Genomic DNA, 72,089 nt, shown 5'->3' with positions numbered 1-72,089 from the left:
CAGGAATACACATGCCACTTATTTCTGTTGGAACCCAAATTGATACATTTATGAATTACACTGATTCTCTGGTTTCTTGTTTATATTTTCTCCCTCCTCCATCTCCCTAGTAGATAGTAAGTTTCATGGATAAAGGAACCATTCTTGTTCACTTTAATATCTAAGATGCTACTATAATACCTGACACTATGTATATGTTAGATGAAAAATTCTAAACCAATCTTATTTGAAACCAAGTCTAGTAGATTTATTTATATGCTTATATTTTCCCACAAATTAAAATCTTGGGCCATGCCTAAAATCCCAGCTACTTGAGAGGAGGCTGAGGCAGGAGGATTGCAAGTTCAAAGGAAGTCTCAGCAATTTGGCGAAACCCTGTTTCAAAATTAAAAGTAAAAGGACTGGAGATGTGACTTGGTGGTTAAGTCCCATTGGGTACTGGTACCAAAAACTGTTTTTAAAAAAGTTTGAGATTTAAGTTTTGGTTTCATTTGAAGACTGCTTTTATTACAGTAAAGACTATAATAAAATCGTCCTATAAAAAAGAGCAAGAAGTAATGTGAAAAACACAAGCAATATTTTGCATAAGGGAAGAGAGTTTTGTTGCTTAAAGGTCAAATTGAGGAAGAATAGGAGAAATGACACCTGAAACAAAGGCCTCGAGTCCCAGGCTACAAACTAGACTATCAGTTAAAGAAAGGTGTTAGAATTATTCCTGGATGCAAGATTATTCCTGGATGCAAGAATTATTCCTGGATGCAGGAAGATGAGTGAGTGAATTTTTTTTTTCTTGATTCAATTCTTTCAAAGTCATTTATTCAATAATGCATAGTCACACTTATTAACTCTGTCCACATATTTTTCCACAATAAAAGTCTTCAGGAGAGTCAAGTTAATATTTTCTTAAAGACTTCTAGTTGGCTAATAGAAAATATATTTCATTCAGGATTTTGGAAAAACAAGGGCAGTTTTACCTTTTTGTTTCCACCCAATCTTTTGTAAATTAACTTTTTAATAGCATTCACATTCAATAAAATACACTAGTAAAGAAACATATAAGTACTTATTCCTTTAACAAAGGCTATAATCAAGTAGTAATCTACTGCAATTATTCAAACTTTTCCAATTGAATTATATACTTGTTCAAATAGAAAGTTGGGTGTTATTATGAAGGACAATGACCCATTACTCAGTTTCGTAAATGATTGTTCACTCATTCATTCACTTGTTCTTTAAACCCTTAAGTATTTATTTAGTGTGGTTTCTTTTCTTTTTTTCCCAGATGAACTACTAGGCTTTGCATATTCAGTGGTGACTCCTGTCCCCATGAACTCTGCAGTCGGAAGCAGTTTCATGCACACTCCAAGACTCACCTGCTGAATCTCTGGATAGAAGTTTTGAAAATATATTTTCCCAACGTTCCTCAGGATCTTTAATAACTACTAATAGACCTCTGTTTCTGGCAATTTGGTGGTCTAGAAAGCTGAGATAGGAACTCCTACAACAAAACACCAACAACCCTAGATAAAATAAGAGCACTGTTCCTTAAATATGCAGTTGACCTTGACAGAACTTGAGGAAAATCTTCACGATCCAAAACCAAAGAGCAAAGTAGTAATCCTGATTATTAAACCTACAAATTCAGTCTGGAACAGTAGTTGTCCTCAGGGATACTCATGCCTCCCCTCTGGGTCCCCCACCCCACAAGCAAGAGAGCAGACCCTGCATATGCAACTGGTAGCTATTTGGAATGAGATCCCAACCCAGTTGTTACCTGTTTAAATGAAGACCCAATGAGTAGGTGAGCACTCAACCTGGCTTGTCCAGGACAGTCCTGGTTTGTACCTATTGTCTCTGCATATTTCCTAATAGCACTTCTCAGAAACCCAGGTTTGACAATGAACCATCACATTATCATTCTCCTCAAGGGTGATTTTGTGAAAGGACGGGTAAAGAAACAAGAATAGCACCCAGCAGCTAAGAGAGGCCAAGGATGATATGGCCATCTTGACCTTGGATAATGGGTGAAAGAGATTTAAAAATGAATAGAAATGTATCCTCTAAAGCTGTGCCAGTATGGGAGTCGAAATGCTGTATAGATACATATAGATTTTATTTAAATTCTGGAAAACTTCAAAGATAAAATGAGTCACAGTTTCTTTAACCAAATAAAAACATGATTAGTGCTATCTTTTTTTCTATCCATACTTTTTTAGTCTAGTTTATTTTTTCTTCAGTTTTATATTAGAACATATTTTACAACTAATTTTATGTACTGAATTTCCACTAAACATAATGAAAAGTTTTGTCTCCATGTTGTAAACCTTGCAAATGATATTTACAATGTCTATTTTTATTCTATCTACTGTGTGCAATTAAACAAAATCCTGTGTTGAGCCCTTAAATTGTTACCAATGTTTGCAATTAGAATAAATATTATGATGAACATCTTTGAATATAAATCTTTCTTGACACTTAGGATACATTCTCTAAATTGAAATTACTTGGTCAAAGAATAAGGCCATTATGAAATTTTTTGACACACACTGTTGCCAATTGCTTTCTAAAAGAGTGTATCAATTTCCATTCCTCTTCTCTTTGACAGAATTGGGCAGTCATTTATTAAAACAGATTCTTGCACAGGTTATGAATATACAGAGCTCTTTTGAGTCATGCACTCTTCCTTCCATGGAAGGCCCTGCCCAGGAGTTACCCATAAATAACCAGCAGGCTTGAGGCCATGAATCTGAAATGGAGACGGGAAGAAGGAAAGAAATTGAATGAGCCACAGCCTGTCACTGTGAATCTTGGCAATAGGAATCTTATAATGCAGAGATCCCAGATATAAAAGGGATATGAAAACTGTAAATAATTTCCAATTAGTGCTATTATTCATCCTGGGCTGATTAACTCCCAGATTTCTCTAGGTAACAGAGGAATCAAGATGTCACTTCACCTTTGTGAAGAAATGGCCCCTGGTCCTCTCTGCCAGAAAAAAAAGGGAGTGACCATAGCTCAGCACAATGATACTCCTTGGGTTTTAAAGAACTATTTCATAAATTAAAAGCCCCCATCTTATTTGGAAGAATCCTGCTGCTTAAATGCATTTCTGAAGATGGATTTTCCATTATAGAAATGGAAAGAGCATTGGACATAACAAATACTAGTTTGGAGTTTAAATTCTGTATTTCTTCCAAAAATAATCATCTGACCTTGAATGGATATGAAGAGGATGATAATGATGGTGATGATTTATTCAGCATATATTTCTTGTGTGTCTACAATGAATCAGATATTGTTGCTGAGTCTGGAGCTACATTAGTGTACAAAACAGATAACTCTGCCTCAGTGGAACTAGCTTATGTTCTAGAAGTGTGAGACAGTAAACATGATCAATAAGTTGATCACAGAGAGAGTTAGAAGGTGATATGATGGTTTATGCATCTACTTGATTGGGGCACATGCCCAGGTATTGGGTCAACCATTATTGTGTATGTTTCTGTGAGAGTGTTCCTTGATGAGATTAACATTTAAATAGGTGAATTTGAGTAAAGCAGATTGCCCTCCATGATGTGGGTTGTTCTCATCCAGTAAACTGAAGGTCTTAATAGAATAAAGACTCACCTCCCTCAAGTAAGAAGGAATTCTGACAGCAGACTGCATTTAGCCCTGAATGACAGCATTTTCTTCTCTGCTTCTTGAGTCTATCAACTACTCTGCAAATTTTGGACTTGCCTGTTGCCATAATTGTGTAAACCACTCCCTTAAAACAACCCCTACCCCTTTTTTCTATCTCTATATACATATCCCACTGCCTGTTTCTTTAATGTTGGGGCAGGCCCCAAAATGGCTTCAGTTAGGCTCCCTCGCAGAGACTTCTGGTGAGCTGTGTTGCGATTTTAGTGTGTAACCAGGGCTGGGAACTAGCTATGTTATGATTAGTAAAGGCCAGAAACACTGTGATTCACCATATAGACTCAAGGTCATTAACTTGTGAGCATGCACTCCCAATTATATAACCTGTAAGTATTATGCCTTCTTTGTTTGACTTACATATAATAAGGGCCTAAAGAAACGGGCAGAAGAAAGGACTAACATGGAACTGGAGGGAGCCTGAAGCTGAAGAAGTTGGGGGCTGGCAAATGGTTGTGGCCACTGCTGAAGAAAGCATGTGTACTATCCTAACTGCATCTGGCAACATCTTCCACCTGCCAAACCCTAAATCTGTTTCCTGGGTCAGAGCCCCCACACAACATCTAGAAAACCCTGACAAATATGATTAGTAAGCATTGTGAGAAAGAGGGCCCAGAAAAGGGGATTGAGAGTCTATTGCTTTTCCTCTTGAATTTATTCACCTTTCCCTCTTCCATTCAGATTTGGAGAAATCAGGTTTGACTTGAGAATCTGTTTTTTTTTTTTTTTTTTTAAACCATGCAGGTGTATTTAATATGTAGTCACTCTCTTGGACTCATTCTTTGAAGAGCATAGAGTTCAATCTCTAAGGTTTACTAACACATGGAAATGATGTCTCTTCAGGAGCAGAAACTGACATTTTTTTCTTAGAGTTTCCAATGTCTTTGAGATAATAGGAATACTAGAAATTTTGTAGATTGAAGATCTCCAATTTTAACAATAATGAGACCCAGCACCAGTGATGGTTAGGGTTTGGATTCCTTGACAGGAGCCCCAGGTTGCTGGTATCTGGGTTTGAGCCCAGCCTTTGGAGTAACTTGCCTTCAAATGATCAAAGAAATGCCTGTGAGACGCACCAAGGGAGTTCAGGTGTTTCAGCTGAAGCTCAGAAAGGAAAAGGAACCTATTTAAGTTGACAAAGGGCTCCTATGATACAACCCAAGTCTTGTTTTCTTCCTTTTGAATCTTGGCCTCTTACCCTACACCAGCTTCTTCCCTGAATTAAGCAAAGCAAATTCAGACCCACTGCATCAGAAATCCTAGGTCCAGAAATCTTTCAAATTCTCCAGGTGATTTTGAACCAAACTAGAGTGAGCACTGTTGCCCAAATTCACATATCTTCCAGGCCTGCTGTCTTTGGCCTATGAGAATCAGAATGTGCCCATATATTCCTTGCTAAGGGATCTTGTTGATTAGATGGTGTGGCCTACCCTTCTATAGTCAGCTGCTGCCCCAAGCATTTCAGAGTTTTTAATGTGACTGAAGCTGTGATGGTCTCTGCTCTTCCAGTCATTTCTGGGGGCTCTGATGCCTGTTTATTGTCTTCACCCTGTGTCCTTTATGTGCTTTCACCTTTGGTGCCAACACCAGGTAAGTATCTTCTGGTTATTAGATGCAAAACTATGTCATTTGAAAAAGGGATGAAGACTTGAGTTAGTACCGGGTCTAAGAAATTCAAAGCATTCAGAGGGAACAGGGTGTTTTGTCTGTTAATAAACCAGGGTTCAAAAAGTCAACTATCAAAATCTCCTTCCTCAACTGAATTTTCTGCTATCAATGGATAGGGACCAATCTGGTCATTTTCCTTAGCAAGGAAGGAGGGGTTCAGAGACTGAACTTTGCTCATCCTAAACAGTTGCTTAACGATAATGATAATGAGTTACATTTATAGGATGCCTTTCATCCAAATAACTCCACTGGCTGAATTTATACTCACCATTGCTTAAAACATCACTGCAGAATCCCAAGGGTATAGCCCTCAGCACAGTAACCCCTGCATTTGTTAAGTGTTCTGCAGTCTCTCTGCTTACATAGCCTGCAAAGAAAGAAGGATAATGAGCAATGGTGGTGCTGTAATTAAGACTGCTGACTGACAGAAAGGAGATTTGATCTATTGCTGACTTTCTGGTGTGTCCCTGATCCAATTCATTGATGTGTTCTTCCAATTTTACATCTTTGTCAGGGGTTCTGTAGGGAAGGATTGCATTAGAGGGTGGGAGATACGCAGTTGAACTACAAAAAAGGAAATCTGAATGCTTCAGACCATTTGTAGAAGAGCAGTGCTCCATGGACTAGCCAAGCTCTGATGAGCTTTGTTTCTAGGAATTGACTTCCCAGCATGTTCCACTGGGTGAGAAAACTGAGTTGAAATGTATGAACTCAGAGAATTGGCAAATAGGGAGTCTGTGACTATTAAGTACTTCACTCTTCAAGTTTCTTATAATTGGAGGTAGTGGTGATTTGGGCTGTGATATACCTGGCTTTGTATTGAGTCATGGGGAAGCTGTGTAGTTGGGAAAGCTATTGTGGTTGGTGGGGAAAACCTGCCTTCAGTTAGCATCCTCACAAGAATAAGCTCTTAAATGAAGAACAAGCCAGGGTCAAAGATGAAGGCAAATGAGACTTCAATTTTACTTGTGGGGTTGTAGTTTCTTTTTTAAAAATTCCTGGAACCACCATTTAACCCAGCTTTCCAACTCCTCAGTTTATACTGAAAGGACATAAAATCAGGATTCTATAGTGATGCAGCCACGTCATGTCTATAGCAGTTCAACTCACAATACCTAAATTATGGAACCAACCTAGGTGTCCTTCAACAGATGAATGGATAAAGAAAATGTGGGGTGTGTGTGTGTATATATATATTTATATATATGATAGAATATTACTCAGCTATAAAGAGGAATGGAATTATGGCAATTGCTGGTAAATGGATGGAGTTGCAGAATATCATACTAAGCAAAATAAGCCAAACCCCAAATACCAAAGGCCAAATGTTTGTCTGATATGCAGATGCTAATTCACAATAAGGGTGGGGGGCACTAGGGAAGAATAGTTACTTTAGGTAGAAGGAAATGAAGGGAGGGGAAGCGGTATGGGCATAGGAAGGATAGTAAGGTGAAACAGACATTTTTACCTCATACATATGACTGATCCTACCATATGTACAATCAGAAAAATGAGACATTATACTTCATTTATATATGGTTTATCAAAATGTATAAATGCTTTCTACTGTCAAGTTAACTAATTAGGATAAATAAAAAATAATTAAAAAAAAACAAATCCTGGAGATAAATATGAAGGTTGTTTCAGAGCTAGATACTAGGTACAGAAATTATTTTTGCAAACTTTGTGCTTGTCTCTAACTGCTTAAATGGCTCAAAATTAAATTCAGGTTTCAGTGACTACACTTAGACCTACCCCCCCAAGGTGTCCTTTTTTCTTCTTATATGGAACAGGGAGTAATTAATAACTCCTCTGGTGCATCTGAGGGATGTTCCTGGGTAAGTCTGGCCTTCAGTTCATGGGAAATGTGTTTCCGAGTCTGCTACTAATTACAGCTCTGAGGCAGAATTTTTCTAGCACGTATTCACTCTATATCCATTTTTGATTGGACTGTATCATGCACAATCTCTCAATCACTCACATCTGTTTGATTCCTGACTTAGGCCTATGAAAAGAATGATAAGGATATTGGCTTCATTTCCTGAGCATTTGCTTTGAAGCAGGGTCTAGTATGTGCTCATGTATTTTCACGTTTAATTCTTATAATCATACATGTTACACTTGAGGAAACAGTCTCAGAGCATAAAATTGTTGCCCAGTTACATAGTTAGAAAGTAATGAAGTCAACAGTTGAACCCAGGTGAATTTGATACTAGAGCCTGCACTATGACATATCAAGATTCATTTACTTGAGATTTCTTTTTTTTTTTTTTTTTTTTTACTTGAGATTTCTTAATTAACAGATGGAGAAACTAAGTCTAGAAGAGCAGAAGGAGGGTTCCAAGGTCAGCAATATTCCTGTCAGTTAGGGAACATCTCTGACTCCTCTTCCAGGTCTGGACTCTCTTCTTTAGGGTGTTTTGGCCTCTGTGCTTTGAAGGTGACTGTTGGCTCACTGTGGTCTCCTCCATTTCCTACTCTTATTTTCTGTGGGAACCTGAGGGCTTCCTGTCCACAGTCTGTTGCCTCCATTCTCCTTCCCAGCATGGAAGGGTGGTCTCTCTCCATTTCCTCACCTCCAGTTCCTTCAGTAAGATGTTGTACTCCAATTGTCTTGGCACAACCTTCTCTGCAAATAAATGATGAAGCTAGAAATTTGTGCTTTCTCAGACTTCACTGTTCACAGCAGACAGTCTGACTGATGTAAGATTGATTGCTAGGTCATCGTTAAATGGAGAGAAGTATGACAAGGTATTCATGAGTCATTAGTAGTGGGTTTCCTGGAGAGTTTTTCTGTAACTGTTTTCCAAAGAGATAATCATGCCTAAGTGATAGCAGATATGTTTGACAAGATTCCAAGGTCTGTTCTATTGTGCTTGTAGGTGGATTTTCTTTAAACCGGGTGAAACCTTTCATTCCTTTGGGATATCCAAACAACAGTGTTATTGAAATCTGAAAACCCTGGGCAGACAGAAGGAGAATACTGAGTTCACACAAGAATTAATGAAGGCAGAATTTCCCAAAAGTGAAATCTATACCACTATTGAATTGGGATAATTTGTGAATATTTTCCAAACTTTGTTATTCATTTTTACGGGAATCAGGGGAAAAAAAGGGAATTAGAACATTCAGCTACATTATTGAGACATAAATTTAAGTAAAAGTGAAATATTTTATAGGAAATGAATGGTAAAATTGAACAAATACAGGAAACTATTCATGGTTTGCAGATGGAACTATAGCTTCAACAACAAATTAAGTTGTAATAGGTGCAATTTAAATTTGGTAAATTAAGGTGAAAATAGGAAAAGGCTTTTAGGAGAGGGACCTCTGAAATTAACTGCCAGAGCCTAAGTTTATCGAACAACAATCTTTTCCTATTTTGACCATAGGTTCACACTCTCTTCTCTCTCCCTGGAGTTCTTATCACTCTCTACTATTACCTCTTAAGGGATTAGAAGAGTGCTTTAGTTGCTGTTTGTTGATTGAAATACCATCCTAATTGCTTAGGGCCAAAGAAATCTTAATTTTTTTTTTCTTTTGGGTGAGAGTTACATGGAGGGGAAGGGATTCCAGGAAATCTGAAGGACAGTATTTTACTCAGTCATGAAACAGGGTGGGCTGGGAGACAGATATCATATGTGATAATTTCTTAGTTTTAGGCTATAGCAAGAAAGGTCACAGAAATCGTTTTGTGAAGTTCCATTTGACAGAATTTGAGACTCGGAGATAAGCCATGACTCTGGGAGGGTGCAGTGATGGGCAGAGTCCCTGCTATACCAGCTAGGAGATGATGGTGGACTCCACACAGCCTGTCTCAGAGCAGCCCAGTTGCTCACTGAGCAAGGAGGAGGTGGAAAAGAGAGAGAAGTAGAATCTGAATAAATCTCATATTGACAGTTGAGGAAGTTGGACTGTATATTCTCTAAGCACCTTAAAAAATGTATTTTCCTTTTCAGCTCCTTCATTTACTAAAACAGTGATTAATTTTTTTAAATAAAGGATATTTTGGAAATCTAATAAAAGTTACAAATCTTCTCCCCAGAAAAACATATTTTGCATTTAGCGTAAAGAGATATTACCTTCTCCTAAAACCCAAGCTAATAACCTTGTGTTCTGAAGGATGGCTCCCTGAAATATATATCCATATCTTAATCCCAGGAACCTGTATATAGGGGTCTGTTCAGTTTTCTATAACTATCATGAACTGGGTAGCTAATAAGCAACAACAATTTCTCACAGTTCTAGAGGTTGTAAAGCCCAAACTCAAGGATCTGGCAGAATTGGTGTCTGTAGAAGTCCTTATTTCTTGTCCATGGATATTTCCTTCTTGCTGGGTTCTCACATGATGGAAGGGAAGATCTAGCTCTCTGGGGTCTCTCTCTTATAAGATTAATCCTGGACATAAGAACTTTTCCTGCAATATGATCATCTCCTCAAAATTCTATTTCTTAATACCACTATCTTTGGGTTCAAGCTTCAACATATAGATTTTGGAGGATCACATACATTCAGTTTATTATACTACATGGTGTACATTCTATGGTAAAAGTGAACACTACCTTATATGGCAATGACTAAAGTAAGGTTTTTAAGAGAAGGATCTGATCCTAGTTATGTTGCGATGAACCTGAAACCCAGTCACCAGTTCCTCATAAGTTAAATAAAGAGATTTGACAGAAGAGGCAGAAGTCATGTGGTGAGTGGACCATGAGTCAAAGAAAGTTTGTACCCACCAGAAGCTGGAAGAGCCAAGGAATGGATTCTCCAGAACGTGTGGAGGGTGTGTGGTCTACTGCTGCTTCGTTTTCAGACTTTTGACCTCCATTACAATGAAATAAGCAATTTCAATTTTCATATTAACCACAGGAAACAAATACATTTCCTTACCCTAGCAAGTAAACATGAGGCTCAAACATCCTCATTACCATGACTGAGAGACATGGCCTTGGAAGGCCACTGTAGAGGTCAAACCTACAAAAACTCCCTATGTCCATGATATTGAATTTAAACTTTTCTACATATCTAATTCCTCCTTCTCTTACACAGACTTAATTTTTTCCTGATATTTTCTTACCCACATGAATGGAGGACTTTCTAAAGATTATGTCTTCTTTTCATTTGGAAGGGTAAATATGAGTTGTAAGGAATATGTTCTAGTTTAATGGTTACATGGAGACATTTAAGATTTTATATCATTCAATGAGACTTTGCTATGAAATAACATATTCCTATATTAACATTACTTTTGGCATCCCTAACTAAGAGGTGAACTGTAAATTAGATCCTACTTCTATGAGAAAATTTTTAAAGTAAAAACTTGCTGTGCTCAATGGGGAAAGAAATCAAGAAGTGGAATCTGCTGTTTCTGGACAGAATTTGAGGAGAAACTTTGCACAAGATTGAGCCCCTGTCAGAAGATGAAATCACTTCTGGGTTGTATACTGAAACTTGTCTGATTATTTAGGTCACTGGTTCCCTCATTCTAGTGTGTTGAGAAAGAGGACTGGAGATTTGTTAAAGGACATATTTCAAGACCTTTCATACCAATCCATTGAGTTGATACTACATGACCAGCCAGGGAATAGACTTTTAACCAAGCTCTCAGAATATTTTTTGCAGACTGTTCATGTGTCATAATTTTAGACATTTTTTTCTAGAGCATTGTCTTGATGGGCCCCAGATAAGGAATGTTAGGTTTCATATAGAAGGCATTGATATTATACACTCTGCTATTCATGCCAACTAGGGAGAAGGACCACATCATGAGACTATCATGTACTGAGACCAAGGTGGTAGAAGAGCAGTGTAAAGTTGTGGTACCTTCTTTAGACCATCAAACCTCCTGTCTTTTTGGTGTTTAGGGTTCAGTGGTTCCATTTGCCAGCCTTAGGGGATATGCCATGTAGACTTAAAAACAAGATGCTCCTCCTCCATTCTACTAGCCAGGTATGAGGCCTCCAGGGGCTAATTCTTTTCTCTGTATCTTACCTTTGGTGTCTCTGTATGTGCAACATTCTTACTTCATTCAAGATTGTTAGTAATAGGCAGTAGTAAGCATTTCTAGTAAGATTAAGTAGAATGTTATGTTTATTAAAAGGATATATGGTAGTTTATGGGGCCATTTAGGAGAGTGAGGCAATTTTTGAAGATGGGAACAAGGCCCCAAATCATGTCTCCAATTGGTCTCTAGTGAGTTTGCAGTTTGCCACTTAGCAAGCAGCCCCTCCAACTTCTGATAGTTTAGGTATAAGCATTTGATGTGGCAAACTCAGGTCATGTGTCCATAATTAAACTCAATGGACAGATTGAAAATAGAGTGTATGGCATTTTTAAACTGTATAGTGGTAGTCCAATTCTGCCTTACAAGGTAGAGAATTCCTCAAACATTGAGAAGAAGTTCAAACATTAGGTTGTCAAGCTGAGTGTGGTGGTGCACCCCTATATTACTTGTGACTCAGAAGGCTGAGACAGGAAGATCACATGTTCAAGGCCAGCCTCAGCAACTTAGTGATACCCTATCTCAAAATAAAGAATAAAAAGAGCTTGGGGTGTGGTTCAGGGTAAATTTCCTCTGAGTTCAATCCCCAGTATGAAAAATAAAATGGATGGTCTGAAAGAAATTAAAAATCCTAATTCCTCCCCCCTTACAGTTATTACTCATTCTTCAAATGCCAACACAAATTTAGCTGCCTTTGAAACTTTTCTATTGACTCAAATTGCATCGATCTCTCCATTTTCTGATCCATCACACTAATAGACCCAGTCACACAAAGCAAAATCTAATTATAAACCATTTTGGTTTGTTTGCCAATCACCTCATGTGCATACATCTGTTCTCACCAAATCAATGGTAAGCAACTCCAGAATAGACTCTGTATCGACTTAGACAGCTGGGTATCGGGGAGCATGTGCAGACCCATTGGAGGTCATCAGCTAGTACTTACTGCTTGGCTTCAGTCAGTTCTATTTTTGTGTGTATAACCAACTGCCTGAGGTCTGTGAGATGAATGTAAGTGTAATAAGTATAATGAAAGTAGGAAACTAAGAAACAGAACAAAACCTCAGTCATTAAGGAAACACACGCTGGAGAGAGACTTAGAAAAATGTTACGTATTCTAAGAGATCACTCTCAAAGTGACTCAAATATTCACATATGAAAACATGCTTTTGTCCTAGCAATAGACCACTTCCCAAATTCTCCCCTATTAATTTTGTTCTATTCTGAGACAGAATTTAAGTGGATGTGTCATATAAAAGTTGTTTTTCTGATGTACCCCTTGCATAATGTCAGCATCTGTCAGATTCAGTCATTAGTGAAATATTTAAGTAAATGTAACCCTATCTTCCATAGATTCATCATTATTTTTCCAAATGATTGATATCTCATTTCTCATTTAAATCTATCTTTAGTAAAGGACTTGATAACTCAGCAACTTTAGGTTCCTGGGTCATCTGACTGATAACAAAGATGAGGTCATAAACTCTTTTTTGACAAATTCAAATTTCATCCCAACTACTCTCCCTCTGGAAAAAAAAAATCCACCATCATCCTCCTCTAATTGCTGTATCTGTTCCTCCTGCTTCACTTATGCAGAAGGTTTTCTCAAATCTCCAGTAATGTGTGCATGCAAACTTCACTGTATATTCAGTCCTGTGAAGCACCAAGTTGCAAGGAGAAAATTAGCCACTGTGCTGCCACATGGCACCGAAGTGATATATGTTGAAGCTAGAGGAAAGTCTTCTGCTTTTGGCATTCTCCATTAGATGGTCCTCAAAGTAATACTGCTGTAGCTTCCAGTAAATGAGTCACATGATTCTTCTACCTTTTAAGGTTAATCTGGAATCTGCTGCTTGCCCTTCTTTTCCCCTCCTTTACTTCCTCCCTTGCCATATATAAAGTCAGGTCAATTTAGATTGATAGCAGCTGTTATGGTGTATGCAAACTTCAGACTTCCCCAGGGTTAATTTCCTCACTGAATTCAGATGGTTCTGCTTAGTATCTTTACTCTGTGGAACCTGCTTTACTATAGTAGGACCCTCCTTCCTTCTCTGTCTCAGTGAAAGGAATTCCAGGCATCAGGAAGTGGATGGAGAAGCCTTGAACTGTAGGGGTGGGAAACAAAGTGGGGATGGGCTGGTGGACCATTCTGAGTACTGCAGTGAGCCTCTGAGTAAGGATATCCCTTCTCAATGATTTGCTTAGCCACATAGCTAATTTGCTTCAAAATCTGATCAAAGATAACTATAGGCAGAATAACCAGTTAATAAACAGCTGCTTTCATAGCTCTCCAACTTACTTTGCCATCTTGTAGTAACGGCCTAATGCTAAAATCTTTAATCCCAGGAGGCCGCCATGAAGATCTTTAATACCACAGTCACTGAGACAGCAAATCTCATCAGGAGAATGTCAAGTTTATCTGTCTCATTTCTCATGCCTGAGTCACGTGGCCATTCAGTATTGATTCTTTGGACTGAGGGCTTCTGTCATCTCTGGATTCTGGCTTTTCCAGTTATCTTTGCTCCAGGAATTCAATGGATTTGATATCATGGCAAGGCAAGGAAGCAGAAAGACTGACCCCTGAAAACTCAGCATGGCAGAGTGGGCTAAGGAGACAAAAATCTGATAGTTGGCCTTCACCACATTCTCACAGGACTGTAAGCAAAAAATAGGGGTGATCAAAGACAGGCTGGTATGTCACAAACTAAATTCAAAAATTCAACAACACTAGATATATCTAGTTCTCTATGTGTGTGTGTGTGTGTGTGTGTGTGTGTGTGTGTGTGTGTGCGCGTGTTTTAGCCTTTTAAAATAAGAATGGTTATGCTCTGTCCAAGACTATGAAATCAATTTCCCAATTTCTCTGGAGATGGAATTTGCAGATCTATGTGATAAAATAACCATAAAATTTTGTGATTAAAAATAACCACAAAAAATCCTGCACAGTTGATTCTGTGCTCAAACCTACTTAACAGTTTTTCTACTATGGAGTTCAAGTGGATAATTCAGTGTCTATTCTTGGGGTGCCAGCAGAAACAACAGGAGAAGGTTAGGAATACTGCTCTGGGTACAGCACCTGCTTAGCATACACAAGGTGCTGGGTTTAATCCCACATCATAAAACAAAGGGGAGACCGTATCTCAACAACTACAGCAGAGTGGTTGTTTTTAGACGATCAGAAAGCACAAGAATAATGTGTTTATATTTTTTCAACATCTTTCTGCCCACTTGTAAATAAGTAAATTCAGTTGTCACTTCTAAAATGTCCTTTTTCTGGTCAGGTATCAAACTAAACCGGCAACATAATTGGAATTTTTTTTTTTCTTTTTGTCCTCTAAGCCTAATAAGATAAAAAAAAAAGTTATCTGCTCCTTGCTGATTGGTGTCATTTGGGATGAATTCTTTCTACTGAGGTGAAATTGAGTGAAGTGTTTTTGAACATTGATCTCAAGTTGTTTTGGTTTTTCTAATTTCCTACCATTTAAAGTGATTTTAAAAATTGTTTCTCTATTCCATCGATCATTGTGTTTTCAAATTTCTTTGCCTTTCAGACAACAGATAGAAACTGAAAGGATATATTCCCATCTCCATTTATGTCCCCCTTATTTATTTTTTATTCTTTTTAGTTATACCTGGCAGTAGAATCTATTTTGATATATTTATACAACCAAGGAATATATTCTCATGAGGATCCCAGTCTTATGGATGTATGTGATGATGAGATTCATTGTGGTGTATTCATCTACTTACCCAGGAAAGTTAAGTCAGATTCATTCCACTGTCCTTCCTATTCCCCCTCCCTTCCCTTTTGTCTAATCCACTGAACTTCTATCCTTCCCTTCTCTCCCTCCTTATTGTGGGTTAGCATTCACACAGCAGAGAGACCATTAAACCTTTGGTTTGGGGGGATTAATTTATTTTACTTAGTCCCTTACCCCTCAACTAGTTTTACTTTCTCATTCCTTTTTCTCCCAATAATTCCTGCTAAAGCTTTGAGTACTTCCTAAAGATAATGCATTTGGCTTTTCTTATCTTGTCTATCACATCATGTTTTCTGTAAGAATAATTTCTGGTCTTATTTAAACATTTTTAAAGATCCTTCATCTCCCTCTCCTCTCTGCCTCAATTTGACTCAGTTTTTGAAGATGAATGTTTATCTCATTTCTTTTAAACTTTATTAAAAAAAGATCAGTATAGCTATAATTCTACCTGTCACTTTAGCTATTTTCTAGATGTTGCAATGCATGATATTTTGATTGTCACTCAGTTCTAAGAATATCATTTCCAGTTTGATTTTTTTTTGTACTACATAAATTAAATGCCAAACCATTTAAGAACCTCTTTTTGTTGGCTTCTAATTTAACTGTATTATCAATAATCTTTTGTGACTGAGAATACCTAGCCATGGTTTAGGTATATTCCATACATTTTGAAAGCATGTATATTTACTAGTTATTGGCTACAGGGATATGTATATTTAAGTGGGCTACCAAATTTTCTCAATTTTCTTTTAAAATTTATTAAAAGCATTATTTACTTATTAGACTAAAAATCTAGCACTTTTGTGTTTGACTATATATGTTCAAGAGGATGCAAGTTATAACATTTTAGATGAAAATAAAACTTCCAAAAAATTCTAAGAATAAGAATAGCAAAAAGAATATTAATATGTGGCTTACCCATTTTCACCAATTACCAATATTTATTTATGTGCTTGCTCTATATATGTATGTATATATACACACATTTTTCTAAACCATTTGAGAGTAAATGACTTGCATCATGGCCTCTCAAAGCCAAACTTGTAAGTAAATATTCCCTAAGAATAGGAGTATTTTCTTAATAACAGGGTAATTATCAACCTTCATAAGTACAACATTGATACAGCTCTTTAATACACTGTACATTTTCCATTTTTATCAGTTCATCCAATAACCTTATAGCATTTTTGCCCCTTTAGTACAAAATCCAGTACAAGTTCATATATTGCATTTAGTTGTCTCCTTTAATTTTGAACATTCCTATAGCTTTTCTTAGTCTTTTATGACATTGACATTTTTGAAAAATAGAATTTGCACCCCCTCCTGTTTTTAATGGGATCTTTCCTCAGTTTGGATTTACCTTTTTTTTTTTTTCCCTTGAAATTGGTTTTAAATTATGCATTGTCAATGGGAAAACGACAGAGGTGACATGTCATTCTTAGGATATTACCCTGCAGCTATAATAGTGATGTCAGTTTCCATCAGTCAGCCAAGGTGTTTTATTTCTCCACTGTGTAAGTATTATATTTTCCCATTTACAAAAATGGCTTGAAAAGGGGTAGGGAAAGGAGACTCTTTGGACATTTGATTGTGGTCAGGAGGTGGACAAGCACTTGATTGCTATTTCCTGCCAGAGCCAAAGAAGAGTGTTCTGGATTTTATTAGTAGCTTACTTAGATTGGTGGCAGAAAGAAAGGGGTGAGAGGGGTGAGGCTTAAATTTTGTCAGTAAACATCCAATTATGAAGTTAGGTTCTTTATTACAGAAATCATATGGTCTTGACTCTCAGTATAATGACCCCTATTTGTGATTCTTATGTGAATTAGTCTGAATTATGATGTTTGGAAAATGCTGGTTTTCCAAAGCTAGCACACTACATTTATCTGTCAGCCTTCTCCATTTCACCATAAATAAGAGCCCTCTCTCTTGAGCCTGTCCTTTCTTACAACTGAATAGTAATATACAACTATTGGAAAATAAAAATGTTAATTAAAGTAGACTATACATAGTCATTTATTGTAATCACCTAAAATTTTGCAGTATGTTTAAGTCAAGATTTGTGTTCACTATATTTCTTGGAAATTCTATGCTTTCCTGACTTTTTTTTTTCTTCCTTTAATAGATGTTTGGGTTTGGATAAATTATCTTAGTTTTTATATGCCTAAGACTCTTTGTTGTGGGTTTTAAATGATTGATTGGGTAACATTTCTGAGTTGACTATTTTTACTCTGCATTACTGATTTGATATCCATTGCAACTGATTTTAAAAGTCTGCTTTTAATTGAATTGTCATTCGTTTGAAGGTAATTGGTCTTTGATCCATAGTAGTTTATAAGGGTTTTGTTGTTACTGTTTTCCTTTTGTCTTTCTGGACAGTGATAATGAAATCTATCTGTGGACTTGATTTATTTGTCCTGTGTGACAGTTAGCTGTTTTCTTTTCATCTAAAATCTGATTCTTTTCTGGAAAAGTTTTATTCAAATACTGTTTTTTCCTACCTTCCCCCTTTATTCCTTCAAAAGTTATATCCTAATGCATGTTAGGATCCTTAATCTGCCTTCTCTGTCTTTTAATTGTTCTTTCATTCATAATGAGGGGAAATCCCCATTATCACTTGAGATTGTGTTCTGCATGGACAGTGTTAAGGATAAAATAATAGAGTATCAAGAGATACATTGCCCTGTTTAACAATGGAAAAGTTTTTTTTCTTGTTATTGTTGATGTTGATTTGGTTTTTTCCTCAGGTAATGATCCACTAAATATTTCATTTATATATTTTAAGTTTTATTTATTTTCTTAATTAACTTCTTTTTGAAAGTGATAAATATTTTTAAAAAAATTTTTTTCATACATGTATATAGGGTAATAATGTCTGTCTCAATCTACTGTCCTTCCTATCCCCACCGTCCCCACCCCTCCCCTCACTCCCCTCTGTACAATTCAGAGTTCCTTCATTCATCCCTACCCACCCCCGACTATGGATCAGCATCCCCTTATCAGAGAAAACATTCCACCTTTGGTTTTTTGGGATTGACTTATTTCACTTAGTATGATATTCTCCAGTTCCATCCATTTCCCTGCAAATGTCATAATTATATTTTTAATTCTTAATTTCCATGTGTCTGGAGATTGAACCCAGGTCCTCATATGTTAGATGGGGGCTGTACCACTGAGCTATATCACCAGCCCTTCATCCAAAGTTTCCAGGTTAGCAGACAACTCTAATTCTTCTAATTCTAATTCTAGTTCTTTTAATGATTTTTTCCCCTAATATTTTGCCCTCATTATACTTGCTTCTCAAGTCTTCATATTTGCATGCATTATTTTTTTAAATTACACTTAACATGAATTTTTTTTCAGGGGGAGGGGAACTATATCATCGACACTCACTTTTGCCCTGAATATTTTAATTCTTTGATGTGAAAGCTGTATTCTTAAAATTCTCATTGTTTTATGTTCATAAAAATGTCAAGTTCAATGATTTGTATGTCACCCACTTTGAGGTTTAGACTAATTAGAATTTCAAGCCCAGTACAAATAATGAATCCAGTTCTAAATTTAAGCCATTACTGATAACTGGCACTATGACAGACATTCTTCATTTTAGTGACTACTTAGAAAAGTTACACAAAACCATGAATATGAATAAAGAAGCACAAAGAACTCTTCTACGTATAATAAACCTGCATTAGGTGGCAGAAGGTAGTGTAGGTAATTCTAATATCTACATATTTAGATTTTCTATAAATGTTGAACTCTTCTGATCTGAATGGCAATTTCAGTGACTACCCAAACTTTCAAAGTGGTATATAAAGTCTCTCTGTTCATGTTTTCATCATTTTACTTAACTTACTGTTTGTATATAGACCAAGTTAATGATGTCACATCATGCAGGATCCGTCTTTTTATCTCTGGGGTCACAACTCTAAATGACAAATATTTACCCAGTGTTTGTGGAAGGGTCACCAAATCTCCTGTTCCTGTTTTGCCAGGAATTTTTTTGAAGGAAGGAGAAATTTAATGATAGAAATGTAATACTATCATAAAATAGAAATGCATTCCCTCCCTTTCCTCACCACCCCCTGTGCCCATTTTGAATCCAGCGATGGCTTCTTCTTGATTTGAATTTTAAGCTGCCTCCTATAAAACCCACATCTTTAGTCTTTTCCCTTGAAAGGTATTCTTTTTTTAAACCTGCATTCAAGTTGCACCTGGCTTTGTTTACTCAGTTATTCTTGCCACTGTTTGGGCTGGTAGCACTTCTCAAAGTGGTGAAGATGGCTTTTATAGGGGCGGCTGAAGTCACAGTGGGGAAAGGGAGACCACAGAGCGCTCTGAAAGCCAGGCTCTGTGGCAGGTGAAAATGCAATTCCGAGAGGTGTGAAGGCAATTCTGAAGCATCTCCTACCCCCCAAGTGACCATGTGCACCTGCTCTCTCTCTCTCCAGATATTTACATTTTCTCAGAATATTGCTGTTAAGAAGGGGGGAAAAAAGGCAATACCATGTGTTCTGTCATATTGAATTGAATTTCAGAAGTGACTGGGGCAAGGATAACAATGGTGATAAATGTGCTGGGAAGAAAGCAAGCTGCTTTTTTTCAATATAGTCACAGGATATTCAGTGGGAAGGTGTTAAAGAGGTTCATTGCTTGCCCTGGGGAGCCCTAATATTCAAACAGAATCAGGTTGAATTGCGCAGAATCAGAGGCCTTTAGAATTTGACTTCCCCTCTAATCTTGGCTGACAAATTATCCTTTCTCAAGGGGCTAATAGTCTATATGAAATTCCTTTGTTTTCATTATTGCCCCTTCTAATGTCACAGGAGGGGCCTATGGAAGCCTTTGTTTCCTTTATGCTGGAGACCCCTGACATACAGGTAAGGAAAAAAAAAACAGTCTCAAGTATCTTTCCATAGTATAGTTACAATTATTAGTGGTCATTATTATAATGGTCTTGATAATAATGATTGTTGGCAATATAGCCAAACTGTGTCTGATTTACACACACACTCATTGAATCATCTATAAAAACTCATGAACTTGTTGTCATTATCACTACTTTTCAACTAGGGGAGAGGACCCACCACCAGGTTAAGGAGCTGCCAAAGGTCATATTATAAGTCAATGGCTGTGCCTGCAAGTCAGCCCATTGCCTCTGACTCCGGAGGTGGTCTTATTAGCATTCACTTGACATTCTTCCCATACTAGAGCAAATGTAAGGCTTTTGAAGCAGGGGCATCAAAAATTGTAGAACACACTTTAATTTACCAAAAGTCTGGGAACTGCCCCCAAGGCCTCTGAAATTGGGGGTTATGGGTCATAAGATATCAAAAGAAGTCATGCTATCTAGCAGTAACACTAGGTGCCTGTTTTGAAGAGACTTGCAGGGGATTGGGGTTGTAGCTCAGTGGTACTGTGCTTACTAGAACATGTGATGCACTGGGACTGATTCTCAGCACCACATATAAATATATATATAAAGTAAAGGTATTGTGTCCAACTATAGCTAATAATATTTTAAAAAATACTTGTAGTTTAGTAAAGGGAACAGACACTAACCAAGCAATTCAACTACCATTGCTGGAAGTACTCTGAAAGAATAGTCAGTGGTAAATGTTTTCACGAGGGAAATCTCAGTCTTGTATGTTTAATTTTTTGTTCTTAGTGGACTACCTCTAATTTTAGAGACCAAAAACATAATTCATTTCCTTCCTTGAAGTTTCGAAAAGGACATGTGACCAATGCCAGTTCCTTAGAACTGAGGAATCGGAGGTGCTTCTAGGAAATGCTTTACATTGTAATAAAGCATGCAGGGGGTGTGTATCCATCTGTGATGCCTACCACTGCTGTAGCTATCTTGTTAACACAAGGGAGAAAAGAAAGATGGGAAGAAACCTGATGAGATTACTGAACACCGGAATTAACCTCAGACTCTATCTCCAGATGGTTGTTTGTGAGGAAATACACTTCTCATTGTTTGAGCTGTAGAAAATTGTTTTCTCTTGCTCAGGCTGAAAATATCCTAAATAAGGAGCTTACCCTAAGGAAGAACTTCAGTGCCGTTATATAAAAGGTGGGAAGTAGTTAACTAGGTAAAGAAGGGGTAAAGAATTCTAAGCAGAGGACTTAGGAAAACAGAAGCCACGATGTTGGATGGGTTTGTCCTGTGCAAGGTGGAAATTAGAACAGTGTGCCATAGGATTTAAATAAAATGAGAGGGAAATGGGTGTATGTGGAAGCTGGTAAAGCAGATGCCAGACACTGCAAATATTGGAGGCCATTGCAAGGGGTTTTCACTTGATCCCAAGAGTGGGGCATTTTAAAAAATATTTTAAGTCGGGGAGCAATCTATTCAGATCTACATGACGGCTTGCATTAAGTTGAATCATTGGTAATGAAGCAGTTGAGGAAGACTGAAGAGCAGAATATGTAGAAGAGAAGTCATGGCTTGTAGCTGCTGTCAAGAGGGAGATCAAGCAAGGACCTGGGTACCATGTCTAGGTTAAGAGCAGCTCTATCCATACGAAGGGGCCTGGGGTCTGTCATTCTGCACGTGGACTTTCCCTTTATGCTCAACTTCAGCTCCAGGGCACAGCTCTGTGATTGTCGTTATTCAGAATACTGATCTAGTCTAACTTTCCTATTTGTCCACTCTCCCAAGTTCTGCTTTGTTTTAGAAAATGAGGTTACTGTGGAAAGGGCACATGGCAAATATATGCCTGAAGTCTCAAGTGATTTAGACACTCATCTAGCCAGAAGCCCTGGTTGCTTGACTCCAGTTACGTGATCTTTCCAGAAGTTCATATTTACCAGGTATAGTTTATAGAAGATCCATAAGACTTGAGGGAGATCATCCAGTGTTTCTAGTTCATAGATATGTGGCATTACTATGTGGTTGTCTACTGCACAGTTGTGATCACAGTTTTCTCCCTCTTGAGTTTGCTGTAGATGAGTAAGAACAAAATAAAAAGCAGAATCAGGAGCCCAAAAGTGATGGGAGAAGTGTAGCTTTAGAGAAGAGAAGGTAGCGATTCTCACCATGGGGTCTAGGCAAGTAGGGAGAATGCGAGCATGTGGGTGGAAATGGAAAAATACATATCCCTAATAGGACAGCTAATATTCATCAGCCAAGTGTGTCTAATTGGGAATATGGTACAAATATTGGGATATAAGGCCATGGTAATGTATGTGTTGGGTTTTCAGGTGTTCCCATTTTCTTCAAGAGAAAAAAAAATTAGTAATATCATGTAAGTCTCAAACCCACATAGCATCTCAAAGATTGACAGGCTATGTTAGTTTCTTGTGGTTGCTCTTACAAATTACTGCATATTTAGTGGTTTAGAACAATAGTCCTAGGACCAGATATCCAAATTGGTTTCTGAACCAATGTGTTTTCAGGATCTGCTCCCTCCAGGGGCTTGAAGGGAGAGTCTTCTCTTTCTTCCTTCCAGTTTCTCATAATGGTGGGGGTCCTTGGTTTGTGGGTGTCATACCTATCTTTAAAGTCGGCACATTCAATGTTCTTTCTGTTCTAACTTTTCCTCACCACCTCCTACATCTATCAAATCTCTTCCTTCCTCTTACAAAGATACATGTGATTGAATTTAGAGCCCAGTCTGATAATCCAGGATAATCTCCCCTTTCTCAAGATCCTTAATTTAGTCTCATTAGTGGAGAGATTCCATATATATGAAGTAATATTTATAGGTTCCATGAATTAGAACATGGATTTTGGGGGGGGTCATTTTTCAGTCTATTACAGAATATTTTGCATTCTTAAGATTTTATAACTTTAGTATATAATGTTTTAAGTCAGAACATACAATCAGCCCTTTGCATCCATAGACACATTCATAGGTTTAATTGCAGATCAAAAATATTCGAGAAAGATTGTGTCTGTATTGAACATGTTCAGTTATTGTCTTCATGTTACTTAATATATTAGCTATTTATAGAGCATTTCCCTTGTATTAGGTATTATAGGTAATCTAGAGATGATTTAAAGTAGATAGCAGGATTGCATAGGTTATATGCAAGTATTATGGCATTTTATATAAAATTCTTAAGCATCCTCAGATTTTGGCACCCATGAGAGGCCTGGAATCAATCTCCCATGAATATGAAGATATAGCTGTATACACTTATGTTGATATCAGTGTTAGCTACTCAATGGGTATTGGTATAACTTCATCTTTCAAAAAAATCTTTCTTAATTTCATTACTGACCTCTTATTAGATCCAGTTGGATCTTTACTGCTTCTATCTCTGTAGTAAATGAGTAACTCCATAGAAGAGCAGCTTTGTCATTTTCTTAATGTTTTCCTGTGCTTATATGATAAATATATCTTTAATCTGTGGTTATTTTTTTTCCCAGGGATCTCTTAAAGCCACTTTTTCCTTCTTCAAAGTTTAGTTCAGCCAAACCTAGATAAGGTCATCTATAAATCTGCTTAACCAGTTGAAACGTGACATTTTGCAATGTACTGATAGCAAAAAATGAAAGAGTTCACCCCTGTCAATGCCCCTGTCATAGAACCCCAGCTCTTTCTTTGGTTGCATGGATTCCACAGGTGACTCACTGCACCTGACATACAGAGCAGGGTGAGAATGTCAGTGTCAATACAAGTATTAACAATCAGTAAACTTCAGTTGAAGTAAGATTAATGCTATATTTAGGTCTGAGATTGGATAACCTGGAAACAGACCCTATGATGGGGATTCTTGTCAAGAAACACATGGAGGGGATATTCTTAAAAAATTAAAGAAAGAAAGAAAGAAAAGAAAGAAAGAAAGAAAGAAAGAAAGAAAGAAAGAAAGAAAGAAAGAAAGAAAGAAAGAAAGAAAGAAAAAGAAAAAGGCTGTAAGGGAGTAAAGGCAAGCAGAATTTGGCAAAAGTGGGGAAAGACTTGATTCTAGGGAAGTCTAGTCTCTACCCAGTTTTATTGGGAGCTCATGATCCTTCACACTGGTTGTCTACCTCAGAGGTAAGGAAGTTGGGGATGTCATACTCCAGCATCAGGTGTTCATTAGGACAGCCACCCCAAGGAAAAGCATAGCCTCATGGTCATCTTCTTGGAAAGGAAGCTCCTGTTAGGAGAAAAGTGCAGGTAGGAGCCATTGGCATCCATCTGCAGCAGCTGGGGGTCAGAGGCACCCAGAGGTTAGAGATCTGGATGGGTTACCACTAGTGCACACTTCAATCAATAGAAATATAGGGGTTTATGTGGTTAACCCTTTTTAAAGACTATTGGCCTTGAACCTGGCTTTTCAACCATGGTACTGTTGACATTTGGGGCCAAACAATTCTTTGGAGATTGGCCTGTGGTCTGCAGGCCCACTAAATGTGCCCATATCCGCCCACACCTCCAACTACAACAGAAAAAATGGCTCCAATATGGGGGAAGACAAGTGGCCACAATGACTGGTGCACAGTGATATGGAAAAAAAAAAATGTTTTGTTATGAGCACACAGTCTACATACATGTAGCTAGTCTTCAAAATACTATGAAGTCAATAAAATATACAGCAAAGCAGGTACAAAATTCTCTTGGGAATTAAATGTCCTTTTATTGTCCTCCTTCCAAAAGATAATAAAGTGATTTACCTCCCCCAAAGATACCTTGAGTCCCTCTGAAAGACAGTTGCTTCTTGAGATGGGCTCCTATGTTAACTCTATAAATTTATTTATTTTTTCCATCTTGAGAGGTTGAAGACCTGTGGAGATGTTGGCACTGTAATCTGGGCTATTCTAGTCCCTGAAGACATCTATCTTCAGTCCAAGGGTTAGAAAAATCAGATCCTCTATGTCCTCAATGAGTCTTTGAACCGGAGGAGATGAGGCAGCTGCTTCTTCATAAACAAAATTTATGTTAACAGCTTTCCCTGCATCTGATGTATGGTTGCCAAACAATGCTAGGAAGGGACTGAGTAGACCCCGGTCAAGGACCACCAGCCTGGTGTCAAGAGCACTGTCGAAATGAGGTGATGAGTCTAGCAGTCAGGTGGTGACATGAAGTCAAACAAAATTTGGGAGAAACCCCTGGGCAGCAAAATGAGTTACTTATAACACTTTTCCGTTTTCGATTACAATTGCTCTTGTGATTCTGGACTCATTTGGTTTCTATTACATCCTAATATTATCATAAAGGCCTAATAGTAATAGAACAAGAGTAAATCTCAATAAAAGAATGAAAGTTTTACACATCATCTCCTTCATCCTCTTTTTCCAGTTAGGAAACAGACATCAGTGATGATTTCGTCCAGTCTGTAATAGGCTGAATGGTCTTTTATTAGTTATCTTTATTCTCTTTGTTTTCTTAGGAAATTGGTTTTGAAAATTCTGCTAACCCTCCATTTTTTTTCTTCCTTCATTAATGCTATTTCACAGCTGCCTGTTGGGGTCCTAGTTTGCTCCTTGTGATGTGTAACATATAAGAACACGTTCCCTTTGTCTGATGAAGAATATGCACATCTTGGTTTTTTTGTTTTGTTTTTATAATAAATTGATTTGCATTTTACTGAAACAAATTTTTCCATTGATTAAGATTCAGTGAATAAAATGAACATTGTACATAGGTTTTGTGAGAACCTCTGTTCAGTTTGAAAGATTCTAGGAAACAATTTATCTGAAACTCAAGTTGTACAACTGTAACACATCTCTAAGAGTATTGGTCAAGAAAGTCAGGCCAAATCAATTCCTTGTTTGATAAATTAATTTTTATAGTATACTTGACTATTAACAATCAGATGATGATGATGATAATGATGATTGATACTGGGATTGAACTTGGGGGTACTTTACCACTGAGTCACATCCCCAGCCGTGTATGTGTGTGTGTGTTTTGCAAGGCTGGCTTTGAACTCTCAATCCTCCTGCCTCAGCCTCCTGAGCTGCTGGGATTACAGGCATACACCACTGTGCCTGGCCATATTTTTACATTTTAAAGCACAATACATGTGCTTAAACATGACAGGAAATTGGTAAATCTAGAATGACTGGCAATGATTCCCACTTCCATGAATTGGGGGTGCTGTGTGTCGTGGGAGGTCAGATAAAGCCCACAAAGGTCAAACCAACCATACCTTTACTTGAGCATTAGGGTACATGGATTATTGAGGCAATGGATGTAAGTCAGGAGGGAGTGAGAAGAGAGTGAGGCTGGATATGAGTCTTATGTAAACTCTTCATGTATGCACCTTGCTAAAGATAGGTTTCATGACAGAATTGTCTTCTCTGACGTGCCAATAAAATCTCCTGGGACACAAGTTTTCCTTCTTCACTTTTGTGACATTGAAATGTCATAGCCTTACTCCATGTGCATTTATGTTTCTTCAACTTTTATTTTACATAGCTTATAAAATCTGAATCATTAATGAGTTATGAAGTCTTTAACCCATGCTCATTTTTGCTTTGGTAGTGAGAATCTTGATGTAACATTTTTCTTGAACAATGTCTTTTAAACAAAAGATTGACCTCATTTGGGCTCTGGAGTGTTATAGATAACTGTTCTCTAGTTCATCAAAACCAGGGTTAGGCTAGAGTCTGAATGTCTATCATCTGGGAAGATAGAATCAGAAATTAGGTTTCGTTGTCCAAACCCCTCCACACTATTTAGGTATGTTCATTTGCCACAGCTCATCGAAAGCATTCCTCTTTGCTCTATCTACCTGTGTGGGCAGTTTGTTTCTTATGAAACTTTCTATAAACAGACAAATCATGAATTTTGTCCAATTGTTTTTGCATTTCAAGAGAAGCTGGAACTTAAGATATTGTTTAGGGAAACTAGGTTTTGTGAACTGATAACAGTCTGTTTCCTTGAATTACCTCAATTGTTTTCCTTTTTATAGCATTCATAAAACCAAAAACTAATAAATAATAAATTCATTGGCTTAGGTGTTTGGCATAAAGGAAAGATATAGGTAGCAATACTGAAATAAACAATTTAAACCTGATATTTCTTTGATTGACAGAGTCATTTATTCAGAATATGTCAGCGTCAATTCAATCTGTGAAAATCAGAAATGTCCTTCTAGTCACACTGCTTCTACCAAGATCTGCTTCACTAAAGAATCAAACCTAAATATATATCTGTACAAAGATATAGAGACATAGATGTTACATATATAGATATTACATATGGATAAAATCTTCTAGGTAGGGCCATTATCTTTCTTGATTAGATATGAGCATATTAGACTTAAGTCTCATGAAAAGCTAATGGTGCTAAATTGAAAGAAAAAAAGATGAATTCACTTCAAAGTAACAAGATATGGCATCAGAGATGTGAAAGATCAATGGATATAATCCTTAGAACTTATTTTTAATGTATAAAGATCACAAACACCTGGGAAATGTCTTGTGTTCAGGTGGATAGCAAAAGTGCAATGTGTTTAGAAATATCTGGGGACCTGATTATATTTATTTTGGGGGGATGAGGACCTGTTAGGACAAACACTGGTGAATCAGGATGTTTCACATATGAAACTTGTCCCAAATATTCAGATGTTCTTGTCTGGGTAATATTTTATAATATTTGGTTTGGATTTTGTTTTAGTCAGCTTTTTCGGGGCTGTGACTAAATGATCTGACCAGAACAATTATAGAGGAGGAATAGTTTGAGGGCTCACGGTTTCAGAGGTCTCGGTCCATAGGAGGCCAGCTCCATTTCTTGGGGCTTGAGGTGAGGCTGAACATCATGGTGGAGTGTGTGGCAGAGGGAAGCAGCTCACATGAGATTGGGAAGCAGAAACTGCACTCGCCAAAGTCATGCCCCAGGTCCCACCACCTTCTGCCACACCCTGCCACTTCAGTTACCACTCAGTTAATCCCTAAATCACTGATTGGGTTAATACTCCTGCAACCCAATCATTTCTCCTCTGAAGCTCCTTGAATTGTCTCACATGTGAGCTTTTTGAGGAGACCTCATATCCAAACCATAACAAAATCCATACCTGACCTGGACTCAAAGTAAAATTTGATTCTTTTGGGTCAGACCATGAGTAGAACCTTCAATTATTTGAGGGACTCTTTCTGTTTCCAGCTTTCAAACTCTCATTATGTTTCCTTACCTAGTTATGAGTGTTACTTTGTCTGTTTGTGTAATGAGTTGATCGTGTGTCAAGGCTCTGGAATGATCTTGCTGCACCACAGTATGCATACTGCTAGTTAAAGAAGGTTGGAAAAAAGCCAAAATGGAAGATGGTTGCTTGTTCATTTCACTCCCCTAGAACTAAAAGGAATGACAGTGAGCAGGGAAGAAGAGTGCCAGCCAACTCAATTCCCTGCTCCTCCATGACTTTGATGTATTTATTGAGCACCTTATATGAGAAACCCTGATAAAACTAAGGATTCATTGTTGAACTCTGAGTCAGTTCTTCTTTTCACAGAGTCTGAAGGTTAATGGGCAAGTCAAACATCAATTCAATAGCTTATGCACAAATCACTGTGTATCTGCCTTTCCCCCATCAGTACAAACAGTCACTGAAAACCATCTTCTTAACTGATCATTTCAGGGTCCATCTCAAAAGTTATCTGTAGGAAGCCTGATGTTATCCTACATGCATTTTGAATTTTCCCTTCCATGGTTCTTTTCTCATAGAACCATGGTGATTAATGATGAAGATAGAAAGATAGACATTAGGAAGGGGGAGACGGAATAGTCAAGAGAATTTGGGGAGGGACTAATATCTAGAGGGAAAAGTATATCAGGAGATTGTCAAACTGCAGTGTTGTTTTTCTTGACTTTTGTTAAGAAATAGGACGCAGAGTTCTCAATGCTGTTGGGATGCTTAGCAATAAAATCAGTAACGATTATACCATTATCTTAAAGTATTACCAATAAAGGGAAGAGAAGCATTTCTATTAAAAGGAATTACCATAGCCTTTAGGCTGTTCTTAGAAACTCAGGAGAATGAGTGAGATTTTTTTTTCTCTGCCAACATTTGTGTCCTGCAGCAACAATAGGAACTTAATTGCAGAAAAGGAACATGCAAGATAAACCTGAATTCTTCTGTGCTCTTTTTCCTTATTTTGCTGACCAATCAACCTGGTGGCACAGTGAAACAGAAGTTTCCTAAATTGGGGACATTGGCATCCATCCTTTTAGAAGGCCTGTTGGCAAGATAATGTTAAGTGCTCTTATATAGGTGTAATTCTAGAATAATTCTTCTCCTTTTAATATGGCCATATAAATCAGTCTAAATGCCCCATTAAAATAAATGAACATGTGTTAATGACATCGTCTTAGGCCTGTTTCCTGAATGGCAATTGAGGCTGGGAATATGGAGCTATTCTGTGTCCAGTGGAATGTGCCCATGGAGACTGGATTGCTCACTGTCATGGGCAAGCTAATCAAACACAGCTCAAACAGAAATCCAAATCAATCTCTTAATCAGTGACTCACTCCAGCAGTTCCCAGCCCCTGCAATCAACTTGGTAATTGCTTCACCTGGAACTGCCTTGGCATGGAAAGTTAGTCTGGAGCATTTTACAAAACTTGATGAGTTTTAGAGAAAACTATTTTGCATCATTGACAAGAAATTTAACCCTCCCTATTGTTTTCATATGTGTGTGTGCGCGTACACGCACACAGGTTGATTCAGCCTTGTGAGATGTGTTATTTTCTCAGAGGTTAGAAGTATTTTCTTCCAAATGGAGGAACTTTAGATTATGTAGAAGGAAATGGGGGGGGGTATGAAAAATGGTGGAGTGAGACAGACATCATTACCCTATGGACATGTATGATTACATAGATGGCATGAATCTACATCATGCACAACCATATAAATGAAATCATGTACCCCATTTGTGTACAATGAATCAAAATGAAGTCTTTAAAAAATCTAAAAAATTAAAGAAAAAAATGTATTTTCTTCCAGTCACATGGTCATTATATATCATACCAGAATTCAGAGCCAACCCTGTTAGCCCATAACCTGTGGTCTGTATTCATTCATTCAGAGAGGTTCCTTGAGAATGAAGTTGAGATTGTTGGTGTGTGTATAGGTTTGTCAGGTAATACCAATGTCTGGGTTGAAAGAATTCCAAAACCTCAGATCTGTAGCTGATCATGATTATTCATTTATGTAATATGTTTGTACAGATTGATAATGAAAATTAATCACTTGTTATGAGGCTGTCCTAGCACATTAACCTCCAAGGACTTCCACTTAGTTCTGGTGATTTGCTGTGCTTCCTAATCTTTTATATCTTCTGTGCTTTTCCCATATTTCCAGAATTGACCTGTTAGGGTTTAGATATGAGGTGTCCCCCAAAAGCTCATGTGTGAGACAATGCAAGAATGTTCAGTGTAAAATGATTAGATTATGATAGTTGTAACCTAATTTTTGGACTAATCCACTGATGAGAGATAATGGGGGGTGGTAACTGTAGGCAAGTAACTGTGATGAGTCATGTGGGAGTACCTTTGTTGTTCATATTTTGTCCCAGGTGAGCAGGATCTCTCTCTCTCTCTCTTTGCTTGGTGGTTGCCATATGTTGAACTGCTTTCCTCCTCCGCAACCTTCTGCCATGAAGTTCTACCTTACCTTGTGCCTAGAACAATGGAGTCTGCTGTCTGTGGACTGAGACCTCTGAATCTGTGATCCGAAATAAACTTGCCCTCCTCTGTTATTCTTGTCAGCTTTCTTTGGTCACAGCAAGGAACAAGCTCACTAAAACAATCCTGTGATTAGCATTCCTTTTTTGTTGAAATTTTTTTTTTTAATGTCTTCCCCACTCCCTGATCTGGCAGGATGCTAGATCTCTTTTTTAAGCAAAAGCAATTAAAATGATGTTGGTATTTGCAAATTTAATCTTTCCTTTTTCTAATGGAATCCAATCATCTGTTGAACATCACATCTCACCAAGTTTATGAAACCTGATGCCTATTTGGGGAGCTAAAGTTTGAAGGGGAACAGCCTCACACAGAATAGTAAGTACATGCTGGACACATTCTTAAAAAGAAATTAGTGGACAATCATAAGCACCTGCTGTGTGTGAGATTATCTGTGGACTCTCAGGAGCTTCAGTGACACAGAAGCAGTGTATCCTCACCTAGGACATGGTTTACCCTGGTCATATGTGCCTGTTACGTCCTTACTTTCCCTTCATGATATTTGTCACAGATTACTTGTTGGACTGTCCAATCAATTGTACTTCCCTGAGATGAATTGTGGTCAATCTGTTAGCTGCTGGGTCCTTAGCACAGTGCCAGGCACAGAACTCTACTTTCTATTATATTTTTTCCTTTGGATTGAGTCCATATTATCACAGTAGGTTCAAATATTAATTGACTGATCACCTTGTGCAGGATCTGATGCTCAATATTATTGGGTAAAAAGGTGCATTATAAATTCCTTAACTGTGAACTCATAATTTAGTGGGAGGACTGTCAAGACTCCCAGGATACTTAATATTTATTACATATTAAATCTATGATAGTAGCCTGCACAGGGTGATACGTGCTGTTTAGTTAGTGGTTATCATTACTGTACAAACCTAGCAAGTACGTAATGTGCATTAAGTGATGCCAGACATACATCCTGCCTCAGGCTGCAACCATCTCAGATTTTATAGGTGCCAGTTAGAACTGTTATAGACCACATGATCACTAAGTGGCCAATCTGAGGACTGAACCTAAGTTATCTGACTCCAAAACCAATGCACTGGTTCCAGAAGCATGTGACTCTAATAATCCCCACTTTAACTCGCTTCTAAGGGTTGGAGTCCAGCAAGTTTTCTGGACATAGCGATGCCTCAGAAGTTTTAAAATGGTTAAAATTCAAGCAGGTAGATCTCTTAGGTACTGGGAACTGCTCATGAAAAGAAGAGTAAATACAACATTTTAGGAAGTATGTGGAAGAGGAGGCAAGATCAGATTACAAAAGGACTTGCTAGATGATGAAATTTATTTTCATCTTGCAACTCCAAGAGGAGTTTGGACGGCTTCATGTAGTCAAATTTGACTTGCAACAAGGGCTTTGGGACTAGCTGAGGTTTGGTAGAGAGGCCTAGCAGAAATTTCATTCACATAGTATTCATTTAATAGGTATTGGTTGAGATTGCATGTGCTTCCCAAACAAGCAAAGCTCACGCTTTATGGGTGTAGACAAGAAACAAGTGAAGACATAAGAGACTTGAAGGTCGTGTTACATGCTGTGTCGAATGAATAAGAAGATGGAGACCATGATGGATAGCTATGGTAGAGACCTTCATGCAGAGAAAGTTGAGAGGTCTTGTGAGGAAATGCTATTGGAGGTAACATCCAAAGTGTGGGAAAGGAACCAACCCAGTGGGCACCAAGAGCAGCAAGAATAAAGAGACATGTTTGAACACGTGTAAGGAACTAAATGGAGGTGCCCAAAGGCACTGTGTGAAGGGAGATTGGGTAGAGATTAGAAAGAGATTCTTTAGAACTACATTAGCCCAAGCAACTGGGTGAGAATCTGAAGATTTGCAAAGGTTAGTGAGTTTTTAGTGGGTGGATTTGCCTTTTGAAATCTTTCCTTTGCATGCTTGCTCAAGGAATTTTTTTTTTTTTTTTGTATGGGATTATGAAGACAGTGATCCAAGAATATGAGTGTTCTTCCACAGGAAAAAGAAAAGATGAAGAACAGCCTGGGGCCAGCAAGGTAGCTCTACAGAATCATCAGGGACCTATATCTCTGTCTTTATTTGCTGAACCTTTAGCTTTGGCTTATATTCTCAAATACATAAGATGGCTGCTGAGACTCCAGCATCCCTCCTGTCATCCAGACAGGCACCAGGGGGGACAGGAGGAAGGCACATATGACAGCTGTCTATTCCTTGGTTTAATTTTGTGACTTCCAAATAATTAGCTACTTCTAACTGCAAAGAATCCTGAGAAACCGGGCCACTGTAGCTGAGCACATTGCTACCCAGAAGAAAATCAGGTGTGTTACTAAATAAGAATACTTGGTGAGAAGGCAACCAGCAGTTCCTGCCACACATGCTGTGTGGAGAATGGATTGGAGAGGGCAGAGGACTAACAAGAAAGGAGCTATTGGAAATATCTAGTTGAAATTACTGGCTCAAATTAGAAAGACAGGGTGTGCGGAGGTAAAGGGGTAAAAAGTTGGAGATAATGAATGATCTTGAGCGCTCTTTTGAAGCTGAAACTTGCATAATTCCCTTCTTCCTCAAACATGCGATGGAAGAATTGTGAATTCCTCAGTTTTCAGTTTCTTTCTTACTGGTGTTATAAAGTAAGAAAGAAAAGATGCAGAAAATGACCGGACAGTGTAGGGAGAAATATGAGATTAATTTGTAAATAGCACTTATTTTTCATAAAGGAAGCTAGCAAAGAGCCAAGTTACCTGCAGATCTAAGTGCTTCCTCTGTGAAAGGGCTCTCAGGAGAGAAAAGGGACTCTTTTTAATCCTTTCCTCAAAGCCTGAGATTTGCACCATGCTGGGTTTTATGAATTTGACAGCTTCGCACTGGAGATAAACTCTGTAATTGCTTTGATAACAGACTCACCACAGTTAAAAAGGAAAAAGAAGCAGCAGCAGTGCTATGCAAATTTGGGGAGAGGGGGCCGTTTTAGCAGCTTTCAATCTATTTGACTAAATGTAATATAAAATTTCCTTATGTCAAATACAGCTCAGAAAATACTAAACAATATTGTCATGAAGCAGAGAAAATCAGGTTAAGCCAACTTATGAGTCTGGGTAGATTGACAGGCCTCGAAATTGGAATTCAAATATTTAGAAGCAATAAAGCACGTACTTCCAGATCATGATGACTCTGAAGGGGTTTGCAATGTAGTAAACTGAAATATTAGCCAAGAAATTAATGCACATGCAATACAGCATAATTTGTTTTCAACACAACATTTGTCAAGCTTTCACCTAGGGACCTACAAGACCAAATAGAGCCTTTTTCAAGAATGAAGATCGCACACAGAACCCTCCTAGATTTATGATCATTTAAGCCAGGTAATTTCAGCAATACCCTAGGTATTTCTCAGTCATGAAAGAGTAATGAGTAAGCATACAAGAGACTTGAGTTTGAGACCTGACCTGACTACTTCCAATCTTTCTGACACTGGAAAACTCAGATTGACTCTTCAATCCTCAGTTTACTCTTGTGAAAATTGAAAATAAGTTTTCCTTGCTTATCTCTAGGTCAGTAAGCTCACCTGGGATGTTTTGATCACATGAGGCAATATTGAGCTATTGATGTTATTATTGACAAACAGCTTAAGGCTAAGTGAAGAAAGGCCCTCTGAAATAACTACTCTCCCCACCTCTGTTATTTAGTAAATGTTGTTGCTGTTTGTCTAATTGGTTAGAATGAGAATAATAGGCATTGTGATCAATGAAATTATCTACAGACGCATGAACACACACACATGTGCATGCATACATGTACCTTTGCAAATGTATGTATAATACATATATACATATATACATAATAAATAAAAGCAGTGCATGCTTATAATATGTATACATAGACCAACTGAGCCATGCTTTCACACACATACATGTATGCACCTGTATACAAATATATACATTTCCCCCTATGTGTTATTACTTTGTAATTTTTAAAAATTGAATCCATTGCTGAGTGTTTCATATGAATATTCAGACTCCTGTCTTGATTGGAAAAAATCTCATCTTCCTGAATGACCTTGGCATGAATGACTCACTTTTTTTTGGTGGACCTAAAGTTTGTAGTTTCACTAGAGTTAGTACAACTCACTGGATTTGACTTTGCCTGCTGGATCCATGATGATATTTAAGATCTTTGTTCTCTGGCCTGGGGTTGTAACTCAGTGGTAGAGCGCTGGCCTAGCATGTGTGAGGCACTGGGTTTGATCCTCAGCACCACATACAAAATAAATAAATAAAATAAAGATATTGTAACCATCTACAACTAAAAAATTTAAAAAAAATCTTTGTTCTTTGGATATGGTATGATTTTTTTTTCTTTTTTTTAAATTTATTTTTATTGTAAACAAATGGGGTACATCTTGTTTCTCTGTACATGGAGTAAAGGCATACCATTTGCATATTCACACATTTACATAGGGTAATGATGTTTGATTCATTCCATTACTTTTTTCCTTCCCTCCCACCCCTCCCACCTCTCTTTTCCCTCTATACAGTCCCTCCTTCCTCCATTCTTGCCCCCTCCCATCCCTCATTTTGTGTCATCATCCGCTTATCAGTGAGATCATTCATCTTTTGGATTTTTGAGATTGGCTTATCTCACTTAGCATGATATTCTCCAATTTCATCCATTTGCCTGCAAATGCCATAATTTTATCATTCTTTATGGCTGAGTAATATTCCATTGTATAAATATACCACAGTTTCTTTATCCATTCATCAATTGAAGGGCATCTAGGTTGGTTCCACAATCTGGCTATTGTGAATTGAGCAGCTATGAATATTGATGTGGCTGCATCTTTGTAGTATGCTGATTTTAAGTCCTTTGGGTATAGGCCAAGGAGTGGGATAGCTGGGTCAAATGGTGTTTCCATTCCAAGCTTTCTGAGGAATCTCCACACTGCTTTCCAGATTGGCTGCACTAATTTGCAACCCCACCAGCAATGTATGAGTGTACCTTTTTCCCCACATCCACACCAACACCTATTATTGCTTATATTCTTGATAATCTCCATTCTAATTGGGGAGAGATGGAATCTTAGGGTAGTTTTGATTTGCATTTCTCTTATTACTAGAGAAGTTGAACATTTTTTCATATGTCTGTTGATTGCTTGTAGATCTTCTTCTGTGAAGTGTCTGTTCATTTCCTTAGCCCATTTGTTGATTGGATTATTTGTATTCTTGGTGTTGGTTTTTTGAGTTCTTTATGGATTCTAGAGATTAGTGCTCTATCTGAAGTATGAGTGGCAAAGATTTTCTCCCACTCTGTAGGCTCTCTCTTCACATTACTGATAGTTTCCTTTGCTGAGAGAAAGCTATTTATTTTGAATCTATCCCAGTTATTGATTCTTGCTTTTATTTCTTGTGCTATGGGAGTCCTGTTAAGGAAGCCTGATCCTAAGCCGACATGTTGAAGGTTTGAACCTACTTTTTCTTCTATAAGATGAAGGGTCTCTGGTCTGATTCTGAGGTCCTTGATCCATTTTGAGTTGAGTTTTGTGCAGGGTGAGAGATAGGGGTTTAGTTTCATTCTGCTGCATATGGATTTCCAGTTTTCCCAGCACCATTTGTTGAAGAGGCTATCTTTCCTCTATTGCATATTTTTGGCCCCTTTGTCTAGTATGAGAAAATTGTATTTATTTGGATTTGTGTCTGTGTCCTCTATTCTGTACCATTGATCTACCTGTCTGTTTTGGTATCAATACTGTGCCGTTTTTGTTACTATTGCTTTGTAGTATAATTGAAGTTCTGGTATTGTGATACCCCCTGCTTCACTCTTCTTGCTAAGAATTGCTTTAGCTCTTCTGGGTTTCTTATTCTTCCAGATGAATTTCATGATTGCTTGTTCTATTTCTGTAAGGTACATCATTGGAATTTTAATTGGAATTGCATTGAATCTGTATAGCACTTTTGGTAGTATGACCATTTTGACAATATTAATTCTGCCTATCCAAGAACTGAAATCAATAAAATAATTCATCATATCAGCACACTTGAAATCAAGAATCACATGATTATTTTGATAGATGCAGAAAAAGCGTTTGATAAAATACATCATGCCTTCATGCTCAAAACACTAGAAAAATTAGGGATAGTGGGAACATTCCTTAACATTGTAAAGGCCATCTATGCGAAGCCCATGACCAATATCATTCTAAATGGTGAAAAACTGAAAGCATTCCCCCTAAAATCTGGAACAAGGCAGGGATGCCCTCTTTTACCACTTCTATTCAACATTGTCCTTGAAACTCTAGCCAGAGTAATTAGACAGACCAAAGAAATTAAAGGGATATGAATAGGAAAAGAACTCAAACTATCCCTATTTGCTAATGACATAATTATATATTTAGAGGAACTGGGAAGTTCCACCAGAAAACTTTTAGAACTCATAAGTGAATTCAGTAAAGTAGAAGAATATAAGATCAATGTTCATAAATCCAATGCATTTTTATACATAAGTGATGAATCTTCAAAAAGAGAAATTAGGAAAACTACCCTATTCACAATAACCTTGAAAAAAATAAAATACTTGGGAATCAATCTAACAAAAGAGGTGAAAGACCTCTACAATGAGAACTACAGAACACTAAAGAAAGAAATTAAAACCTTAGAAGATGGAAAGATCTCCCATGTTCTTGGATAGGATTTGGTATGATTTAACATGGATAAGATGCCATTAGTTTTATCTGTTCTATTGATAACCAGTCTTGCCTGTCAATTTTGAAATATGTCCATTTATCAAAAGATGGGACATTCAAGACTATATGGTTGAATAAGACCAATCCTTTTACTCTAAAAAGTAATTATTTTTATAATGTTAAAATATAATTTGAAATGACCAAAATATATTTTTTCACCACTGTGAAAGCATTCGCTCTATAACCTTTTAGGACTGAACATTAAGGGAAGTGAGTTTACTAAACTTCCTTGAAATAGGTATGGCTTTGCCTAGGGATGTGTTTTATCCTTATTAGGATAAAAGTTGGAATCTTCTGAAGCTAACATTCATGGTATTTTAATTAGTGACCTTGACAACTGAGTCCTGTTTTTTAAGCTTTGACTCAAAGTTGAAATGATAGTCTCCTCCAGTGCAGTGAATTAATATTTGTGTAGGACAATATTTGATATAATTAAAGAACATAATCTAGGGATTTAAATGTATAAGCAATAGCATATAATTTCTTTTCAACCTAAAGTGAGTTTATCCCAAAACAAAGCTAGTGCATATTTAGAATTATTTAAAACAGTGGTTCTCAATTGGAGGTGGTTTTTTGCCACCCAGGGTATACATAGCATCATCTGGAGGCATATTTGATTGCCAAGACGTAGAGGTGCCATAGAATCTGGTTAGTAGAGATCAAAGATGCTGCTAAATACCCTACAGTGCAAAGAGCAGTTCTCATAACAAGTAACTGTCCAGTACAAAATGTCAGTAGTGCTGAGATGGAGAAATTCTGATTTTAAAAAATGTGTGCTTTGAAGAATTTTTAAATTTAAGGAGAAGGTTAGACTAGGGATGTTAGCATAAGTTTGCATTTCTGCTTAAGGCTGAAATGTAATTCTGTACTGCATAACATTCCCTATCTGAACTCCAAATTCTTAATTGCGATCTTTGTACTTGAACTATGCTTCCTGGAGTTCCCTCTCTTGCATAGCTGTGGATGAGCACAGACCACAAGATCCATTTTGTGCCTTCTAGATTAAATTTATTTGATATCTCTTCTAGATGTATCTTGATTTACAATGAAGGATGCACATATTTTCATTTCCTTTGGGTCTACCTGTAGGAACAGAATCAATTTATCTAGTATTTATACAGTACTGTTTAAATTGTTGAACACCGGCCATATTGCTTTTCAAAAAAGTGGCTGTACATTCTTTATTCTCACTAGCAATGTCAAAGTTAGTCTCCATAACCTCACCACTTGTTAACTGTCCATCTTTTTGATTATGGTAGTTGTAGTGGGTATAACATGACACCTTACTGTGAATGTGCTTTACATTTCCCTGATGGCTGATGATGCTAAGCATCTTTTCATGTGCTCATCAACCATTTGTATGTCATCTTTGGAGACAGGTCTTTTCAAATACTTTGCCATTTAATTGAGCATTTATTTTTAAAATTGCAATAGCTCTTTATGTATTTTTGGTGTGTTTTATCAGATATATGATTTGAATTTTTCTCCAATTCAGTAAATTCATTTTCTTGATCAATGTTACAGTATAAAAGCTTTTAATCGGGGCTGGGTTTGTAGCTCAGTGATGGAGCACTTGCCTGGCACATGTGAGGCACTGGGTTTGATCCTCAGCACCATATAAAAATAAATAAACAAAAGTCTAAAAATATTTTTAATTTTGATGTTATTTTGTTGTTGTTGCTTATGGTTTTGGTGGCATACCCAAGAAATTGCTTACTGCAAGATTGAGAGGATCAACATCTTTCTCCATCTAAGTTTTATAGTTTCAGTTTTACATTTAGATCTTTGGCACTTTTCAAGTTGTTTTGTATACACAGTAAGGCAGAGATTCAACTGCACCATTTCACATGGAGATATCCATTTGTCTCAGAAACAATTGTTGGAAAGACTGTTTTCTTTTGAATTGTCTTAGTATCCATGTTGAAATTCAACTGTCGATAGTCTTGAGGTTTTGTTTCTGTGCTCTATAAATTCTATTCCATTGATCTCTATCTATCCTTAGATTTGTCCTGATTATTATAGTTATGTAATAAGTTTTGAAGCTGGAAATTGTGAGTTATTCAGTTTTACTTTGTATTATTTTGTCTATCTGTATCACTCAAATTTCCATAGAAATTTTAAGATCATTTGTCAATATCTTAAAAAAAGTGGCTTATAAGAAAAAGTCTCTGAGGTTTTAGATACTTCACTATGCATCACATGAAAATTTTTAAAAAGGCATAAAAAATAGTAAACATAGAACACATAGCCCATCTATTTATGACTTATGGACTTTTATTTATTGTGCATTTAGATAATAGATTGGAGGCTCTGGACCGCAAAGCTCCTGAGTATATCTGGTAATATATGAAAAGTGTTATAAGTCAATAAGAAGTCAGGAACTTGTTATTCTAATCCCAAAGCCTTATATGTTTTCAGATATCTAATGAAAAACTTTTCTTAATCTTCATGAGGATATAGAATATTCGTGTTGAAATCTCAGGCTCTGAAGCGAGAACTGAAGATTGAATCAATCCCATTTACCATTGACTAGATTTCTGATTTTATTCAAATCCATAGCTTCTCTAAACCTCAGCTTCTCCCCATGTAAAAGGGGACTCTAACACATGTTGACTATCATTTATTTGAATGTTTAGAACCATAAATGTTTCAGATTTGGGAGGTTTAAATAATATATATATATATATGATATATATAATATTATATATATTATGTATATAATTTTTTATAGATAATTTTTTATAATTATATATATAATTTTTTTGGCATAGATTTAGCCCATTGAATATCCCTAGTCTCAAAATTTAAAATCTAAAAACTTTAGAACTGATGCTCAGAATGTTTCAGATTTCAGAACGCAACAGATTTCAAATTTTCAGATTAGGTATGTGCAACTTGAAGTACCAAATTCAAAGAGTTTTTTTTTTTTAATAATGAACATTGAAGCAGATTATGTTTGTGAAGGACATGGCAGTTGTCTGATAAGTAAATAATAGTGCCTATTCATAAATATTAGCAACTTATAATTAAACAGATAAGCCAACTTTATGTAAACCAAAATGGAGTGGTCTGATCTTGTGAAAGAATTAGATTTGAAGATGGTAAAGAAACCATTAGGAGCCTTTATTTGAATACCAATGCTATCTTATTTCTTCTTTAATGAACACTAAGCTGTTATCTAGGTTCAATCTCCAAGCACATTAAGAGAGTCATTTACTGTCTTCTGGAACTCCTTACTGTAATCATACACTGAGGGAGTAGGGTAGCAACCATTTCTTAAGGTTCTTTCTAGTTTTAGGGTGCTATAATCTACTTCGGGCATGTAGTAGAAATAGGTGGCTGAACCATTGGGAGATGCTGCCTAATGAATAGTAATCAAAAGTACAGATAAAGTGTCCTGGGAATTCTAAGGGAAGTCAACTTTTTTACACACATTTGTTTTACAAAATGAATCATACTGTAATGTTACATAATTGCCTGCCACACACCTCATAGGAAATATGGTAAGTATCATTTTAATGTAATCTGACAACTTGAGTAAATGAAATGTTGACCATGTGGTTTTGCTACAATATGGATGAATGATTGATGGATAGACTTTTTCAGAGAGACAGAGACTGAGAGAATAGGGGCCCTGTCATCCCTGCCTTCTGCTACCTTAGTACATTTGACCTTCTCTGTGTTTGTTTAAAAAAAACAAAAACAAAAAAACATCTTGTTTATGAGGCTAGTTGTAGCCATGACAAATCAGAAGAACTTGGAATGAGATAAATAACTATTGCACAACAAATTTGTGGATCTTCAGGTTTAATCCTCTTTATGTATTGAAAATGAGACATTCAGCTAAACAATAATTTTAGTTGACTGACAATGCATTAGATTAGGGTTCTTGATTGTAAACTCCAACTGGTTTGAGCAATGCAGTAAAAGAAACTCATTCAGGTTTATTTGTTAACTTGTTTTTAAAATTCAAGGAACACATTACTTTAAGTACAGTTAAACCAGGGTTACAGAAGAATTATGTTAGGAGGATGTCTCATTTGCCAACCATAGTATATTCTAGTTCTTCTTTTTCAGACTTCATTCTCAAGTTGATTCTCTCCACATAAAGCACTTATTTGCCTTTACTGATTATTATGTGGTCACTAAACCAATTCCTGGGACCGTCTCTCTTGGTCTAGCCTCAGCCTTCCCTGAAACTGGAGATACAAGGTTAAATGATCTTTCTTCCTCCAAGAATAGCAGAAATTACTTGAGAGTATATTCCGTTGGCGGGAGATATGAATGCTGAGTGATTAAAAACAAGGTGAAGAGAATGACATTTGAAGCCCCCTTCCTCCCACTTTGTTTTTTAAAAGTATACTAGTGGATTTTCATATGCTTTTGTATGAGTTGAATTTACAAAGCCATGGCTACACTATGTTGGAAGAGATGGAAAGCAAACCACCAGTGACATCTAATTTAAAGGTTTTTCTACCATACCTCATGTCTCCATCCAGACAACTAGAGAATTTTCTTTGTGTGTGTGTGTGTGTGTGTGTGTGTGTGTGTGTTCCTGAGGGCCTACTGAAAATTCAGAGCATGTGAGAGAAGAGTGATAAGGATCATTAGAAACCTGTATAACATCCTATGCAAGGAATAACAAAACCAACCGGAGGCATTTTCTTGAAACAATACTAGAAGATGTGGGGCAGTTGTGAGAAGAAATTAGCTAGCTGAAGGTCGCTGTCATAAGGACACGCTAGAATCTAATGATTCCCAATTTATAGAAAGACAGATTGTGGCTGATCAGAATGAATTGCTTCCTTGCAGGCAGGGCTGGTGACAAACAAAATGGAATATTGAATATAGTGAATATTCAGTTGGTAGAGGTAATCAAGAAGAGGTGTGTGAACATTTTTCAGGAATTCTATGGAATTGCATCGTCCAAAAGAAATAGAACACAAACCACTTAAATAATTTTAAGTTTTCTAGTGGTCACATTAAAAACAAATATCATATTTCTCTAAATAATCATTGCAGACTTTATGCCAATATTTTTGGCAAAAAAAGTTATGTAAAGCTTTTTTAAAAGAAAATTGTGCCAGTAGTAAAAATCATCTTTTACCAAACTGTCATTGATGCAAGGTATACTCATGAATATACATAAATATAGTGGTGACAATTATGCAGTGAAATGAATTTTTGGAATAGATTTAACCTACGATACCTAAAATATCATTACATCTTTGTATAATGAATATAAGATGTCCTAAGGATAATTTTACTTTTATTTTATTAGGACTAAATATTCAATATTTATTGTGCTTTTTATACTTTCAGGACATTTTAGTTTGAGCTAGTGGCATCTCAACAATACGTGGTTATTGCATTGACTAGTGTAGCTGTGGAGGGCACTTTGTCATTGAAGCCTGAGGCACAAAAGAGGAAACTTTTCACTCAGCATTTGAATCTGTGGGAAGAACAGCTATGGTCATGTCTTTCACTTATTAAAAATCTGTGGCAATTTTCAACATTTAAAGAAAAAATTAGCAACTGTTTGAACCCTCTTGTTCAACATCTATTAGTCCATAAGACCCTGGGTATCTGCTAAGCAAGTGCTCTACCACTGAGTCACAATCCCCACCCCTCTGTCTTTTTTGTTCATCTTTGTTTTCCAGAACTAATCATAGCACTTGATTAAACAAAATGATGAATGAATTTTTTGTTTTTGAAGTGATGACCTGGACTTTGACTTGCTCTCTAGTTTATCTCCTTTTTTTTCCCCATATGGATCCTATGTTATACCCAAAGGCACTTTCCATTATCTTATTCTTTCTAATGAGAAAGGCTCTCTTCAATTTCTTTCTTTAGCTGGAAGAAATAAATCAGTCTCTATATGCACGCAAACTTTGATACATCAGCAAAAATCCAAATGTATTTAGAAACTCTAGCACAGAGGAGCTGGTAGAGAACTCTGAGCTTCCTGACTCTGAATGTTCTGGTTCTAGCTCTTGCTTGGGCTGAAGCATGTTGACCAAGCCTAGGTCTGACATGATAAGACCTCTCATTTCACCTAGAAACAGTGTTTTAGACTAGATGGCCTCTCAGAATATCATCTTCTCTCAAGTTGTGCTTAAGTGAGAAGCCTAGGTCAAGTGGAAAAATGAGTTCGATTTCAGACATCTTGGGGATTTTGACACTATTTTAACTTTAACAACACAGCAGACTGTATGACCTTGAAAGTAATCTTAACCTCTATGGATGTCATTTTCTGTCTTCATATTGATCATAACAACTTTTCATACTTAAATAATAGGACCAGTTTATATTATCTTAACAGTGTGTTGCTATAGTTGAATGCCAAATCTAGAGTCAAATCTTTCAGATTCAAATCTGTCTTTTTAGCCTAATGATTAATTTACAGTAAGTTACTCCACATCCCAGCCTCAGTTTCACTATTTTTTTAGAATAGGAAATCATAGGTTTGTTACCAAAATAACAAATGGAATTGCATATACATGCTTAGCCAATGTAAATGTCTCTTAAATATGTCCATGCTTTGTTGCTGTCCTTGTGATTGAAAGAAAATGTCTTATGTGACTTTTAGTCAGTTCTTTTGGACTCTGAGAAACTCACTGCCTTCATTTAAAATGTGTTTCTATTGTTTGGATCCTTTGCAGTGCTGGGATCAAACCCACAGCCTTGCCTGTGCTAGGCAAGTATTCTACTACTGAGCTATATCCCCAGACCCTCACTTCATTTATTTTTTTAAATCAGAATACCTTCATATTCCTACTATCCTTAGTGTCATTAGGAGGATGACAAAAAGTGATACATGCAGAAGGACTTTGTAAAACATCAAGTGCCATAATACACACATTTTTAGAGCAAGCCAACATCTTTGGGATGGATAAGCTACACACGTATTCATGCAAGATGGTAGACTCCAGTAAGGTGGGCCCTTTCCACATAGGCTCTGTGCTTTGTCCCTTCAATGCCCAGCACCGTACCTGCCACACAACCAGTTCTGACTGAATAAGCATGTGGCACCATTGCTCATTTGCTATTTGGCAGCAAAGGTGGAAATTTCTCCCAATACAAGGAAAACAACCAGAATCTCCTGTTATTCTTTTCTCTGAAAGCACAATCCCATCATGGGAAGAGTTACCAAAATAGAAAATGAAATCATTTGAGTAGAACACTTTCTATGTGATTAGAGACCTTTGTTTTCTGGTGAGCTGACACCTATTGAAACTTTAAGAGGGAACTATTTTAGAAACCAGGTGACATTATGCAGTCTCTTTGCTTATCTTTTCATTTCCTCTCTTTTTTAATGTCTCAAGTTATTTGCATAACAACAGATTCTTTGTTTTCCTGGAGCTCAGGTTTCTGCCTTGGGCCCCCATGAGTTCAAAATTTTGGGATTGCGATATCAAAGTCATTTGTGTGGAAATGTCTTGATGACTCTGAGCAGATTTGGGCCCAGTCTGACTCAGATACTGTCTTCATGGTAATATGCCTGGTGACTTATTATGCTCTTCATTTTCTTAAATGTAGATGAGGACCTGGCATTGGCCTTTGTAAGGCCTTTTGGAATAAACCGAGAATGGATATAAGACAAATATATATGAGAATGAAAGACATAAGAAAACCATCAGGTAGGGTAAGACCAGGCTGTTGCAGATAGCAGTGTGTGTGCATGGGAGAATGAGTGGGAGACAGTTTCTACTTTTCTTCTAAATAACCATTATTTATGAATAGTTCTGGTTATGGGAAATATTACAAGCAAAGCTTTTAGTAAAGGTCATGGCTGTAATTAAAATGCATCCATAGTCATGTTGCTACCCCATCCATTCTAGACATTTCCTCTATAGCATTTCTGAATGAAGTTTATTATAGTCAAGAAAAATGTTTGAGTCCTTTTTCACAGCATCTTTGACACTGTACTGTGGGGTGGGAAGCACAAGGAAAAAAAGAGACACCTTGCTAGAGCTTACCATCTGGTGAGGCAGACAGGCATTAACCAAATCATCCTATGATAACATGCATAGGCTACTCTAATGTCCTGGTATAAAACAGTGCAAGATGCAACTGCACAGAGGATTCGGAACCTGGGTAGTGGAGGGCCAGAGGTAGGCAGGGACCAGCTGAGGCAAACCAAGGTGTAGGCTCCCCTAGCACTATGGGGAATCTCTGCAGGGTGTTAGGGGATAATGTAATCAAATATGGTTTGTAAAGACCTCAGGCTGGGTCCTCTTCAGTGAAATGCCGACTCCTTGGAGAATTTCTGAATCTTCTCAAGCAGTTTTTTCACTTTTAGAAAACTCAGTAGATGCCACACAGTATATTCATTTGGTAGGGTCCTCCCTTTGTTGTATAGCAACCGTTCTCATTTCTTATGATCCAGAAAGAGCCCAGTCCTGGGGGCAGACAGATTCCAGATCTTCATTTTAACAAGGTGACTTTAAGTAGGTGCCTTAAGCTTCCTGAGCTTCAGCTTCCTCACTGGTTAAACAAGTTGGTGTGGATTTAAAACAACTACGAATCCAAAGAGCTCAGTATATGTAAGAAGGATTCAGTGTCTTCTGACTATTAGGTTTTACCTGAAGGCTTAAAGAAGTCATCTCACGTATCAGCCTCTTGGCTGGTATCTAGTACAGAATACTTAAAACAGAATTCTAGAACGTCAGGGTGTTGTTGTTGGATTTCTTTATTTTGCACATTTGTATTGACTTTCCCAGCTCCCATTTTGAGTCTCCATGTGGAATTCTTTGTTCCTCTTTCCCTCCTTCTTAGGTATGATCATTTCCTCTTTTCATTTCTGTATTTCTACCTCTCTCTCCCTTTTCTTCCTTTCCCACCCATTGAGAATTCTGGTCCCTGTTAAAAGTCTGCCTACCTGTTGCCCAGCTATATATAGGGGAAGTGGAACAGTACAAGATTCCCACAGAAACTCACTGTATACACCTCTTGAATCCTTTGCTTTGATCCACACCACATCAAATTATGGCTTCTTTAGAACCAAAACAGATTTGTATTCTTCCCAGCTTTTTAACAGGTGCCATACATTCTTGGAGAAAATAAACTTCGTCAATGAACAAAAGGAAATTATTTTAGTTACTTAATTCCCCTTTCTTGGACTTAATTATAAATATTTCTTAAATAGAACCTTTTTTGGTTTTCAGAAAATACTGCTAGATGCTATAGATCCAGAAGTTCATGAGACATATTTCTTATAGGGATTTTGTATGTGTTTCTTTGTATTTTTGAGAGAGATTCTCACTAAATTGCCCAGGCTGACCTCCAACAAGAAATTCTCCTGCCTCAGCCTCTTGAGTAGCTGGGATTACAGAACCAAGCTAGTTTGCATTTTAATGCAGAGATGATGAAGGATATGCAAGTAACAAGGAATCTATCCCAAGCTTGGGAAGTCAGGAAATATCTACTTTGGGAAGTACCACTGAACATAAATTAAGAATGGGTATATGAGGGCTGAGAATGTAGCTCAGTGGTAGGGGGCTTGCCTAGCATGCCCAAAGCCCTGGATTTTATCTCCAGTAACACACACACTCATGAACACACACACACAGAATGAGTATGATAGGAATCCTAAAGGAACAACGCTAACAATGGCCTAAAGTGAGTAAGCCCTAAGGGAATAAGAAAGTGCAGGAGGCGTTAGATTTGGAATGTGGAGAACCAGAGGAGGAAGTCATCCCCAGGATGCTGGGGCAGGAGGCAGATGCTGGACAATGGCTTTGTAAGACCTTTATGTATAGTCAGTGCTGCATGGTAACCTGGTGATTGAGGACTAACCACCAAAGGGATTCTGAGAGTAGGGCTGATCGTGAATCTGAACAATGATAAATTATTACCACAAAGCTTCTGTACTCCTTCCTGTCAGCCATGGAGCACAATTGAAAGACTGGGAATGGAGAATGAGAGCTTAGTTCCTGAAGATTTTGTACTATTTAACCCAAGGCAGTAGAATTCCAAAAACTGATGGGGAAAAAAATAATAATAATGTGTGCATTTAAAAATAAAAGAATAAGCTACATGAGCAGCTGGAGAAAGTTTGAGTTTCTATGGAAACCTCTCCTAAGATGTCTCCCTCAGGCAATGGAGCCAACTTCCCAAATGCCAAGAAGAAGTAAATATGAGCTGAAGAAATTGTTGGACCGTGGTTCTGAGCATGGCACGGGTAGCTGGAGGGAAGAGGGCTTTGAAGTGGGCAAGGGTTTCTCACTTGGCATTTCTTTTTATAAATGACTGGGTGAGGGGTGGTGGAAGTGACCATGTATTTTTCTATAAGGGGCTAAGGCAAGGTTGACTTGGAAGAAATCATGTTGCCAATAGAAAGGGAAACAAAACTATTTTTGTAGTTCAGCCACCAGGAAGTGATACATGGTTTGATGATGAAAACAGGTATATAGTTAGAGCTCTTGCCAGCTTGAAGTTCTAGGAGGTATGGACCCTGCCCACCTCTCCATTATCAACCTGGATCATTCTCCCCTTCACTGAGCGACTTGTTCTCCCTGCTGTTCACCAATGGCACAAAGTAGACTATTCCTTCAGAGTGTTTGAACCTGGTTTTCCTGTTTTATTCACTGTGCCTGCATTACTATCCCCATTCACCTCTGTGTATGGCTAGCTGGTCCCTCATCCATCAGTCCTGGGTCATCCAAGAGCCATTCCTTGCCCCTCCATCCAACGCACCTCCTTATATTTCCCACACCAGACTATCTGTATCACATCACTTTGTTATTTCACTTCCACTGCTTCTTATGAGTTGTTATTTTTCGTTTATTTGTATACCTGTTGGTAGGATGCCTTTTCTCAAAACATACGCTTCATGAGAGCAGAGGGAGCCAGCCTGCCTAAGTCCCCAGGTCCAGGTTAGTGTCCAGCCTAGTGAAGGTATTCGGTAAACATTGAGTGATTCTCATTTTCACCCTCAAGAAACAGATAACTTAGGATACACGCACTTTACACTAGACATTAACAGCACTGGAAGGTCAAAGGTTAGCTGATCCCATGCCACCCGGGGAGAGGTCTAGAAATCAACAATGATAGTAACAGAAAAATCATATTAAAACCAACAGTAATGGTTCCATCTTTTAGGCAATCTCTTTAAACAAGTCATTAATGGTATTTTATATTCTTTGTTTCCCTGTGAAACGGCCTCTGGAGTAAGTCATATGGTATTGATTTTCTGGTTAAGGAAATAGGATCAGAGAGAAGCTTAGCTTGTAGGACTGGATTTTAACAGAACAGTCTAATTCTTGGCTCTAAGAAAATACAACTTTTTTTAATAATAGTCTACAACTTTGGGAGATGAGACAAACCTTTCTGAGGACAAAGAATTTAGTTAGAGAACAAATTTCAGACTAGATCTCAGTGGTAATAGGTGGCAGCATAGCTTATGTGAAATTCCTACAGGGTTGGAGGCAAAAATTCACATGGATCTACATAATCAAAGTGCTCAGCTGATGGGCAGAATTCCAACATCCAGGGTCTCCTGACTTTGGGGTGGATGTGCCCAGGTTCCAGGTGTGGTTGGGGAGCAACAAGGTGAGGATCAGGTCACCTGAACATGGTTGGACCATGCAACTTAAGTTCTTTGAACTCCAAGTAAGGAATATTAATACAAAACATTCTGTATATACTTACAGATATTTATCATGTTAATCTGCCTTGCCTGATATTCACGTTTGTGAAATGGTTGACAAGTTGTAGAGAGTGAGTTTGTGAGCACTTTTCTCCCTTTCAACACCCAGGTATTATTATATCCATTTTTAAAAAGAGATGAGAGAGGCTCAGAATACTGTTGCCTGGCAAAGCATGCACTGGTAGTTCTAGAACCTACCATCCAGACTTTTGTTGTGAGATTCTTTTATTTATGTGAACAGATGTTGATACTGCAGAATTCTTCATTTGATCTAAAACATTATCCTGTGCCTTTCTTTTTTTTGTTGTAGTTCTATGTTGAGAAAAATCTTGAGTCCTTTTTATGAAATAGATGTAGATGTCAGTATTCATTCTTCAAAGCATAAGCAAATTTCTCCAGAAACAAAAATCTTATTTCCTTCCCTCTAATCTACTGAATTTCTTTTGTCAAAGTATTTTTAGAGGATAAAAAATCCATGAGTTTGTTGTTTCCTATAACTGACTTTTTTGTTGCATTAACTGATGAGTCACTGGTCCCTCTACTTCTTTTTATAATGACATTGGCAAGTGTATAACCCTTGAGCTATCATTCATATTTATTCATTCTGGTTCTCTCTCTCTCCCTTCCTCCCAACCCCCAATTCATGGTATTAGTAATACTTTTCAGTCTACCTTTGGAATTTAATGTTGGTTTCAGTGACACAGAAGATGCTAAGAAAGTCATGAAAACTAGAAGTCATCTTATAATTCTAAGCAATAATTCTTCTTTTATCACCAGCTCAGACCATAACAGACCAGTAGTTCTTGTCTTCAGACAAATTCCCCCAGTGAATATGATTTCAGGTCCCTTCCCTGTCCTTTCATCTTGCCTGTCAATATCTCCCTTAATTGCCAGCTTTAAAAAGAATTCTTTATCACTGCACCATGCATAGGAGAAGCAAAGGTTCAAATGTTCATCACAGAGGTTTCTAAGTGACTGGTCTCATCATGGTGTGAGTTTCAGAGAGATATAATGCTCAGTCACAAATGGGCAGTCCTTGTGGCTGATGGGAATACAAGAATGTTTAATGTGGGTAATATATTTAATCTTTAACCTTGAATCAACTTCAAAATCCTGAAAAATTCACTTAAGCATCCATCATTCTGGATTAACTTAGAAAATCGGAATATCTGACAATGCTGTATTTTTATGCCTATTCTTTATTGATATTCCTTATTGATACCTCTCTTCAGGTGGGGTATGAATTCTGCCATCTTTCATACATCTCACCATGTCCAGTTGTCTCCTTGAAACCAAGATCCATTGTATCTGTCCTGTAGCAATTTGTCCTACCTGGAAATTGAAAGATAAATGGAAAAGGCTGCCATAATTCCAAAAAGTGAAATATGGGTTGTGGAAGCAGATTTGTTTAAAATTTCAGCACAGTGTCTCCGCATTTTATTTATATCATAGCTGGCCTCTTTGATTCCTTTACTGCAGTTTTTCTGCTTCCTGGAGGTGTTGGATTCCCTCACTCTGCTGTAATGTATCTGTCTTGATCACAATTTTCCCTGGGGGTGGGGGATGCATCTAGTCTGCTATATTTGTTCTCCCACCCCAGAAGGTTACCCTTTTCACTCTGCCATGCCTCATTGCCTCCAGCTTCCTTTCCTGAGGGGCGTGTCTCTTTCCAGTCCGCAGCTCTGGAACATTTATTCCACCTCATTTCATCCTGGCTTCTAACACAGAGAATGCAGAGCTCTGTTCTCTCTGGATACTGGCAAAGAAACTTTTTCCCTCCCTGTGCTTCATCTTTAATTTTTGGGAATGTTCCCATAGCCAGGGCATCTCCTCTGCCTGGACCCCAGGTCTATAGAAGAATGTTTGCAACAAAATTCCTATATTCATGTTGTTTCTCTGTTTGTACATGGAGTAAAGGCATACCATTTGTGTAATCATAAATTTACGTAGGGTAATGTTGTTTGATTCATTCTGTTATTTTTTTCCTCCCCCCCAACCCTTCCACCCCTCTTTTCCCTCTATACAGTCCCTCCTTCCTCCATTCTTGCCACCCTCCTTAACCCTAACCCTAAACCTAACCCTAACCCTAACGCGTTTTAACCCCTCCCACCCCCCATTATATGTCATCATCCGCTTATCAGCGAGATCATTCATCCTTTGGTTTTCTGAGATTGGTTTATCTCACTTAGCATGATATTCTCCAATTTCATCCATTTGCCTGCAAATGCCATAATTTTATCATTCTTTATGGTGGAATAATATTCCATTTGTTTACAATAAAAAAAAAAAAAAAAGAACCAGCCAGGGAAGGATGCATGTTAAAATGCAGATTCTCAAGTCCCACTGGTGACAGCTCAGACGTTCTGGAGTGTGGCCTGTGGATCTGTATTTTTAACACCATTTCTCCCCTTTCTCATGCAATAGACTATGCTAGTGTACGCCATGATTCTTGGGATTTAATGACAGCTCCTTTTTGTCCATGGCACTCTCTCTACTCCATGCCTCACAGCCCTAGGTTGCTTTCTGCTTCTTCCTGGGAGATGGTTGTGTGCTGGGTGACCTCTGGACTTTAATGGATAAAGGAATAAAAATGCTCTTGGAAAAGCTTTTCCTTTTTTTAAATCTACAAATGTTTGTTATTGAACAAGGATAAATTACCATTATTTATTATGAAAAACACTCAGACAATAGAATTCCTAAAATAAATAATAATTTATTTTCATTATTCTAAAAAAAAAAAAATTCCTATATTCTTCCCTGGACACACAACCAGGAGAGAGCATTTTTATGTCCAATATGCTAAAATGGTCTGTATCTATGTTTTATAGGAGTTGAATACAGAATATGAAGCATATTACAAAAAAAGTGCCTTTGTTTAAAACTTTATAATTTAAAATATTTCAAGAGAATCCAAAATACTAGGTTCACCCCCAAAAGTGATTTCTTCTTGGGCTCACAAATTGAATGGAATATATATTGTTTCTCTTTCTCTTGAACTTGATTTTCCAAATTAACAATAATATTTACATAATATTTTGTAATCAGAAAATAAAACTGATGGGGAAAAATTGAAAGTATTTTGCATATCTCATTTGAGTGCTATTTTTAAAAAGATTCCAGGTTAGCACATCAAGAGTAAAGCAAAAAGCTAAGGCAAGGAATTTTGATGATCTTTCTCCCTGGCCTATATCCTTCTTTTTAAACCCTGACCCATTGGCCAGAATTTTGATTTCTTAAATTTCTGGGTTTTGCTTTGGAATTTTGAACCTGTTAATCCAGAAGACTTTTCTATTGCTAAAACAATACAATATATAAACAGCATAAAATATTATTATTACTATTATTATGGGTATTGACTTTCTTCATTCCCTGAAGGTCAAATAGTGCAGGTCAATGCCAGGTAGGTAACATGACTGGGTGAAGAGGGCAGAGCATGAGGTGACAGGGGTGCCAAGTGTTGCAGCAAGCTGGGCAAAGTAGGCTCTGGCTAAAAATAGTAGTCAGTCTGGCACTAGTAGTTCACAGCAGGAATTCAGGGCTAGGCTAACCTTGACTTTGTGACTTTCTAAGTGCACATTCAGATCAGAAATAAGAGATTCCCTGATTTAATTTACAAGTTGCAATCACAAGCAGCAATGTGTACAGCCCATGGTATATGTGGCAAGGAGATGCTTTCTGGATTTAAGAACATCATTTAAATCCTCCAGGCTTCAATTCCAACCTGCATGAACAAGAAAAAAGGAGATGCTACCTCCCTGGCAAAATCAAGATGGAGTAGGATAGGGTGGTGTCAAAGAGAAAAATATATTGAAATACAGTCATCCTTCATGAGTTTCAGGGAATTGGATCAAGGACCCCTGTAAATAACAAAATCAAATGCACAAGTACTTTATATAAATGGCACAGTAGTTGCATGTAACCTATGCAAACCCTCCCATAGAGGTTAAATCATCTCTTGATTACTAATAATACCTAATGCATTGTAAATGCTGTGTAATTGATAGTTATATTACTTAAGAAATAATAAGAAATTCTCCACACGTTCAGTACAGAAGCATTTTTTAAAAATATTTTTGATCTGTCATTGGTTTTATTCATGCATGTGGAACCAAAGAACATGGAGAGTTAACTGTAAATATTTTTTGGATGGCTCCTCTGTTGGAGTTTAGATAGATGACTGAGATAAAGAAACTAAGTCTGAGTTCTTAATTGCAAATGGCAGAAAGAAACGATCCTACTGAACTGAAAGGAATTTAACAGCAAGACATACATGTCTAGGAAGGCTAAAGAAGCGGGCTCAGGGTGTGCACTCAGGAGGACCATCTAAAATTATATGGCAGAATCATTCAAGATGTTACTGTCACTTGGTCATAGATGCCTCATCTTCTGCTGTTAAAAGCAGTGAGCTTGTATCCTGCTCCTTCAACCACAGTGACCATTTTGCCACCCACGACAGATGGTCCCATTGGTTACCATCACCAATGTGTACTTCAACATTTGGTGCTTATGAGTCCAAATGTCAGAGCCAGGACCTGCTACCCACACTGTAGCCTAGAAAGAGGCTAGAAGAGATAGCCTTTGTAGCTCCTGAGAAGGGAAGGACTCAAGTTGGGCTTTGTACAGTGCAGGATTCCTGAACGTAAGAATGTAAGAGGGAGGTTTAGACATTGAGTGCCAAAAAAAACAAAAAACAAACAAAAAAAAACAACAACAAAATAAATAAACAAACAAACAAAAATAAGGAATCTAAAAAATAATTTTAAAAAAGATGATTGTGTCTTAAATATGTCCTATGATGTAACCCATAACCATTATGTATTAACAGACATTTAACTAGTTCACTATTCTCAGTTTGCCCATAAAGATTACCTGGTAGAGATGCTGTCACAAGAGTTTTCTACTTTATTCCTGGTGTCTCTGGATCTATATTCTCTTGTCTTGGTCTCCCCTCACCTGGAAGTACTGAGCTGACCAGGAAGCAGTGATCATCTCTAAAAAATAGAAAGATAAAAATACCCTGGGAGAAAGCAGACTCCCTCCTGGCTGTAGATGGATCTGCAATCCACCTTCCCTGTCTACCCTGCACACTTTCGTCTTTCCCTGGAGCACCAGGGGTGGTGACACTGTTTTGAAAGTTTGCAAATTAACGGGAGAGTCCTCACATTGCTGTGGTTTATGGATCTCACCCTTATTCTATGCTTCTGTGAAAAGTCGAGATTGAACTTTAGGTACTTCCTACATTTTTCTCCTACCTGCTGCAGTAATTTCATGACAACATCTGAAACATCCCAAGGGAGTAGGAACTCCTTGAAGTCAGGTACTATGTCTTTCTTATTCTTTTATCTCCAGTGACTTGTACGCTGCATGGCTCATTATTGGCGGTGAAATATTTGTGGGATGAATGATGATGTGTTAGTCAGTTTTTTAAAACCACTTGCAAATGACTAGTAGGTGAAGTCAAAGGGAGTGGAATCTATAACTGGAATCTGAGTGTTTCAGGCAATAGGTGGTTCCAGGAAGCTTTTATTCTCTCCCCTATCCCCTGAGTCTTCTCTCCAGAGATGTATTCTTTCTCAGATGTCCTTTCTCTAAAATTCCCAGCATCTGCAGGCTTAGCAACTTCAGGATAAAAGATTTCAATCCAGGTATTTCCTTAAAATGACTCAACACTGAAGTTAAATTGGATAGTAGGGGATGGAGGCAGATCCTAGTGGTGAGGTTCTTTGAATGGGCTGTTGATTGGTTTGGGCTGCAGGGCAGAGTTGCCCTTGCAGTACAAGTGAGACTAACTACAGTCTATAAATTGGGATTGGAGGAATTGGGATTCCCTAAACCAATATTGAGGAGTTATTACCAATAGGGAAGAGAATAGATGGTTACTTTGGGCTTAATAGTGTACCCCACAAAAGATGGATCTACATAGAATCTGGGACTGATCTTATTTGGAAGAAGGTTCTTTGCTAATGTAATTCAGGATCTCAAAATGGTATGATTTTGAAGTAGGTGAAGCATGAAATTCAGTGATTTATTGTCCTTAGAATAGGAGAAAGAACACACCAAGAAGGCTGTGTAGAGATGGAGGCAGATTGGAGGGATGTGTCTACCAGCCAAGGGGTAAGGAGGCTTTCCAGCATCCTCCAAGAACCTGGGGCAAGGCAAGGAAGAAATTTTTGTTAGAATCTCCAAATGGAACCCACCTGTTGTTACCTTGAGTTTTAAATCTCTGGCTTCCGAAGTATGAGAGAATAAAAATTTCTATTGTTACCAGTTTGTAGTAACATCTCAAGTCAGCCCTAGAAACTATGCTGGGTGAATAAAAACGAACTCGTGTTCACTGCGGCAACAAAGTGTGGGCCGGCAGTTCTGGTTTTGAACGTCAACCCATACGTCAAACTACAGCCAAGACACTGGCCTAAGATTCGTACTTATTTTAGCCTGTATCTACTTGGCTTTCAAGCGAGTCCCAGGGGATTCCAGCTGTGCCATGAGCCTCTTTGTATAGACCTCCTTTAACAGACGACATTGAATTCAAGCTACCCATTCACCAATGCAAAACAGACAACAGAAAGGCCCAAAGGACTGTGCCGTTTGTGTGGCAACTGGCACGTGGCTAGGGACTGCTGAACGAGGCTGGTATCTCCTCTTTCCACCATAGCGTTTTTCGTCTGTCACGTCACAACTCCAAAGACAGAGAAAGTTCACCTCCAGACAGCATCGACTGCAGATTCTGCAAGGTGGTTAGAGTTGGCATTTTCTCCAAAGCCATGTGCTATGGTGGCTGGATTTGTGAAAAGAGGGAGAGAAAGGAACCCACATTGCTACTAGCTGTCCAGTGAATGTTTTGTGGGTGATGTAAGTTGCAATCTTTTTTTTTTTTTCCACCTTGGTGGTGATTTTCTCTAGTTCTTTTTTCTTTCCTTATGAGTAGGAAATAGCTAATCTGAGCTGATTCTTACAAGTGTGTTATTTTTCCAGCTCATTAGCTACATTTGTTTTCCTTTTCTCGTGGCCACAGGCAGCATTGCCAGAAGTGAGGATGCTGGCACCTCTTCCCAGAGACTGGCAGCCGCTGTGCAGACCAAAGCCCAGTGAGACTGGGGCTCAGATGGCTAACGTGTGGCTGTCAGAGGGAGAAAGACACTAAGGTAACCCTGGTTTTTGTTTTGTCTTCTTTGGGGGATTGGGTAGAGGGACATACTAAAACATGAGCTTACAGATTAAGCCCCTATCCCACCTTCATTATTCAGATGAAATATTTTCAATTTGTTTTATATCCCTCATAAGTTAAGAAAGAAGGGAAGACAAGGAAGGAGGGAGAGAAGGAAGGAATAAAAGGAGTGACCTTTTGTGGGGGTGAGGTGAGCAAAGCTTATGCTACCACAAATGAAAATGAACTAACCTGCTTGTCAGTTAAACACAAATCACAACACCCTTTGTGGGTGGTGTGAATGCACCAAACACAAAATGAGAACTGTCACTGAAAATAACCCCACGGGGAATATGATTGGTTTGTCCTCTGATCAGAGCATCAGTTAAAAATTAAAACCAAATTAAAAAAAATTGCCTTTAGGTATGTCAAACAAGAAACAAAAAGCAATCAAATAACATTTAAGCCGCTGCAGTGGTGCTTACTTGTAATCCCAGCAACTTGGGAGCCTGAGACAGGAGGATGACAAGTTTGAGGCCAGCCTCAGCAATGTAGGGAGGCCCTAAACAACTTAGTGAGATCCTGCCTTAAAATTAAAAATTAACAAAGACTGGGGATGTGGCTTAGCAGTTAAGCACCTTGAGTTTCAACTTTAGTTTCCCCCAAAAAGAACATTTACTTTTGTATCTTTAAATATAAAGTGATCTGGAGTGTGTATATTGAGGAGTTCTTAATGTACAAACGATGTTCAAGTCAGCTGGTACTGTCCATAGTATTTGGCCTTCAGCTGCCTGAGGCCCTCAAAATGCTATATTCCTCCTAAAGCCCTCTTAGGTGAATTACTCCTCTTCCTTCCTGACATTCTGTACTTGTTCTCATTTCTTCTATCAGTACATTTACCTTCTTTAAAAGTATGTGTGTGAGTGTGTGTGTGTGAGAGAGAGAGGGAGATGGGGCAGGGAGAGAATTATTATACGAGGCAAAAAAGCTGAACAAAAGACCAATTGTACTTTGGGGGACCTGTGGAAGAAGAGATGATTCCAATAGTGTGTCTGAATTTGGTTTCCTTTTTATCTTTCCACATTCTGTCTTAAATCAGGTCTGTTCCTTTTACATGTTGTGCTATCTTAAACTCTTTTGCTTGTCAAGTGCTTCTAAGAAGAACCCTATATGGCTTTGATTTAATGAAGCCATTACGTCCTTTCTAATGATAGCTTCCTTTTGGTCATGAGGTGCTAATACCTGAGTCATGTGTGACATTTTCCAGCTGAATGACCTCAGGGAAATCACGGAACCTATTGGGGCCCCTTTCATTTTCTGGAAAATGAGGTGTTGCATCTCGCAATTCCTAATGTCTCTGGGAGCTCAGGAATTCTTCTATGACTTGAGTTATTCCAATAGCTATTAATTTTAAAAAGGTTTCAAATTATTGAACATGAACCACTTTCTGGGAATTGTGCTCAGCCTTCACCATTCCCTGTTCAGTCTAATCATCACACTCTGCCTAATTGGGAAAGGATACTTACAATCCCCATTTTACGTGTGAGAAGACTGAGTCTTCAGGAAGTTAATTGACAGATCATTCTTCCCAGAAGTTCATCTTCTTCACAGCTGCACTATATTGTAAATTTCATCCCAGCTTATGTTCAACTTATCTAATGGGATTTAAATTAATGAGATTTTACTGAACTGGGGAACATTTCACTCAATGTCTTCCCATCCATCCTGCTAATTGGTCTATAATTTTAGGCTCAGAGGGCTTTTATCCTTCTCCACTTAGAGGAATGAGGGGTGGCAAAAAAAAAAGACAAAAAAAAAAGACATAGTACCTGAAATGCTTATTTTGACCTTTCCCTTCAGGATCTTTATTCATAGTTCAATTTCTCCCTATAGGACAGGAAGGAACAGCAACTCCCTTAGACTCTGACTCATAGGACTGTTCTCTTCCTCTAAATACTAACATGCCTGCCTCCAATTCCCCCAATACATTTATTAATGACCAAAAAAGCCTGGCATCTATTTTCATATCCTGATCAGAACTTGTAAGTAATGGCACTTCGGGGCATCTACTTAATGTGCTTTTCTTTTCCTGTAAAATAAAGAGGAGGATGCATTATCGGCACAGGTGATCCATTACCCACTTTTTTTAGGGAAGAAAAATATCCTGCAGGTTAACCTATTTAGACAGCAGCAGAGGTATTCAACCTTCCATGCTCTCAGTTGCTACTCGCTTTATTTTTCTCACTCTCACATCTCTCCTTCTTGGGTTCCCTCCCACTCATGTTTTAAATGTTGGCATCCTCTGCTAACATCCTAGAGAGAGCCTTTTCATTTTTCATTCTAGCAGGTTCAAGAAATGTGCCACCTTTGGAGGGGCAAGGTGGTTTTTGCCAGGCTGATGAGGGCAATCAGGAGCTCCCTGGAGGTTTAATGCAAAGCAGTAGGTGTTGCCTTGTGGATTTCTCTGCCACCCTGGGCTCCTTGGGGTATTTTTTTTCAAAGATCCCCTATGATATGTTCTTTTTTTATATAAAAAAAAGGAAGGAAGAAAGAGCCCACACATTGTCCTGGAGCAAGAATGAAGCAAGACTCACTGTAACTCCTGTTAGTACTGCTCAGACTCTTACCCATATTTTTATTTATTCTTTCCTGAAAACTCATTGCAATAACACTTTGTTGCTGGATTCTCACCACATGTACATTTTTGCACCTCCTGAACTATTGCAAAAGCACCTTGGGTTCTATAGCATGAAGGACAGCAGTTAGACAGGGGAGGGATCCTCGCTGAGGTCCCCTTAGATGCTAGACATCCCAACAAACCCTGCATCATTGCCTCCAGTCCTAACAGGAAGACTAACAGGTGATAGTAGTCGAATTCCCATTTTATATATGGGAGAAAGAAATTGCAGTAAGTATGTGTCCTGAGGTCACACAGATAGTAAATGCAGGAAATGGCAGCAGACTGTCTCTGTAACTACCCCACCATACATGCTCCAGTCTGGAGCACTCCATCTCTTCATTAGAGCTTCTGGGGGAAATCGCTGGGCTTTAGGTACAGAGGCAACACTGGTTGGAGAATTATCTCCTCCAATAAGAGGAATGAGCATTTTGGTGCAGCACAGGGAAATGAGCATCATTCACTTTGAACAACTTGGCCATATCTAATGAAGATGAAAATCTGCCTGTCCTGTTCCTAGATATGTACTCCTCAAGTTTGTATCCTAAAATGACTAGCATGCTGTACATGGAGACTTGTCTAGGAATGTCCATTGTAACATTATTGCCATGGTGAATACTGGAAATGAATATCCATTAATCAGTGAATGGATTCATAAATCATATGGCTTCACACAGTGCCATCTTTAATGCATTTATAAAACTCTGTCCTCATGCATGGATAAAACTCTAATTTGTTGCGTTGAAAAAGCAAGTGGTAATATGTGTCCCATATGAAAAAAAAATCAATATCCCAAATATTCCTTTTAACATCTCTTAGTTATTAGTACACATATGTATTTCACGTAAGGACATGGGTGACATAAATTTCAGGATTGTGGTTTCCTCCAGAGACAAAGAATAGAATGGGGATTGGTGGTGGTGGTGGAAGGCAGAGGGGGCCCCCTGCATTTTTACCATTTTCTTCCCTTGGTAGGAACTCTGGGGAAAAAATATGAGAGAATGTTAGTTTGTTAAATCCAGGTAATAGACAAATAACTATTTCTCAGTAGGCTGATAGTGTGCACAGATTAGTTTATAACTTAGATTTTTTTTTTTTCCCTTTCCAAGTGCAAAGAGAAGAACAGGTGTGGTCAGGGTTTTCAGAGGTGTGCTAAGGGTGTTAGTAACGTCCCCAGGCCCCAGGGTGTTGCATGTTCCGGCCCCCTTGTGGGGACTCCAGGCAGATGGCAAATGTGAAGTGTGGGTCGCTGGAGCGTTTTGGCATCCCAGGTGATCTTCTAGCCTCGTCCTCTCGGTGCCAGCCAGGATGGCTCCCTACCGTTGACCTGCTGATGCTTCCTCATTTAACTTGAAAAGCCAAAGGTTCTCATCACTCCTGTGGGACAGAAAATCAGCCATGAGTTCATTTCTCTTGATGTCTGGACTAAATGTTGTGGCTCCTCTTCTGCCTGCTCTGATTCTGTCTGAAATGCTTGGGCGAGTCTGAGCTCTCTGGAGTAAGAGGATTTTCTGAAGCAAAATCAGGCAGGGCCTTTTGTGGTTCTGTCCACTAACCCCTAACATTCCCCTGACCATTGGCTTCTAGAATATGCTGGACCTAGTGGTGCAGCTCCCTTCTCCTAGGGTCTGATGCCTACCAGGCACTTCACTCCATACTCACCAACTTCCTCTTCCGCAAATACATCTTCTGTGTATTCCAGGCAAGATTTTACTTGGTTATTCTCGGCCATCTCTGTGCAACCTACCCTCCTTCCTCTCCTTCCTATCCCTCACCTGTGCCCTTCCCTTTCTCTGTCCCTGCCATTCCCTCCTCTCCCTACCTGTTTCCTTCTCTCTCATTCTTCTCTACCCTACTTAATCCCTCCTCTGCTTCCCCCAGAGGCCAGACTAAAGGACTCCAGCAACTTGCCCTAGTTCCAGTCCACTTAGATGAGCTCATAAAATCCTTATCAATTAAACACTGCTCTAGTGCTGTTCTTTTCAGTTGAAATAGTTCTAAATGTCACAGAAGCTTTGGCCGAAGTACTAAAAAATGTATATTCAGGGCTCTGCTCAGTCTTGAATTAATTATATGACCTTGGGCAAATCAGATGAGTTGATTAGGTAGGCATAGTACTCCTTGTCTCCTGCCAGGTATTATGAGAACCTGTGATACTGTTTGTGAAACAACGGAGATTAACAGAGGGAGCTAAAAATGTCAGGTGTAGCTGTAACTTCATTGTCACTTCCTCAGGGCTAATGACCGGGAATCAGAGCTTCCCCTGCAAAGGGGGCTGGAGAAGTTTCAAGTCAGTCCCTTGCTTTTTCATAGCAGGTATCCTTTCCCTGTGAAACTAGACTGGTGAAGAATTCCTAAGAGGGAATCTTTTAGTTATATTTATTGGAGCAACATTTCTTTCTCCTTTTTGACGTAAACGAGGGAGAATTTAGTTTATTCATAGGATATGAAGATTTTTAGATCAGTGCAAGAAAAACATGTCTCCCTAATAAGTCTTTAAGTGGTTCCTTTCTGCTCATTTTCAATTCACTAAGACTTATTCAAGTAATAATCTCTGCAACAGGGTGAAAAACGAGGCAATAAATGCATAATGCAATTGATTAAATGGAAAAGCTGGGCCATTTGCGGAGCATGAAGCAGGGAGCTAGAGAGGATGATTCCTCGAGAAGATGAAGTATTTTTTCTTTGCTGTTCTCTGAGTCCCACTGGATTCGAGTGGGGAAGGCCAGTGTCTGCAGTCTCCCCTCCTCAGTTCTGCAGCAGTCTCCCAAGAAACCCTAGATAGGGACCCAACAGGCTTTCATCTCAGTAAATTCTGTCTCTAGTTCACTTGTTCAATGCAGTGTAAGCTTCTAGGCATCCCAAGGGCTGAGATGCAGGACTTAGGGGTTCTAATCACAAGACTACGTGGTGTTAATCTGCTCTTTACCTTTGCAGATCTTGGATTCTCCATTTGAAAAATAGCTACAGTGAAAAAATATATTTTTATTTTTTTTCTCTTAAACCTCAGAAAAATTGTGGACTGTAGCTCAATGACTATCTTTTCTAGTACATGCAAGCCTTGATTGTTAATGGACTGTTGCTGGGACTTCATGCCAGCCTTCACCAAGAGGAATATGGGCTGACTTTGTGAGAAGGGAATTTTAGAAAAGATAGTATGGTGGGTAGATAACAGGTAAGACGGAGAATATCTCTAGAGAGATAGGAAACAGGCTGAAAAGAAAGGAGCACAGTTGATAGAAACACCCAGCTGTTTTGAGGATCATTTTCTGAGTGTGAGAGTTAGACTGAGTAGAATGTGACAGTTCTCAGAAGCTTTGAGGATTATGTCATGTCAGAGAACTCCTTCCATAGTCTCTGTGGGACTCAGGCTAATACTGGGTTGCTTGTATGTTCAGCTACAGGAATATATATACCTTTAATTAACATTCTGACTCTCAGAAGGCCGTATGCAGCCCTGGGACATACCAAGCTTCCCCAGAGGAAAGCCACCCTATTGTTGGGTCCTTCTCAATCTATAGGGTTTTGATTGCAAAGTGCGGTTTTCTTCTTTCACCTATTATGTCATTAGGAGGCAAGAAATTCAACTTTAGCACCTAGAGGGCAATGAAGTTAAAAGAAGGAAGTGTTCATGATAAGGATTAAATCCAGATTAAAAATTGGAAATTTTGGGTCAATTTCCTTGGGACAGAGTCAAAGAAAGAGCAAGATAGATTTCTTTCTATGTTTCTAGCTGGTTTGGGGAAACTTTGCATTATGTGATTCTGCATTATATGAACACATCAAATACTACATCCTTTCTTTGTTTTCAGTTGTGGTTCTTTTCATAGAAAGATGGAAAGATGAAATGGTGAAGGGCTCAGACTTTTAATAGATTAGGTCTGGGCTTATTCCTCAACTTTGCTAACTCCCTTATATAGCTGCTGGTCTAGGAATAATTATTTTAATTCTCTGAATCTCAGGCTCCTCAACTCTAAAATGTGGATACTAATTTTATATAGACTACATAAGACACTGTGAAAACAAAGATAACAGAATTTGAGAAAGTGCCAAATTGCAAAGGGAAGTTGGCATATATAAGGATTCAATATGTATTTGCTGATTTTATTATTATCTATTCAAATTTAACCTTTAGGTATAGGTGTCTGTCTGTATTTTACTGAAGTCTTTTTGAAATATGTGGTTCCTGTCTTGATCCAGCTAATGGAAAATATTTGCTAGCACTGCTGAGGCCAGGAGTGTGGCTCAGGTGTGTCAGTCATGGGAGTAACTTGGTAATATTCTTTTAGGCAATATTTATGATGAAGTCATGTTCCAGGTACTGTATTTAGGAGTCAAGAATCAATGATACACAACATACAGTCTATTCTAAAGGACCTTAAAAATCTAGTGATGGGGACCAGAATCAGATCCATGGCTTACTAAAGAGACCACATTTCCTTTGTTCATACTAGCACAGGCCTGGCACATAGTAGGAACACAACAATTATGTTCCGATTTAAAGAATGAGTATCTGGCCCACAGCATGCACAGTTGATGGCATTGAGGTTTTAGAGTCCCTGATCATAACATTAAATAAAATGCCTCCCAAGTAAAAAATGCAGAGGGCAACAAATCCCAGTTCTACCCCAGATCCTGTTGCAGTTCAGTGTTTTTCTCAAGTGGGGACTTGGACTACATGACTTTTCATAATGATTATCTCTTATGAGGCTGGGGAGTTGGTGAAGCATTTACACGGTTGGTTATCTCAGGTATTGCTGGCTCTAATTTGTGGATAAAGGTTTTGAGACTCATGTAGGTTCAACTTTCCTGGAAAATGCAGCCGTGTGACTTTGATTATAGGATTCCTGTCTCCTAGGAAATGTTTCCACAATGATTTTTCTGGATCTGTATTCACTTTTCTCACCATCTTGAAAATGGCCTTTGTGCCAGGCATTCATTTAGGGGAACAAAAGTGAATAGCAGTTGATGTGGTAACTAGGTCTTAGTCTGAAGATGACAATGTGTAAATAAATCTTTTTTATACAAGGCGATGCATGTTACAAGGGAGTTAAGGTCAAGGTCTTAGAGACTTCAGAGGCTAAGGGAAGAGGCTTGAGTAGGATCCTGAGGGATCAGTAGGAGTCATCAAGGTAGATAGAATTTACATGAATAAAACTACATAGCATTCCACTGCCTTCGGAACAACTTTTTGGTTGGATACTCTCATGGTCACTATGACTTTTTTGACAGTACAGGCATCAACAGTAGTGGGAATATGGTACATAGAAAGAACTGTCTTCATTTAGTTTTTGATCAATTTCAGTTATTAAACCCTGGATTGACTTACTCCACCAATGTTGAAAGGAGGAAGTTCTTAGTCACTCTCAGGTCCTTGAGTACTTTGTCTGTCACCTGCAGCTGGTATCAAAATGGCAGTGAACCTGGGTTGTCTGGTCTGTGTCATCTCTAGAGTCTGAAGCAGGCAACACAATCAACATTTCTATTTATTTATTATATTGTGGAACCAATGTAGATGCCCTTCAACAGATGAATGGATAAAGAAACTATAGTATATATACACAATGGAATATTTTTCAGCCATAAAGAAGAATGAAATTATGGCATTTGCAGATAAATGGATAGAATTGAAGAATATCATGCTAAATGAAATAAGTCATTCCCAAAACATCAAAAGCCAAATGTTTTCCCTGATAAATGAATGATGATATATAATGGGGGAGGGGAAGTATGGGTGAGAGAAGACTGGAGGAACTTTAGATTACATAGAGGGAAATGAGGGAGTATGAAAAATGGTGTGAGACTGATATCATTACCCTGTGTACATGTATGATTACACGAATGGTATGAATCTACATTGTGCACAACCATAGAAATGAAAAGATGTACCCCATTTGTGTATAATGAATCAAAATGCAGTCTGTAAAAATAAAAAAAATTAAAAAAAATAAAATTAAAACATAAAATTAAAAAAAAGAAATAGAAAAAAATTAAAGATTGAGAGTTATTTCCAAAATACAGGTTAGATTGCCAACTTCTATATAATGAAAATTCAAAGTTTATCTTCGTGTTTAGTTTTGTTCAGCATTAACTTTTTCTTGGAAATGAATATGAAGAATACTTGAGGAATGAGAGAAGATTAAGTGTGCCTTTATTTGACCTTGTCACTCAGTGAGCCGTGTGCACCCGAACTGGAAACAGTTGGTCACAACATTTTGGATTAAAAGAGAGGTGTTTGTTGGATAAAATTAGCATGGATGCCTTAAAATACTGATCACCTCTTTGTTCCAAATCCTCACCTACATAAGATAATTCCAGGTTTTCTGCTTGCCCAGTTCTTCAGCCTCAGTTTCTCTCCCTTGAGAGGAATGAGTATCACGGGAACACTGAGGTCTATCACACACTGAGGTCTTGGGAAGCAAAGTACCTGTGAGATCCAGATATTATTAGAAGGTACAGTTTGCACAAGCAGGTACATTCTCACTTGTTTCACATGCACCCTGAGGTGATGAATGGCAGAGAAAGCCTGCTAACCCAGCATGACCCAAAGCAGGACTTCCCCTCCAGCCCTTTCTCCACCTTCTTCCTCCCTCCTTCTGACCTCTTCCTCCCTATGCCACCCTCTCTTCTCATCAGAATTTCATAATTTATATTGTCAGTGATTTTCTTGCCATATGCTTTGGATATCTGTCTCAACATCCTCCTTTGCTGGACTGTTCACATGCATAACCTTAATTCACTCTTGCTCAAGTGGTTTAGAAAACAAACATGGTGGTCTAAGGGACAACTTTTTTAACACAGGCTGAAGAAGGCTTCCTTGGGAAGAGGCTAAAGAAAGAGCAGGCAACTTAACACCATACTTTGAATTGAACATAATAATTTTTGTCTGCCCAGATCTTTTTTCCTTGGTTAAAAACCATTCCTCTTTCCAAGTCATATGGATCAGGAAAATTTTCCGTGCATTGCTAGTTCGAGAGATAAAAAGATGTTCTGGCCCATGAGTCTATCTCATTCCCTAGTCATAATGATGGCTTTGGAGGAGGTTATATGGTCATAGCAATAAAATGTGATATTGGGACTTGAGTTAAAAATAGAAAAAGTCATTCTACTCTGGTTGTTAAGTTATGAAGATGTGAACCTGGTCTTGAAGATGATCATCTTTTGTCATCATTTGGTGGGGCACCTACCTAACAATAAAGCCTTCATGGAGGAAAAGTTGACTTATTTGCTTCTCTCCTGCCAGAAATGGCTGACATCTATTCCAACTCTCAAACTTGCTGTTGTTTCTTGGGGCTAGGTTGACTTCTCCCTATGTTCAGATCTGTCAAGTTCAGCTTCCCTTGCCAGCTGATTTATTCACTGCATACTTTATTCCACATAAAAAAGAGAGGAAATCCTATTGATTTTCTTGTCATCTTGAGCCAATCTGTATCATAGATTGCAACACAGACAATGGATTAACAACTGTTGGGTCTAGTGTCAGGCTGTGCAGATAAGGTTCAGCAGTGTGTGCTTTGCTAAACCCTCTAAATGATTATGATACATGCCAAAATTTTAGAATCACTAGTCTAGGATGAAGATCATATGGCCTGTTTTTCCAGCCCTAGCTGATTTTTCAATGTTATTTTCTACAATTTTATATAATGAACCCCTTCTTTCCGAGTTATCAGCTTTTCATTGTTTTACAAGCATGCATTTTTAAATAATAGTTTTAAGTCACAAAAGCATAAGTAATATGGACTGGAGCAAAAATGGAATTCTTTATCTAGGGTATAGTCAGGAGTGGAATGGTGAGAGCCACTTCACCTAGTTTTAAGCCTGACTGGTTGTAGGAGTTTTTTTGTTTTTTTTTTTTTTTAATATATATTTTGGTACCAGGGATTAAACCCTGGGACATTCTACCACAGAGCTATATCTCTAGTCATTTTTTAAAATGTCATACTTTGAGACAAGATCTCACTAAGTTGCACAGGTGGGCTTTGAACCTGCTAGTATTATAGGCATGAGCCACCATATCCAGCTGGTTCTAGAATTCTGATCATCAGAAATCTCTCTGTTTCTGATTCTCTGCTTGTTTTATCCCTGAGACAGTTCTCTGTAGGATGGCAGCTCTCACGATCTCCAGATTTATGTTCCAGGTTTATGTTATGCTTTCCTAAACATTTGGAATTTTCTTTTTGGATTGAGTCAAATGGTCACATGAAGGGTATCCAGTATTTTAATTGTGACCAATGCCAGGGTCTAATCCTAGAACCAAGGGCATAATATCACCTGAGCATGAGTAAGAGGATAATTCCAGTACCTGCCACAAAGTAGGCACTATAGAAGTGTTTATTAAATATGTGAATGATTCCAACCAAATTTAAATCGAGATGCACAGCACTCCCAGGAACACTTAGGTCTGACTTAAGCCATGATGTCAGGTCCAGCAGGTTTCCCTCTGGCAATGTCCTTCGAAACCTCTTTTCTGACTTCTCAATGTCACCTTCCATCTTTGTCTAGGACAAAAACTTCCTCCTTGGTCAGTGATTCCAGTCCCCATTTAATTTCATGTAAACTTAACACTGGATATCAATAAGTGTAAAACTAAGTTAACATTGAAAGGATTTTAAGGTGTGATTTTGTTTTGCAAAAATGAGAAATGATAAAAAAGCTTATTACATCATTCAGTACTACCACACCCCAGTTGGAAGGTCGAATTACTGATGCTGGAGAATGCTTTCAGTAACCCTTTACTCCTTTACAATTAAGCAGTATTTTGCAAATTACCTGTGGTTTAGCTTTATGTTTTAATCTCAAGATGCTTGTGAGGTAAGTAGTCTCGGACTCATTTGACAGATGAGAAAAGAAATTGTGGGCTATAGGTGACTTATTCCCAGGTGCTACACCTTAGCACTTGCACCTGGTGTTACTGGGGATTTGTACTTCTGACCAGCATGTGAGAAGTCTGAGTCTTTTCATTTCCTGTTCAGAAGTAGACAATCAAGGCTCTTTAATTCTGTGCGAAGCACTTTGGTGATCTTGATTCTCCCTCTCTGGTGTATTTGGAAGTATGGAATCGAGGAGCTGAATTTTCATCAAATGCATACTTGGATACCATAAGCTTAGTAGAAAATGAGAAATCCTGTTATAAACAAAGGTCTTCAAAAATGTGGTTCTTAAAAATGAATTTCAGAGATACAACTTAAACCATTGCAGTAACTTTTTTTTTTCTTTTGAGCACCTTAATCATAAATATTGTGTGTATTCTCACACACCTCACCTTTTATCTGGACCTAAAATTCCATTATTATGAATCTCTCATTTCCACCATTGCATATTAGTGTTCTGCATGTGATGATCCAACTTCTTCAGAACTAAATGTTAATAAGGACTTTGCCTTCACACAGATGGAAAATAAGTAATTTTCACTCTTCCTTCCATTAAGTACAATTGATATTCCTGGACATTATCTATAAAGCAAACAAGATCTTCAAGGTGAAAAGGGGATAGAAGACCAACCGGACAGCTTTCTAGACAAATGGTACTGAAGCAATTATGCAGCCATAGGAAAAAAAATTGAAATATCAGCTTATGTCACAGTTTAAATATTCAAAATGAATCATGAACTTAATATATAAAACTATACAGCTGTTTTCTTTTAATTGGTCCTTTTTGGGTATACATGACAGTAGAACCCATTTTGATATAATTATGTAAGTATTGAAGGTATCTTATTCTAATTAGAATCCCAGTCTTGTGGAGTACACAATGGTGAAATTCACAGTTGTGTATTCATATATGTACACAGGAAAGCTATGTCAGATTCATTCCACGGTATTTCCTTTTCCTATTCACCCTCCCTTCCCTTTATTCCCATTTGTCTAGTCCACAGGACTTCTGTTTTTCCCCTGGCACCTTATTGTGGGTTAGTTTCCAAATATCAGAAAGAACATTGAACCTATACTGTTTTGGGGATTGGTTTATTTCACTTAGCACAATAGTCTCCAGATCTAAATCTTTATTGCAAAGGACTAGGTAAACAAGCTCTTAGACTTAACCTTAAAAATACCATCTGTAAGGGAAAAAGAAGTTTTGACTTCATTAAAATAAGAAGGTTTTCTCTCTGAAAAACTTTGCTAAATAGATAGGAGATTAGATTGGAGGAAGGGATAGAGAGGGCAGGAGGAAGGATGGGAAAAAGAAAGGAGGAACTGTGGAATGAAATTGACCAAATTATGTTATATACACGAATGAATATACCGCAGTAAATTTCACTTCCTTGTCTATAAGGTACCAATTATACTAAAAATAAATTGAAGGAAGACCAATAGAATAGAGAAAAAAGAAACAAGGAGAGGGGAAGAGGAAGTACTGGGGACTGAAGTGGAACAAATTATATTCCATGCATACATGATTATGTCAAAATAAGCTCCACTTTTATGTGTAACCATAATGTACTAATGAATATTTTTTTTTGAAAAAATGCTTGAAAGGAAACTATAGACCAGAAGAAAATATTACAAACCACATACCTAACAACTAGTTTCTATAACATATAAAGAGCTCTTGAAACTCAATAGTACAAAAGCAAACAATTTATTAGAAAATAGAAATATGATATAAACAGATTTTCTCCATAGAGTATGCAGATGGCAAATAAGCCCACAAATAGGGTATTTAACACTCAATATTAGGAAAGTGAAAATTAAAGCCACACTAATATATTACTGCACATTTTATCAAAGGACTAAATAAAAAAGAGGGCCAACACAAAACAACAAGGAAGATGTAGAGAAATGAAGTTAATGATACATTGCTTGAGGAAATGTCTAGTGGTACAGTGACTCTGGAAAACATTTTGGTCGTTAAAAAATTTGGAAATTCCTTATGACTTCTCCTGGGCATTATACCAGAAAAATGAAAACTTATATTCACATAAAAGTCTGTACAAATGATTATGGAAGCTTTATTCATAATAAAGCTCCAAACAGGAAGCAACCCAGGTTCTATGGGTAAATAGCTAAGCAAACTGTGGTCTAGTAGTCCTTTCTAACCCTTGGTTTGCTCTCTGCAGTTTCAGTTAGTACCTGTAATCAACCAGAGTCTGATAATATTACATCAAAAATTCCAGAAATATATGTTTTAAGTAACTTTAATTATAATATGTTGTTCTAATTGTTTTCTTTTATTATTAATGTTACTCTCTTACTGTGCCTGATTCACAAACCAAATTTTATCATTGATATGTATGTTTAGGGAAAAACATAGACTATTCCTTGCTCAGGACTACTCACCATTTCAGGCTCTGTCTGGTGTCTTGTAGTGTATCTTCCATGATTAAGGAGACCATGGTATGAACTAGGTGAATCTAAAGACTTACCTGAGAAACCCGGCTCTAAAAGGCCACATTCCATGATTTGATTTCTATAGCATTCTTGAAATGAAATCCTGTTAGAAATAGAGAATGGATTCATAGATACCAGAGGTAGTGAGGGTCTGTGGTCAGGAGAGAATCTGGCAGTGGCCATGAAAATGTACACAAATGATCATTGTGTTGATGAAACTCTTTTGCATTTTGATTGTATTTATGTCAGTGTTCTGGCTGAGATATTGTATTAAAGTTTTGAAAGATGTTATCATTGGGGCGAACTGTCTGATGAATACACAGGAGCTTTCCATATTTTTAAAATGCATGTGAATTAGCCATTACATGAAAATAGTTTTTATTAAAAAAGGTTTTAATAGGAAGTACCAAATCAGGCTTAAGGACCTTCAGTGTTTGATACATACCAGATTAACTAATGAATTTTCTCATCACAGATCTTCAAGTATTTGGGTGGATCCTCTTAGGAGTTAAGGCTGTATGACATGGTGCTTCCAAAACTTTTTGATGATGGAATGCTTTAAAAATACATTGACATCTTGTTTGAACAGTCATGAGAAACATGGCTCTATTTGTTTTCGTAATAGTCACAGCAAAATAACTAATGGATATTCAGTGTTTACCATGTTCTAGGAACCCCAGTGCATTTTATCTGACAACTCATGAAACTCTTTAGGGTGAGGAACTGGGATGCTAATGCTTGAGTCCTACCTAGAGATTGTGATTTAAGAACTCTGGCATACTGCCAGAATACTGAGGGATTTCAAAGTTGCCTGATGATTCTAGTATAAGGTTAAAGTCTAATGAGGCTTTAGTGGTGGTAACTGGCACTCTGCATTCTTGTCTTGCAGAACCAGCATTGCCTGGGTGCTTGTAACCAATATAGAATCAGACCGTGTCCCAGACCTCCTGAGTCATAATTTGTATTTAAGTCACCCAAGTTATTTATAGATACACTAATATTTAAAAAACACTGGTTTAAATCATCTTGTAAATGTTGGGTAGAAGTCCTGTATGCAGGTAGTCTGACTGTGTAATACTTATGGTCTTCAAACCTCAGTACAGAGTACATTTATATGAAATTCATTGGGACTAAATGAGTGCAAAGTAAATGTGCTAAAACTTGCACTAAATAAGGATTACAGAGTGTGAGGGTGAGAACGGTGATCTCGGCATTAAAGCCAATGCCCCTATTTCACTCCCAGGTACAGCGTGCTTATAGAGTTGGTGCTTTCAGTGTGGGCTCCATACATTAAGAAGACCCCTGATAGCAATGAGGGGACCTGGGATGGAGAAGGGCCTAGTAAGAATTTCAAAGTAGAATGAATAGAAGATTTGTAGGTAAGGGTTGGTATGAGCAAGGAGATGGTATGAGCAGAATTCAGCACAGGAAACAGGCAAGCACGCAGTTCAACTACTTTTTCCCTTGGTCGTGGTGACTCACATTGTTGCTGCATGCCCACGTGGGTGGGTCAATTCTGATTACTGGATTATTGAGTTGTGACTTATTGACATTTGCTATAAAGACACTATGGAGAGTGGAAATTCAATGAATACACAGTCTTCCTGAATCTATTTTAATCAAGCTAAATTAGATGTGGCCTCTGTCAATCAGGACTCCATAATGTATGAAACATCTCCACATCCCTCTTCCTCTGTTCTCATCTTACCACATATTTTGTGTAGAATACTAAATTAGATGTTGAGTGTTAAAGGGAATGAATGACATCATTTTTATCCAGCAGGAATGTAAAACCAATGGAGAAGCATGGTATAGAAAACTCACTGGCTGTGAC

Source organism: Sciurus carolinensis, chromosome 6 (assembly GCF_902686445.1).
Source record: "Sciurus carolinensis chromosome 6, mSciCar1.2, whole genome shotgun sequence".
Taxonomy (NCBI): domain Eukaryota; kingdom Metazoa; phylum Chordata; class Mammalia; order Rodentia; family Sciuridae; genus Sciurus; species Sciurus carolinensis.
This window is presented reverse-complemented; position numbering follows the sequence as displayed.